The 54,230-nt window shown below is 27.6% G+C and overlaps 2 protein-coding genes across 2 annotated transcripts; one reads left to right on the forward strand and one right to left on the reverse strand.

The window, feature by feature from the left end:
• The first annotated feature begins 267 nt into the window (after window positions 1-267).
• Window positions 268-44,854, forward strand: Ptp10D (Protein tyrosine phosphatase 10D). Its single transcript, XM_089176954.1, is given in 23 exon segments — window positions 268-668; window positions 1,557-1,888; window positions 2,453-2,748; window positions 29,332-29,578; window positions 29,955-30,230; window positions 30,314-30,520; window positions 30,660-31,013; window positions 31,095-31,267; window positions 31,331-31,694; window positions 31,804-32,076; window positions 32,161-32,469; window positions 32,910-33,188; window positions 33,578-33,987; window positions 34,130-34,366; window positions 34,368-34,508; window positions 35,792-35,984; window positions 36,272-36,286; window positions 36,392-36,560; window positions 37,244-37,496; window positions 37,950-38,207; window positions 38,580-38,964; window positions 39,565-39,654; window positions 40,564-44,854. Coding segments are annotated over 20 exon segments (4,692 nt in total). The 5' UTR covers window positions 268-668; window positions 1,557-1,888; window positions 2,453-2,661; the 3' UTR covers window positions 39,627-39,654; window positions 40,564-44,854.
• A 3,975-nt stretch (window positions 44,855-48,829) lies between these two features.
• LOC107070140 (uncharacterized) lies at window positions 48,830-52,118 on the reverse strand. The gene is made up of 6 exons (XM_015328048.2): window positions 51,667-52,118; window positions 51,174-51,186; window positions 50,597-50,696; window positions 49,968-50,137; window positions 49,577-49,823; window positions 48,830-49,125 (listed from the first exon to the last, which is right to left on the reverse strand). The coding sequence occupies exons 1-6, from the start codon at window positions 51,810-51,812 to the stop codon at window positions 48,917-48,919; spliced, it is 885 nt and encodes a 294-aa protein (XP_015183534.2). The 5' UTR covers window positions 51,813-52,118; the 3' UTR covers window positions 48,830-48,916.
• Between the last annotated feature and the right edge of the window lie 2,112 nt (window positions 52,119-54,230).

Here is a 54,230-nt window from a genome sequence, read left to right on the forward strand (position 1 = left end):
TATTTTACCAATTTCATTGTATCAATATAAGGACAAGGTTTTTTAAGGAATTTTTATTGGAAGTAATAATTATTTCATCACGAATTTATTTGGTTCTTTCATAATTTTTAAGTACAATTCTAAAATGGGTCATTTGTTGTTAGTTGGTTATTTTGATTTGTAAACGTTATTATTTATTAATTTATAGATTTTTTTTTAGAAATAATTTCGATCCTATTTTATTGTTCGACATTCAAATATCAAAAAATTTACAACATTAATTTATAATTCCTTTTGCATTTCATAGATGCCACTAAACAGCATTAATGGTATTATAAAATATTCTAAGAACATAAAAGGGTAATTATAATATATGAGATAAAAAAAAACTAATAATCATTTAGATGATTTTAAATTAAAAAAAAATCCCAAGTTGTGTGACAAATAGCGCCGAGAGTAAATATGAAATCTACGCCTATGAGGGCGCCGAGAGTAATAGTGGGGGAGAAGTAGAGAAAGAAAAGGTGGGGATAGTAATGGCGAGATCGGTAATGGTGGGGTAGTCAGAGGTGGTATCCGGCTGGGGTAAAGCCAGGTCTGTTAGAGTAGGATGAAGAGAGATGGGGAGACGGTGAAACAAGTGGAATGGAAAGGCAGCAGTCAGCGGGGTCGCCGAGTCGGAGAGACGAGTGAGTAGACAAGGGAGCGAACATCACATCGTGGCAAGCCTAAGCGGCAAAGCCAAAAGTGCTGCTCTTGTCCGGCGTTTTGCTCCGATCGAGAAGAGCACAACCACGCTAGTTTTTCGTCGTCGTCATTGTCATCGTCATCGTCATCGTCATCGTCAATCGTTAACGTGTCCTTGTATTTGTTCTCGTTCTCGTCACACGTGTGCTGTTAGCAAAAGTGTTGTTTTTCGTTTACTCTTGTAACCAAAAATTTACATCTACGAACTGGAAAGTGTCCTCCTTCAACTGATACATTCATCAAAGAGTATAAAAGGAAAGATCCCTTTTTTTATTCCTTTTCCCTTTTACAAATTTTTCTACCTCTTTTTAACGTTCTAGTAGTAGTTTACACGTTTAATCCTCTTTACCTGTTTTTTTTTTTACTATCCATCCCTATTTCTTTGTCATCCTTATGTTCAGTTAAGGTAGTCTTCCTTTTGAATCACCTGCTCGCTCAATTCTTTACCACCAGCACCACCTACTACGTGAGCCGTGCCCTCTTTTAATATTGTAACAATTTTCTTAAAAAAAATAAAACACACACACACATTATTAAATAATGTTTCTTAACAATTTTATTTATATAAAAGTGATGATGTCTTTGTAAATAAATCCTAATTAAATAATCAAGAGGAATAAAGTTAATAATTATTATTTGGAGCATACAAAACAAAATGATCGTATTTAGTTTAAAGAAGAATAACAAAGTTCGTGATCGAAGAGTGTCGAAGGAAAGTGGGAGTGGTGATTTAAAGTGAAAGTCCATGAATTCGTAAAGTTATAAGAAAAGTTGAACGTGGATACTGAAATAAAAACGGTGAGAAATCCATCAGGATGTTCGAATTCCAGGTATCATGAGAATAAAGGCAGTTACCGCCAGAGACTGTCCGGTGGTCTTTTGACAGAAATAATCTCATTGTTAGAGAGAAAGAGAGAGAGAGAGAGAGTTAGAAAAAGAATTAAAAGAAGAAGGACATAAGGAAAAAGTATTTGTGATTCGGTCGATAAAGCTGGTCGAGCCGGTCGGATCGAGTTCTAGGACGGATATGGCTACTGTTGTTTCTTCCACCGGTGCTGTTGCTGTTGTTGTTGCTGCTGCTGGTAGTGCTGTTGTTGTTCCTTGGCTTTTCTCTAACCATCATCATCGCAGTACACCACGTTTCCACCACCACTACTACCAGGTACTACTACGTCGTCATCATCATTATCATCAACCGTGTAGTAATAGTAGTAGTAGTAGTAATAGTAGCAGTAGTAGTAGTAGCAGCGAGTCAGGCGAACAGGTGCTGCTGCTGTTGCTGCTGCTGTTGCTGTTGCTCTTACCCTCCTCCACCTCTTCTTCCTCTTCCTCCTTCTCCTCCTGTTCAATTTCCTCCACCTCCTCTCCTACCTTCTGCTTCGTCGTTCAGGATAGGATTCGGCGAGACCTCTCGTGATAGCGGACACACAAGTCTCGAGCTACGGAAGAACGACTTCTCCGTTTGCTTGTTCTTCTTCTCTTCGTCAAACGTACTTGTCGATCGATTTGTCAGGCCACGCACATTCCACGCGCATTCCCGCTATTCTTAGTGGCGTAGGTGTACATTTCTCTCTTTCTCTTTCTTTCTCTCTTTCTCTTTCTATCCTTTCCTATCTTTTTCTTCTTGTAATCCTCTTGATCCTATTCATCGTTTTTCTCGTCTTCATCATCATCATCTTCATCATCATCATCATCATCTTATTCTTGATGTGTATATATGATACAGTGTAGTGCGTGTACAAGTGGCCCACGAGAAAGAGATTGAGGAGGGTGCTGAAGAAGAAGAAGGAAGGATAGGAAGGAATTAAAAGAGAAGAAGAAGAAGAAAACTAAATAAAAGAAAAATTATACAATAAAAACTTAAGATTAACATCAGTGAAGAAGAAGAAGGGTCCGTCGACGTCGATTGCGCGCGTCTGGCCTTCTCGCCAGAGGATGACGAGCACGCGAAGGGTCGACTGTCCGCGACCGATTACACGGATCTGTGGGACTCTACTTGTGTTACTGATATTACTTACCGAGGTAAGTTTTCTCACACCCCTTCTCCCATGCCTAATCAATGGCATTCGATTACAATTTTGTATTTTTAAAATGATGAAGAAACATTTTTAGGTTTGACAATAGTAAATCGGATTTGTTCTCTATTAAAATAACAACATTTTATTATTTTGTTTAGAAATAATAATTAATAACATTTAATACTACTCCTCCATGCCTAATCAATGGCATTCGATTACAATTTTGTATTTTTAAAATGAAAACGAGACAATTTTTAGGTTTGATAAAAGTACATCGAATTTGTTTTCTATTAAAATAACAACATTTTATTATTTTGTTTAGAAATAATAATTAATAATAATTAAAAGGAATATCTTATCGTTTATCGTAAGAAAATCTCGTCAAGGTGATATGAAGTGTCTACAGTTTCCTTTTAACCACGTTATATCACATTAATTTGATTCTCGATAAAGAAACCCGTGACGTGTTCATCGTTGTTTATTTTATTTTCATTTTTTTTCCTTTATTGAAAAATCTCCCTCACTTATACCATCTTGTTTTCTTCTTCTTCTTCTTCTTCTTCTTCTTTTGCTTTCGTGGTGTCACGTTCAAGGAAACGCTAATTGTTTCTTTATTATTTCCTCTTGACTATTGTTTTTGTTCTCTCTTTCGTATAAAAGTTTCCAGTAATTTGTACAGAGTTGAGTTTTGTTAATAATCGACGAATTAATTGTGATTCATATTAACAGAATCATTTTTGATTGGTTGTCATTATTATAACGATAGCAGTGAACACACACACATACACAGAGAGATAGAAAGAATGGTTCAACGATGTTTGATTATCTGGAAACACTTCGTAACAAACTCGTGTGTCCTTCTGTTACACGTTATGTGAGAAATAATACCTAGAATAATAAATGTACCTAGGATAATTAAAAAAACCTATCTTACGTTCACTTTAAATTTTTAATTTGAAGTTTAAATTTTTCATAATTCTTAGGAATCAAGAATTCATTTAAACTTTCATTCTATTGGGTTGTTCGGAAAGTAATTTCATTTTTCTTTTGTGAAAATGAAGACAATTTTTGCTTCGAGATTAAACCTAGGCCTTTCAAGTAGGCATAAAACAGTTAAATTTGATAAATTTAACCTCTCACCAATCTCACGTGTTGTTATTTGCCGGTTTGCATCAACTAATATCTTTATTGTGTCAGGAAAAAATGAAATTACTTTCCAAACAACCCAATATTACCTTTTAATGTTAAACAAAAACTTCAACAATTAAACATATGAACATTGACATAGTAAATGTACCTAGGATGATTAAAACAATCGTCTTACGTTCACTTGAAATTTTTTAATTTAAACTTAATTTGAAGTTAAAATTCTCAGGAATCAGGAATTTATTTCAACTTTCATTTTATTACTTTTTAATGTTAAACAAAACCAACTAAACACATGAACATTGACACCATAAGATAAATGAAAGTTCGAAGGGATGAATCAAATGCGGAAATACGAATTGAATTTTATTAAACGAATCATCATCATCATCATCATCATCATCGTAGAACAAGAAGTAGAACGTGGCTCATGAACATTTTTATAATAGAAACAACCATCGTGAATAGTCGTCATCGTAGTCGTTGTCGTTATAGTCGATGGCACGATTCGTGGTCAGCAATCGGTGAAGGGGAACGCGACCGACATCCAGTCTTCTTTGCTTGGCCGATTCGTGTCTCCAGGTTGCGAAACCTCCTTGACTTTCTCAACGTTCGAGTGCAAATACGATGTTTTGAATACCTACTGACTTGTCTTGACTGACCCCGAATCCGATTGAATATTTTTCCTTACAAACTTTGTTGTATTGTTTTCTTGTTATTTTCTAGAATTGTATTTCTTTCATTTTTTTTTTTTTTTTAAACAAAAAAAAATACAAAAATGTTTTATTGACCATTTGTGTGTTAGAACATACTAACCAAGCCATTCACTCACTCACTCACTTGTTCAGCTGCAAATACATAACCTATACCGGTTCTTTCTAGATTCTAAACTATCTCGAGAGAATATATATATATATATATATATATGTGTTTGTATGTGTTTTTTTCTTCGGTTTTTTTAGTATATAAATTTTTCCATAAAAATGTTAAATGAAACTTTGTGAAAGTATTTAACAATATTGTTAGATTTCTGTATTTTTTTGTAGGTTGACTTAGTTGTTAGATTGTTTCGAAGAATATAAAACCGATTAATAGACTACCGGTTGTGTGGTTAAGTGTTAAAAGAAAAAAATTTCTTTATATAGTAAATCGAACTTGTTTTCTATTAAAATAACAACTTTTTTACTATTTAAAAAAATTTCTTTTAACACTTAACCAACCGATTCTGTTCGATTTTACTTTTCCCCCACCATTGTGAACTCTTATGGGGATTATTCTATTGCATATAAAAATAAATGATATTCGTGACGTGCAATAACAGAATAGACAATGTATTTGTAATATGTGTCTATTATTTTGCAACTTATGTAAAACTTGTCAAGACACCTAGAGTTCTAATGTACACGTTGACAATTTTTTTTGTTTTTTAATACTTTGCATATAATTATAGTTTAAATAATAAATACATATATATCTATCTCTCTCATATTTCATGTTTAACATTTTTTTTTAATTACAAAAAAATATTGGAAGATTGTGTAATGCATACAGTTTTGAATTCATTATAATTATTTATAATTAACTATTCTTTTTATATTTTAAATACATACTTTCTAATATTTATTTGATATTAAAAGAAAAATAGAAAGAAAAAAACGTAATTATTTGATAAACGTACGTATTTGAAGTGTGTCTCGTACGAATCAAACTATTTCGAAATGTATCGACCAAAGTACGAGGCGTGGATGGTCTTAAAAAGGATATAGGTGTGCCACCCAGCTCAGAGAAACTAACCTATGCCATAATAGTTTGTTACAACTATTGAAATCATTTGTAATTTGACCATTTTTCTAACGACGAAGGAAGAAAATGTGCAAATATCGTGTGTCACGGACAATGATTTAACAAAATGATCGTAATTTTCGACTTCTATTTCTTTTCTTTTTAATTAATTTAATAATACGAATTAGGGGCGTGTTATTATCGTGATCAGTGCGTGTATAAATGATTAATATTGTTAATTAAAATATTGATAACAAATCAGAACTATTGGATAGATTGATATGAACGAAAATAATCATAGGATTTGGAATTTATGAAATTTCTTTCTTTTTAATGAATTTATAATAAATATTAAAGTAATATATTTAATAAATATTAAATAATAAATATAATATATTTTTAATATTATTTTAATATTTAATTATTTAATATTTTTAATTTTATTTATTTAATTATTTTTAAATTTCAATTTCAAGTATTTAATATTTTTAATTTTTAATTTTAAATATTTAATATTATTTATAAATATTTGATATATTATATTTTTTAATTTTATTATAAAATATATTTTTAATATTAATTATTTTATTAATTATTTTTAATATAAAAATATATTATTATTTATATTATTATATTTTTATATTATTATTATTATTATTATTATTATTATTATTATTATTATTATTATTATTATTTAATATGAAATATTATTATTTATTTTCCTATTAAATAATCTGTCTTTTTTTCTTTCTTTTTTTTCTGATGTTATATCATTTCTTCTTCTCACGTTACATCTCTTTCACTCTTTCGAAACGAAGGTCTTCGGTAATGTTTTACATCATCCATGTGCGAGAAGATTTCTTTGCATACAGCGATCATTTTATTTTGAAGGATAAGATATATCACGATTTCTAACAATCTACGTGATTGTTTTCTTACAGTATCAACATTAAAAATTTAATTTCTATTTATTTACGATAAAACAAAATATTTTTCTTTATTGATAACGAAAAAAAAAAAAATAGAACAGAAAAACTTTTTTAATCGTTTAGATAATAGAGAGGAAAATTGAAACTACCATAATCACTTTGCCAGTAGTAATTTCAGTGCGGCAAGAAGTTCATAAATCAAATACGAAGGGAACCACAACACTGTGTGTCTGTGTATATGTGTGTGGTAGTAATGGTAGTAGTTAACTATAGGAATTGCCATTTATTGACCAAAGGAAAGTTCGGCGAAAGTACATCGTTTTGTATCTCTCTGCGTCATATTCGGTTTCAATCGATATTATACGAATCTCACGTTTACGATTTACCATATTTAACCATCACCAACATCATCACCGCTCATTTAAATGATTTCGATGTATCGTTTGTAGTATACATTTACAATGATCTACTGTTACGTTTTATTGTCACTTTTAATATTCATGTTAATATATTTTAAATACACGTCAGTTTATATTGGATTCATTACAAATTTTCCAAAGTCAATGTGTGTTCATTTAAATAATAATAATAATAAATTCAAGTTGTTCAATTAAAATAATATTTATCTTTGAACAATTATGTAAATGCTGAGATATAAACAAATATCTATACAAATATATTAATATATATTAAATAATATTAAATAATATTATAATATATAATATAATTAATATATATTAAATAATATATATAGTAACATATTTCATAATAATATAATTGTTATTACGTAAAAATGTTCATTTGTAATTTAATTTTGTATTTTGGTATTTTCAATTTCCATGTTACGATAACAATGTAATTATATTTATAATACAATATGCATTACAAATTGTATTAACTAATACCATATTATTGCACATTATTATCATTATTATTAATATCATTATCATCATCATTAATATTATTATTATTGTATTGTTCTTTTTCATACGTGTATAATGAAATAATTTGTCAATCAAGAACTTCTTTTTATTTTTTTTAATTTTATTCATTCGATAGAAAGCGTTACATTGCCATAAGAGGAATTATTATAGTTATGTATACTTCGATAAGGAAATATGAACTGAACGAACGAATGAACGAACGTACGAACGAACGAACCATCATGACGAAGCATCCTCCAATGCTTTTGTCTTTCGGGATTCTAACGAACGAACGTTTGTTTCTTCTTTACGTAAGTTTAACATTATGTAAGGTCGTCGTAAGGTAAAACTTGCACAATATCTACTTCTTCCTTTTATCTTTTTCTTTTTTTCCGTTCTGTTCATTCTAATCGATTTGAAAAATCTCTAACATCGTATCTTATCGATGGTGAAAGCGAATTCGTAAATTTGTGGAACCGTCAGTGTTCCAATGGGATGTGTTAGGAGTTTGTGCAACATTGGTAACATGGTTTCTATGCTAAACTTGTATTAGGGTTAGTTTTCATAGATTATGGATGGGTAATTGATAATACAATATCTTATCGATGGTGAAAGCGAATTCGTAAATTTGTGGAACCGTCAGTGTTCAAATGAAATATGTTAGAAGTTTGTGCAACATTGCTAACATGGTTTCTATGTTAAATGGAAATGAGTTAGTAGTTGTATTCTGGTTAGTTTTCATAGATTGTGGGTGGGTAATTGATAATACAAAATTACTATAAAATATTTGTAGAATTTTTAAATATTTACCTGTATTTAATATTTGCATAACGAAACAACATTTCTTGATGATGGACGTGATGCTGCAAGGATGTAAATTTAATGTTACCAGATTATTCGTTCCCTCGTTGTAAATTATAAAGGTTATTTATATGCTAAACGTTATGGTCAAAAGTAAAAGAATTAAAATAAAATGAATCTGTGTTGTGTTGCATATTTAATTATTTATTATTCGAACATTTTGAATTATTAAAGAATACCATATCGTGAATATATTATTTGTTGTATTTATTTTAATTCATTTTAAAATCTGTAAATTCTTTTAATATATTCTTCTTTTATTTTTGTAAATAATTCATTAAAAATAAAATTATTATATTTAAAGTAATTGAATCCTTTTATTAAATTACTTGATTTTTCGAAGTGACGATGATTGAGTGATAAATTTATATGTTTGATATTTTTAAATGATTTGTATTAAAAAAGTTAATTGAACAGAGTTAACAAAAGCAACGTTCAAATAAAAAGAAGAAGAACCTTAAGGTAATTGAACATACATTAATCATAAATTTATTTATTAAATTAGTCGATTTTTCGATGTGACAATGATATAAGCGTATTTAAATATTTGATATTTTTATTTGATTTGTATTAAAAAAAACAATTGAAATAGATAGAGTTGACAAAAACAACGATTAAATAAAGAGAAGAAGAACCGTGACATTATTGGCCAGAATTCGAGGCTCATGACCGACCAGACTAAATTAAACTCTTACCAATGATTGTGGGATACTATTTCATAAAAGAATAACAATAAATACAAACTACAAACTTTCATAAATAATACAAAGAAACAATTTAACATAACAACCAAAAGTATATTTTAAATATGACGTGTATAATATACAGTATAAGAAAAGATTTTTGTATAAAGTATGATCACACTGTAAGAAGATCAGATTAACGTTATAGTCTTCTTGACAATAAACGAGTTAACTTGAACGCGTAGGCGTGTGTTTCATTGGTCAACTCTGACGCTAAACTATTCGATCTTATTCGCAGACTACGATCTTACGATTTATTAAATATTATTCACATTATTTTTATGTGTATGTTTCTTTGTACGCAATGCAATAAATTAATATTAATGTATAAACATTTATACATTATATATATGCTACGATATTGTATATTATTTGAAATAATATATAATAAATATAATTATATTGAATATTATAATTTATTATAATTATATTTATTATATATTAAATTTATTAATTATTTAATTATAATAAATGATAATATTTAATATAATTATATTTATCATTATTATTATTATTATTATTATTATTATTATTATTATTATTATTATTATATATATATATATATATATATATAATATATATAATATAGCGTTCAAAAGATATTCAGAGACAAAAATCAGTACACATGAAAGTTTGATGATGAATATCTTTTGAACGCTTAATTTAATCGCCAAAACATAAGACACCATTTTTATAGAGCAGTTAATTTCCTACAAAAATTTGTATTGTGCACTTTTTAATAGTCATTTATTGTCAAGTTATAAAATTCATAAGCAAAAATGAGATTTGTCCAAAAATCATCAAATTTAAATCTTCAATATTATTCAAATGGTGAGGTTTACGGAAAAAATATAAGATGATACCTTTTTTGTAGAACATTAAATTTCCTACAAAATTCGTCTAGAACATTTTTCTGTACAATCAATAAATAATGAGGTATGAATTTTAATCTATTAGACTAAAAAAAAAAAAATAAAAAACTGCGATGCGGAGGATCTTCCTATTAAAATTAAGAGCTCATATTTGGTGAGAATTGTTTTAAGGTGTCTAGCAACCCATTTTTCCGTGGCACTTGAAAAAAACAAAAGTCATTTTTTTGACCCACCCTAATATATATATATATATATAATTTAATATTATAAATTATATTAAATAATATATATTAAATGTTTAATTTTTTTATAATTATATTTATTATATATTAAATTTATTAATTATATAATTATAATAAATTATAATATATAATAAAATATAATAAATATTATTAGAAATAATATATAATATCGTAAATAATATATATTGGTATCATATATTCTTTACTATGAATTTTTCAAATATTATTTCATGAATGAAGAATAAAATTTCGGTTCTCGAACATAGTTTCTTTCGATTTTCATTCGAAGTAGAAAATAGTATACTATTTTCTCTGATATATATATTTTTGTAACGTGTGTTATAAAGTAACGTGTAGACTAAATGGAGCCAAACGTATTCGTCTGCGGAGGATCACTTGGCCCCGATGATGGGTCTACATCCGGATGGATGGTGGTATCCTGGTCTAGCCAAAAGGGATGAGGGATAATGTGGTGGTGGAAGGGAGAGGAGGGGGAGGATGTGTCTGCATCTCGACAAAAATAGAGTAGACAGGAGATATAAATCATTGAGAATTCAGTGCCATCCCTTTGTACCCGGGTGTTTCGTCTACACAAAAAGATTCGAATCACAATTTCTTTCGTTTTTCTCATTCGTATAATATTTTAAAAATTTCATCCTGATTTTATTCATTTCTATCCATTTTTTTTTTGTTAATAGGAGTATATCAAAATTTGTTCATATGAAATATGTGAACATGTGTTATACGTAATATGTGTATACATGTTTACATTTATATTTATATTTATATCATTGTAATTAATTAAGAATTAATTATTAATATATTGCAATTAATTGAAAATTATTTATTAATATATTTAATATTGTTAAGTTGGTTAATACGAAATATGTGAACATATATTACACGTAATATGTGTATATATATTTATATTTATATTTATATCATTGTAATTAATTAAAAATTGATTATTAATATATTATAATTAATTAAAAATTATTTATTTAATATATTTAATATTGTTTAAAATCGTTTAAGCATAAGTAATTTAAAGACATATATATGTGTGTTTTCTATTTAATTTACTTTTTAATTTAAAATTTTATATTATTTCTATAGACAATTTGGAAAAAGAAAAAAACAAAAGAGAAAGGAATATTAAAAGAACGTCTCTATCATTTAAATTAATAACTTTCTCTTGGTTCGAACCAATCTTGGTAAGAAATTATATTGTTTGTTTAAACGTTACACAAACATAGTTGAAAATCATTTCTATGTTTCACTTCCTCTAAGCATATTTTTATTTTATAAAACGAATAGAGATTACGATTTTATGTAGAAGTAAAAAATTGAAAAATAAAAATACTTGAACGTATTGACATAAATGTATAAACTAAAAAATAGAAACATCATGAATATGTCAAGTTTTATTTAAATCAAAAATGAAGTAGTTCCGATATGAACGAAGATAGGAAATAAAAATAAAAAAAAGAAAATTCCATCTTCAAGAATTTATCTTTCGTAAATCGATAGAAGAGGTGTATGGGGAAAAAACACATAATGTAAATTGTAAAACATAATAATGATCAAAATGCTAACGATAAATATAGTCGTGCTAAAAATTCTAAGTTAACCACGTGTAGGATACGACAATTTCTGACGTCATTTGTGCGAGAAAGAAAAAGCTAATGTAAGAGATGAAATAGCTTGCTTGCTTCTTCTTCTTCTTTTTCTTCTTCTTATTTTTTTTTTTTTTAACATTTATATTTCTTTCTCTTTTCTTCTTTTACACCATATACAGCGGCATATCCGCTTTCACACATTTGCCCGTTTTATTCTCGCTTCTTCTTCTTCTTCTTCTTCTTCTTTATTTCTTTATCGTCAGACATCTTAAGTAAAACAACCCTTATAAATATTTTCAAATATCTTTCGAATATAATTTCAAATTAATTCAAATTCAAAGTTTAATTGAATATAATTCAAAATTAAATTATTTAATTTATTATTCAATAATAAAATGCACAATTCCAAAAATACATTTATAGTTTCATTATTTTTTTTTTAACTTATTTTATCTTCAACAATAATTTCAGTGTTACAAAATTTACATCTTCTCAACTTGATTTTTATTTTTTATTTTTTTGGTTTTTTTTTCCAATACTGTCGCGTTGTTTATTTCTATACAAATAGTTTGCATAGTTGTTAGGAATATTTTGAACTATTATTATTTACCTAATATTATATTTTATTATTTTATATTATTTTATATTATTTTATATTATTGAAATATTTTACATATCTAATGATCATTGTTTCACCATTTTAAAGATAATATGTGCCCATAATTATGAAAGTGGTCTAAGTCATATATCTCTTGTTTCGAGATATTTAATGATTTATACTTGAACACTGTATGAATTCTATGCAATATTGAAATAACAAACATTATCTAACGATTCATTTTTGATAATATCGTGAAAATTACATTGAATTTATTTAGTTTATAATAATGTAATGTGTAATAACTGATAAACTCATCTTAATATATACAAATTATGTGTCACGTTGTTTGTCCGCAATGGACTCCTAAACTACTGAATCAATTTTAATAAAATTTTGCACAGTGTAGTTTAATCCAACTTGAAAGATAGGATAGTTTATATCTCAATTTATAATCGCAATATTATTTTATTGCGAATTATTTGTTTATTAACAAAGAGTCATGATTATCTCTGTTAGTTCGATAAGATTCTAACAGATGGCGGTCTAAGATAATTCGTTGACTTAAAGACGTGTGTATCGGACTGATTGTGAGCCACAGCAACGCGTGGCGGGGCACCCCTAGTTTTTTTATTAATTTTGACTTAGACCACTTTCATAATTATGGGCACATACTTATACAAATTTATAATAGTAAATCTCTATTATCCATAATCCAAAGTTCATAAGTTTGAAATTCATCAATTAAATAATAATATTTCAATGAACTATTGAATAATATTAGATTATTAATATTCCACATGAATATATACAAGCATGTATCTTATGATTAATCGTGTAGATAAATAATTGAACATTTTTGTTTGTCACACCAACTATATCGTTTTGATGCGGTTTCATAGTGTAATAATAATGAGTTAAGATTAATGAAAGAAACCGACGTTTTTCCCTCATGGTGTTAATGATACATAAGTACCGATAATATCGCGTTAATTCTGTGTGTGTGTGTGTGTTAGTTTGCTTTGCAAGGAAACATAGTTTCTTGAGAAAATATATAACCATTATCTATATTTAAAAAAAAAATACTATTTTACTAGTAAAAAAATAACAAATTTACTGGAAATTATTATATAATTAATAATAAAATACGTGTTCGATTATTAAAGATTTATCACGGTGCATTTAAATTGTTTTGTGACTTAATGATTTCTTACGTTGTTAATTAAGGGGGTACGTATACTTAGAATACGAAAAAAAACCGCTTTTTTCGGAATTTCTTTTTGACGACAGATTTTATTTATTAAAAAAATATATTATATAGTTTAAATCACATATGTTTTAAGTAATAACAGGTTTTTTTTTAAGCGAAAATAGTGAAAAATGAATGATTTATTGTAAATTTTTGGAAGCCTTAAACAAATGAGGTAATCGTGCGGTGAAACTTTTAAGTCATCGTAGAATTATCTGAAACAAAAAATACAGAAGGGTTAGTTTAAATATGATGTTTCCGTGTACTTATCGTCGAGATATTTCAATTTTGCAATTAATTCTTTTTTTTTTCACCGAAAAATAAAACTTTTTTTTTCAACAAAATAAAAATTTTTCTTCAAACATCCGCCATTTTGTTATAAATTTTAATTTTGAGAAAAACTCGACGATAAGTATACGGGAACATCATACTTAAACTAACCCTTTTGCATATTTTGATTCAGATAATTCTACGATGACTTAGAAGTTTCACCGCACGATTACCTCATTTGTTTAGGGCTTCCGACCAATTTACAATAACTTACTCATTTTTCACTATTTTCGCTTAAAAAAAAAAAAAAACTGTAATTACTTAAAACATATGTGATTTAAACTGTATAATATATTTTTTTAATAAATAAAATCTGTCGTCAAAAAAAAATTCCGAAAAAAGCGTTTTTTATTTATTGCATTCTAAGTATACGTACCTCTTTAATATCTTTCCCAAGAGTTTTATTGCATTAAGCATAAGTTAGTTGGATGAAAAGAAAAACAAAAGAAGAAAAAACTTGGAAAAATAAAGTGTAAATATGTAGGGAGGTGAGGGATATTTAAAAGCTAAATAAGTTGATTTATTTTTAAATTATATTCTGCGGGACTGCACTTGTACAGTTCCGAACTACCAAAAATTTTTGCCCGGATGATCCTTCTTCTTTAGGATATTCGCAGAGGTTTGCTCTTTTACGCAATGTCTATCTTCTTAAAGAGCATCCCCCTGGTTAGACGCCTTCATGATCACGTCTAACTAGCAACAAACGGGGAAAATGAACAATAATTTCCATCCTTTTCAACAATATCTTGTAATGATTCACTAGCGAGAAATATATCTAATGTAGCGCTACAATGTGTTAATTAAATCAACTAAATCGAATGTTGTTTAAATGTAATTACCTTTCTCCTTGACAAAGATTCAACCTTTAATTTGTTACACCAGTCAATCATAACATGAAGTATTGAACGGCGAGAAAATTTTTGAATACAACCGCGTAGCTTAAGATTGTTTGTAAGAATATTTTGTAGTTATATTTATTTTTTGTTCATCTCGTTTCTCTTTGTAAAAATTAATTGCCACGTGTGTATGAAATTCATGAAATGTAATTTCTCCGAATCAAGTGATCTTAATTACTTGTTCTTGTACTTGTGTTTACGTATTTATTATACGCATACGCATACGTATAAGTTTCGAGAAATAGAATCAATTAATATATACACGCACTATTCCACGAATCCGTGAAAAACTTTCAGTTTATATACAGTTAGTCAAGAAACATGATATTCACAGTGGTATACTTTGCATTTTCACGCTTTTTGGTCCTAAAAATGGGTCACCGTTTCGAGAAGTGAATTGTACGAAAAATGTTTCGCCGTTTTTAATGAAATTCGAGTATAAAGAAAAAAAATTATACTATACATAGTAATATATTATATATAAAATATATTATATATTTTTTTTAAATATATAATAATATATTTAATAATTTATATATTTATATATACATAATTATTATATAATATTAATATATTATATATAATATAATAATATTTTATATATTTTTTAAATATATAAATAATATATAATATTATTAATTATAATTATAAAAAAATATATATATATATATATATATATATATTTATCTATTTATTTATTATATAAAAAATTATATATATATATATATATATATATATATATATATATATAATTTTATATTTTTTATATATTTAATATATACATATATAATTTTTTTTAAATACTACATTTTTATATATTTTTATTTTTTTATATTTTTTTTGTAATAAAATATATTGTAATATATTTTTATATATTTGTATGTATAATATATATAATAATATAATAATATATCTAAAATGTATTTTTTATTTATATATAGTTTTATTATTTATACTATGCCATATAACTTAGAGAAAAAGATGAAAATAAAATAAATTTAAAATAATTTCTGAGCTAATATATGAACACAATAGTTGATATATATATGAAACATAATAGTTAATATAATAATATGTTAGATGTTTTGCTAGGTAGCTAAGACATTTTGCTTAGGACGCAAAACCGTTGCCGCAACCTCGGTAATTCGTTGCGGTTAAAGTCAAGTATACCAAGTTCCGTTATGCATGCATATATACTTACTTACGTTTTATAAGTGCGCGTGAGTACTTGAATCCTACATATATGTATACATATACATATACATATACATATACATATACATATACATATACATATACATATACATATACATATATATACATATACATACATATATATATATATATATATATATATATATATATATATATATATATATATATATATATGTATTATTGTATTATAGTCGATACGTGTCATACATAACGAATAACGTTGTTGGTGTTAAAACTATACGACGAATAATATCGATAAGCAAACGTTCATATGTTCGATTCTGCTTAAATATTTGTCTTTTAAAAACAGTATCGTTTAATATCATTTAACACGTAAAAAAGTGAGTTAAAATGAAAACAAAAATGAGGTAAGAAAAAAACGCTTTACAAATGGAATCATCGTTTAGTTTTTTTTTTTATTTTAATGGTAAATAGTTAACGTTATCTTATCGGAAAATAACAAAATTAAATGAACTTTTCTTTAATAGTTATTTATATAGATATGTATTTAATATAAAATTTTACAAGAGTAGTTTCATTATGATTTATGTTATATCAAATAATATTTTTAGATATTCGTTCTTTGTATGAATTAGTAGTTTGAGTATCGATCAATATAATTGCACAATTGTACGAAGAAGAATGATCAAATGTGATTGGTAAAGTTCGGATTACCTTGAACACGAAACGTACAGGTTTAACGTGTCCTGATTTTTTATGTTCACGGATATCATCATAATCGAAAACGAATCATGTTGGCAATTTTTTTTTTGAACATAGTTGACTCTCCCAAATTTCAAGTTTCACAATGCGTCACAAATTTTAAATGGAACAAGTTTTTTTTGTATAATAAAATGCTAAAATTTGATCCATTTAAAAATGATATTTGCATTAATTAAACATTCGTTTTTATCATCCTTTAATTAATTCTTCTATTTCGTAATCATTTTTATTCGTATATTCGTTCACTGTATCATTTATCAAAAATAATTTGCAGAGAGAAATAAAAGAAATATAATATTGTTATTATATTTTAGTATCTATATAAATAATTATAGTTATATTATAATTATTTATTATATAAATTAATTATTATTATTTAGTATATGAATTTTGGGGTATTAATAAATTATTATATAAATAATATTTATAATAATATAATTTAATATAATTTTTATAAATTAATTAATAATTTTTATATATATTTTTATATAATTATTTATTATATAAATTAATTATTATAATTTAGTATATGAATTTTGGTATTAATAAATTATTATAAATAATATTTATAATAATATAATTTAATATAATATTTATAAATTAATTAATAATTTTTATATGTATATCATATATTATAAATTATTATATTAATAATAATTAATTTATATTAGTTAGAAAATTATATTATATATTTTATTATATTATATATTTAATTATTAAATTTAAATAAAATATAAATCTAAAATTTATCTTTGTATGCGTAACACTTTGTAACATTATTAATCGTATTACACTTAATATTTATTATACTCTCTCTCTCTCTCTCTCTCTCTCTCTCTTATTACTTTTTATATTACTTATTACACCTTATATATACAATATAAATTAAATTTTTACAATTAATTATTACATATTTAAATATAATATTCGTATTTGTTTTTAAATATTTCTATACGTAACATATGTTCATTGACTGGTTTGACGTTCAGGTTAATTATTCCTAACTGGTTGGTTACATGATATTCGTTGCGTTCCAATGGAAACTATGTAAACCCAACCTAAGTTTTCGAACGAATCGTTGGCTATCTACGGATAATATCTAACAAAACTAGAGAACAAATCCTCGGTAATATTATTATTATTGTTATTATTATTATACGAGGTGTACACCGAGGTCATCCAAGTAATACGAGCGTCTCGACGCTCGTGCATCCATCTCCGGTTTTTTTTTTCTCGGGAACGTGCCTACCTTGTGGTTTACCATTTCAAGATGAGTTACGTCAATTTTTTGTTGTATTCCTTTTTTTCTTCTTCTTTTTATTTTATTTTTATCTCTTTTTATTCACGTGTAAGTATTTATCTCTATTATTTTTTTTTCCTTTATCATTTGCTAAAGAAATCCAATTTACGGGGAATTATTATTAAACAATTTTTTAACGTTATCTTTTCTTGTGTTTTTTTTTTCTTTTTTCCCTTTATTTTTTTTATTAACGTACGATAGGTTTTTCAATTTTAATTTTTTAATTTTTTGCATTTAATTATATTGTTATTCTTGTTTTTTTTTTTGATCGTGTGACTTCTTTACAAAGTTACGTATGAGTCTACATATATAGTTACATTCATCTAGTAATTAGAGTTTAATTATGATGATTTTTTTTGAACAATTATTTTGTGGAAAATTATAAATGGAAATACGTCAGAATAAATTTAATCATTTGTTATTTTCATATCTGTATGATTATTTCAAGAAATAATTTGTCAACATGTGTCTTTTATATTTGACGACATTTAAAGTTAGAAATCATGTGTAATAAGATCGTTAAAATATTTACGTCATTATTTGTAATCTTTACATTTGATATTTATTTATTTTTAAAGAAAAGCAATAGAAGAAAAGAAAAGAAAATGAAAAATTTACGATATCCTCGTTTACATTTCTGATAAGATTGACACATCGGTTGTCTTAGAATTTCAATTTTTTATTTTTATTTTTTTTTCGTGTTAAAAAAAAACGAATAAGAATTGTAGTATTAAGAAGAAATATACATTACGATGTATAACAATTGACAAAATAACGTTAATTATTTTTAAATAACATATATATATATATAGTATACGTGTGAATTTTATTTGACAAGAAGCATACCGATGTGAGTAATATAAAAAAAATAAAAGTGTCCAGCGATAATAGAACGTAAACCACTCGTGTTGTTATCTTGAGTTAGCTTGTTATGTGTATAGTCGTTTCAGATGATCGATGAGTAATAATATTCCTCCTTACCATTTTATTATTTTACCAATTGTTTCAGGTGTACTTAATAAAATTAACGAAAACTGTCGTTTTTTCTTTTTCCGTTACGTTTTACGTTTTTAATTTTCATCGTACAAAAAATACATCGTATAAATATACATATATATAAATCAAATACTTAACTTGTAATATATTTTCAAGTATTTAAAAACAGTTTAAGATTAAGCATATTTATGACAACTGATAAACTTAGAACAGTATTATTGATAAATTAATGATTTATTTTCAAATAAGTATATTTATATATGTGTGTGTTATTAATTTAATTTATATTTTTATTTGTGATAATATAATATGATTTTTTATGTTATAGTTTTTCCCTAGTTATCATATTTATATAAATTGCTAATATAATATATATTACTAAATATATTATAATTATATTAAATTCCTATTTATATATATATATATATAATATATTTTTTATGTAATTAAATTACTAAAATTTAATTTATATTTAATTTATATACATTTTTATTTATATATATGCTTTCCATATCATATCCATATCCTCTATGAACAGACTTAATAGTGCTGGACTCAGGGGACACTATTTATATATATGAATATTTTTAACTAACAATAAAATAATAAATATAATAAAATAATAATTAATATAATATTTCTTCACTTACAATTATTCTTACCAAGCATTAAATATTTGACTCACGGGTGATTTGAATGCCGTCAACGCATATCGATAGTCCGACACGTTGATTTCATCGTTCATATATCAATCATCTGATAATATGAAATATCTATGATATTCTCATCATGATGATTCATCTATTTTTAATCAAATAATCCGTCCAAATAAATAAACTTTTCTCATATTACAAATAAATATATTACCTACTTATAATATCAAATATTTCGTATCCTTCTGATATTTAAACTAGTATGATTATTTCAAGTAATTTAGTTAGTCATTTTACGAATTAACGGATTACACAAAAATAGATACTATACTATAATAATACATAGTTATATATATTTATGTATGTGTGTTTGTTCGTGGTATATTCGATCAAAGCCGGACGAATATCCGGTTTCGTAGCGAATTGAACACGTCCGGTATGAACAATTACGAATAACTATCATATATATACCATACATATGTTATGTATGCACAGTCTTAATGTGTGTGATGGTGCAAGGTATAGTTTCGAGAGAGAGAGAGATAGAGAGAGAGAGAGAGGGGGAAACATGTAAATAAGATTTTCTTATGCGTTACTAATGCAAAATAACTTACTTAGTGCATACCTTATTTACTTGGGTAAAATATTTCTTTCAAAGAATCTAGAACGAACGAATAATGTATTCTAAAAGAAACATCGTGGAAAGGAGGAAGTGAATGTTTTTTCTTTTGGTGTCATGACATTTTCACTTTGAATAATAGGCAGAGGTAAGGAGCACACATTCGTAATGCCGTTGTTCGAGTGAAATCTGTTCAATCTTTCTTCGATTAAGTCTTATGTTAAGTTAAGTAAGCAAAATAACTATTGCACCATTAAATAATTAAATTACAATCTGTTGCAATATGTTTTAGTTAAATAGGTTAATATATAAGTCCTGGTGAGGTGTTTAAAACCAAATGATTTTCGAGTAAAAGTTGTTCTTGATGATGAATAAATAAAACAAGGTTTAAAACTAAGTTTGAATAGTAAAAATTAATTTGTAAAATTATAATAGTTGTACCAATATTAAAAATATTTATGTATTTTTTAATTTAATTTAATTTAATTTTATTTTATTTTATTATTTATTATATTTAATTTTTATTTAATTAAACTATTTATTATATTTAACTTACTTATTTATTATATTTAATTTAATTTAATTTAATAATTAATAAAATAAATAAAAATATAAATAATTAATCATAAATTCGTATAATTGGTGATTACAAAAAATTTGTTACAACAAATCTTATTATAAATTAAATTTACATTCACACGCACTTAGAATTATCGTCGAAGTTTAGTATCTTTTTGATCGTATATCGTGTAGTTTACTTTTTTTTTTTTTTTTATCGCATCGAAACGCACGGATTCTAACTTTCTCTACTTTAAATCGAAAGTCATTGTTTCGAGATGTGTCATAGTTTCGATATCTTGTTTTTTACCGGTAAGAAAAAGATGTAAGAAAATAATAATTCGTGATACGATTATTTACTTGATTGATATAATCTCATATCTCATGTAAAATACTTTTAAAAAGTTACCCCTTTTTTCTTCTTCAAGAGAAAGATTGATTTGTAAAGGGTTCGAAAACCTTCTTGAAAAGGTGTCAACCTTCTTTCTAACAGTGTTTTTTACGTGACCGTACTACAAATGAACTCGATGGTCGTTGAGAAAAAAAAACAAGAAAAGACACACGTTCGATGAATGAAGAAGTTGGGGGAAGAATTGGGGGGTGGTATGAGATAAGAGTTAGGGGTAAATAAGGTGAAAGAGTAATTGATTTCTTGAGTGTAACAGGATGCACACTTGCATGCTGCTGCTGTTGCTGCTGCTGCATGTCGTGTGTCAGTGCATCAACAGTAACAACGGCTAAGGCGGCTGATGATGGCGTGGTGAACAGCTTGGCACGAGTTTCTAGTGAGTCAAGCAACAGGTTTTGCTGATGTAAAGAAAATAAAGCACGCAAGTTACTAACTTAGAATCGTGAGAGTAGTAACAGTAGTAGTAGTAGTATGTTTCTTTGAAAGGAATTTAGTTTAGCACAGGTGGTAGTGGTGGTACATTCGATACGTTATTTGAATTTGGTTCACATTTTTATTTAACAATATTTGTTTTATTATTTGATCATTTAACACGTTCCGTGCCATGTGTACCCCTGGTGGTACACGTTAAACCAGGCCACGTGTATCACCAGTAGTACATTTACTATTAGACATATTTATTTAATGCACTGAAAATATATGTTTATAATAAATTTACAATAAAATTTGCAACATAGAAATCAACTTTCCAATTATGAAAAAAAAACGTGTATGAAACTCTCTAATTTTTTGTTTCTTGTATTAAAAGAATCTCGATGTATTCCTAAGGTAAATTCCTCATTAAGGAGTTGTATTCATGGGTATAGATGCCAATTAAACTTGCTAAGGAAGCACGCAAGCAAACGAGCGTGTAACCACGACACTTTTCCACTTTCGTCCTACCACATATTCTTTTTTCTTTTCTTTTTTTTTATGGGATCAATATCATAACGTTTATCTTAACCACTACTATACATGATGATCCATTTTCTATATAGTTAAACGATACGTAGTATTTTATTTCTTTCTATTCTCCTGGGTTACTGGCAAATTGCCATAGTTCTGTTAAACGTTGCAACTGCAAGTGTCAGCGACACGTATCCTAAACTGATGTGAGACATCAGCAGTTAGTATGATGCAAGCTCAAAACTTTCAAATATTTTCTATCCAATGACGAATTTTTTCTATCTCTTTCTCATCAAATATTTTTTAATTTCGCAATTCTGATGGATTCCAACAAATTTTGATTGAATTTTTTCGATACTCGTTGTATCAAACAAATAAATTATTATTCAACTAATTTTCATTGATTACACGAAAAGAATAATTTTAAATTACAAATTAGACCTATTCGTATTATATTAAAATTTATTATTATTATTGACACGAAAAGTATTATAATAAAAATATTATATAAAACTATTACTTTTATTGTATTTGTAAAATTCATTTTATATATTATATATTTACTACAAAAATACGTGTAGTTATTTTGTGATAAATCCTAGGATTTCCATGATTTAACGTTAACACACATGTGTATGTATGTGAGTGTGTGTGTGTATGTTGTGCATGATATATACAGGATGATAATTAAAACGTTGCAAACGTCAAAGTTAAAGAGGGAGACGGTCAGGCCGTCTGGCACTGTAAAAAAAAATAAATAAAATATATATACGAGATACATTTTGAGAAAGAAATGAATTTAAAAAAAGGGCACATTAACAACTTAGGGCTTCGTTAACGACAGTAATTAGAATGCGAAACGAACGAAAAAACTCTCAACATTCCTTAAACGAATTTTCGTTTTTCAGGATTTAATAAACAGAAAAAAATCGTAACAGCTAAAAGCTAAAAGTTAAAAGCAACTTTGATGCAAGCTACCAATTATTTTCTTGCTAATATTTTCAACATATAACTAAATACATATATAATTATAAATTATATTATAGAGAAATTAAATAATTTACAATAATGTAAAATTACTTAATATAAACTAATAAACTTATTCAATAATAAAACAATAAATATAGTACTTCAAAAAACACTATAATTGACTAGTTGCATATTGTTAAAGAAATAAATAAAAATAAATTAAAATAAAATAAATAAATTTAATTAAAATACAAATCGTGTAATAGATAATAATTAAATTAATATAATTTTATAATTATATAATATAAAGAATAATTAATAGAATTTTAAATAAATAAATGAAATTTAATAAAATTCCTATGGTTCTAACTTGTCAATAAGAATTAAAAAACAATATATTTACTCGAGTTACATCTTTTAACCATTGACTGATTGATCAACCATCCAACCAACCAACTAACCAACCTGACTCTTCTTAGGTATGAACTGTCATTGCATTTGAGTTGCACTCGCGGTATGTTGGAATGCGGGAATGCCTTGACGACGCGTATCTTTTTTCTCTTTCTCCCTCTTCTAGTTTGAAATGAAATGAAGGGACACGTTGGTTGGTTGGTTCCCCCTTTTGCTTTGCACGCGTCGTTCGATCGTACAACAACCGTCGACGATGACGATGAGGAGGAGGAAAACGATGATGCTACATCCTGTTGACCCCCGTCACGCACTCCGCGAACATTTCCTTTTATCCCAACCTCTCTCCTTCTCTCTTTTTCTTATTATTTATCTTTATCACTTTTTATACTACGATATACGAACGACTCTCTTCTATTTACCTCTTCACAAAACTTGCAAAGCCAGTTCTTATTGAAGTACGCATACAAGCACGCGGGTTATGTTTAACATAAGGAAAGTGTCGTTAGATATGTTGATGAAACTTGGTCATACTTAAAAACTTAATATGGTTGTAAAAGGATGTACAATATTAAATATTAATCTGATATATTAACTCTTTAGGGCACGGTGGGATTAAAAGTGTCCCACCTTTTTGATACACCATAATGCACGATGGAACATTTTTAGTCTCATCTCGAAATATATTGCATGCTTATAAATTTATATTTCGTCTTATTTACGCAAAACAATTGGTTATTAACTCTTTTTTTTGTGTTTTTACATTATTACATTCTGTAATACCTTTATTAATAAAAATATACCAATTTAGTTTCATTTAAAACATAATCAAATTTCTATGCAACATAGAGCTATTTTATTATCTGAAATTCTATACCGCAAAGAGTTAAATTATTGTAATATTGTCTATTAATCCTTTTACTACATTTGAAGTATCAGTATGTCATTGAAACTAACCTGAGACGAGATTTAACTAGTTCATTCTGATTTATTTCAAAGCAATGCGTAATTTTAATATAATTACAATTATTATAGTATTTAATATTATATTTAATTTAATTTTATAATATTACTAGCCCCTCTACGTATTACCGTGATTAATGTGAGCCAAAATATAGATAAAGATTAGGTTATGTTCAAATGTTTCCTGCCATTCAGATGGCACTGGACTTACCTGTATCTTTTTCTTGTTTTTTTTTTTTAAATTAATTAATTATTTTATCTACTTATTAATATATTACTATTGTTTATTTTACTTTTCATTCTTACAATAGGTTCCCCAAGTTTCGTTTGTTTTAAAAGTTGTGTCTCGATTCTTTTTAGTTCTCCTTCCCTTTCCGTAGCAAACCCTTCATTTTTATTTTTCCCAACTGCGTTCTTCTTGTCTTTCAAGTTCCTTTCTCGATGTTGTGCTTGTTATATCAAAAATGCACCGTAGTACTTTGCAACTCTCGTGACGTGAATAAAAATCATCTCACGCTTGGAGAAATATAAAGAAGGTGTACGTATGATGTATATATACATTATACTCTTTTCGAATGCATGCGTCTTCTTCAATCTTCTTGTCACCATCACAAGTTGTTGTGTTTTTTTTATTTTCTTCCTCTCTTTCTCTTTCTCTTTTCGATCGATAACGACTTCATAAATCAAAGAACCCAATGCTTGTTTCTCGAGTATTTTATATTTTTATTTATCCCGATAAACGTATATAATACTTTGTATTTCTCATCACGAATGACGTATGTATTCGAACAAGAGCGAGAAAATAAATTCAAAAATTGTGTAGAATGTTGAGAAAACATAACCAGGAATGATCATAACGACGATTAATAATAATGTTATTCTATAAAGAAGAGTAAATATAAGAAAAAACAAGTAAGATCGTCATTCTATGCATTCCAAAGATGACAGGGAAAAAACAAGTGTCGAGTTTAATCGGTGATCATCCCAGTTGGATCATTCTAATAATAGTAATAATAATACAACTACTTAAAGGTTTATTTTATTTTCGTTTCCACTAAGTTCTCAATGTAAATCTAATTTTATTCTATAAATCAATAGAAAAAGAAACTCTATTTTAAGATCAGTTGATAAGCTATTTAAAACAAATAGACACACATATTTTCTGTCTATTCATTTATAACTGTGTAAATAGTACAGACAGGTATTGTAAACGAAATCGTATAAAAAATATATTTTTAAAAAGTCTTTCCTATCAATTATTTATTATACGTTTATTATATATTATATGTAATCATAATATATTTTTTTATTCTATGTAAATTAATTTATTACTTATTTAATTATTGGAAGTACATCATTCTATCTAATTTTATATTTTAAACGAATTTCAGTAGAATTATTTGCAAATTTTGCTAATTCTTTTTACAATTCTACCTAATTTCATATTTTAAACGAATTTCAATATAATTATTTGTAAATTTTGCTAATTCTTTTTACAATTCTACCTAATTTCATATTTTAAACGAATTTCAATATAATTATTTGTAAATTTTGCTAATCCTTTTTACAATTCTACCTAATTTCATATTTTAAACGAATTTCAATATAATTATTTGCAAATTTTGCTAATCCTTTTTACCAATCAACAGAATTTTCACAAATTAACAAGATGAAATAACGTTTAAACGTTTTGCATAATTTTACTAACCTTCCTTGTGCAAATTTTTTACCTTACTTCCGCATATTTTCTTTCTCCTTCTTTTAGTTCATCACCTTCCTTTTCCCCCATGTTATCGCCATTCGACCATTCAAAACCTTCTTTGTACAATTAGAAGTTTCAGTCGTTGCAAACGACTATGAGAAGGGTTGCCGACGACTACGACGAGCAAGGGAGAGAAAAAATAGAAAGTGAGAAAGAGAGAGAGAGAGTTTTACAAGGAAAGAAATTGAGGGAGCGAGAAGAAAGTAAAAAGGGAAGAGAGATCAATATACATCTCTCTCACTAACACGTTCAAATATTGTCGAGAAAAGAGAGAGAGAGAGAGAAAGAGAGAGAGAAAAAAAACATACACCTGTAAAAGTAGAAAATGTTCCTCTACCTTCTTGTCAAAGTATTATTCGAAATTATTCGTCCACGAATGAGAGGAAAGAATTCAAACAAAGAGAATAGATTTTTTTTTAACAGAGCAGTCATATATTCGTAAAAAAAAAGCAAAATGATTTAAAAAAAGGGAGGAACATTTTACTTTTTTTTACCCCAGTCGTCATAGTAGTCAGTCGTGATACTTCTTCAATAACGACGTTCATAGAATCGCGGTGGGCCCCATTTTACGCCCACCATGCAACTTCCGGTACGTCGCGTATATAGTCGTGCCAGATGTTTCAAACGCCAGGCTCGTGTGGATTCGTTCGAATACGTCAACATTTTTTTTTTTCATATTTTTTCTTCGCTATTTCTTCCTTTCGCGTTGATTGGATTGAAGAAAAATCTTTAAAAAAGAAAAAGAAAATGGAAAATCAACGAAAAGATTCGTACGATAAATTTTCTTTGACTTCGTTTTGAAATTGAACCTTTTTTTTCTTTTTTTTATATCAATTTAAATATTCTTTTTAGACGTGAATTATATTCAAGGAACTATTATTTAGTATTACAAGATTAATATAATAATATTTAATAATATTTATAATTAAAAACACATACATACAATTTAAATATTTCTTTTACACCTAAACTACACTCAAAAGGAACTATTATTTAATTTATTTAATATTTAATTATTTAATATTATATAATAATATTTATAATAGGAAATACACATGCAATTTAAATATTCTTTTTAAACCGACACTACACTCAAAGAACCATTATTTAATGTTATATAATAATATTTAATAATATTTATAATAGAGTACACACACCTACACACAATTTTTAATTAAAGGAATAAAATACTTACGATGCAAAATATAATTAAACATTAGAAGGTCCCCTCCACCAATTAGTTGACTTATATCATAATTCACGTTTTTCCTGTGGTTGTTTCGTTAGTTCCTTGCGTGAATGTCACGGGGTTTACATTTGTACGTTCCAAAGATATTTATCGTTATTAATCATACAACTATACATCTGTTAGCATAACATAATCTCTTGTCAAAGAATATTACAATATCTATAAATCTTTCTGTTAATCTTAATTAATGTTAATCGTTAAAAGATTTGATAAAATTCAAAGATAGTGTTGGAAATTAAGGAGTGGGGGTTACATGATTTGGTGGGGGTCAAGAAAAAGACGGGATTACGTTTTTGAATCAAATGTTAAAGAGATTTATTAAAATCTAACAATAGTATTCAATAATATATGGTATACTACGATAAGCTTTAAATGTATATGTATAAAATACACATATATACATATATATACGGAAGAGAGAATTCACTATCGACCGAGACTCGCCATTTGTTACGAGTTTTCGTGGGGGAGAGAAAGCGAGTTGAGTATTCTCGAAACTCTGGGGAGGTCACGCCTCTCTCGTTAAAACAAGCAAAACGCACGATCGTAAGTACAAAATGCGTGTAAAGCAATGGTGTGTAAACCTATTCGAAAAAGAAGAAGAAGATTAAATAAAATCGCTTACGTGCGATTAATCTTCAAAGAAAGAATAAAACTATATCAAAATTAATTGGATTATGGTGTGTGTATCGATGATGGGTTTTTAAACGAGATGAAACCCATCTTTTTTTCTTTTATGATTACATGAAAATGAAAATTTGATAGGAAAATATATTCTGTGTATGATTTGACGTCTGTTCAATGATTTGATTCACAGATCAGGATTATAATAATTATACAGTGAGTTACAGGAATAGTGCTTATTTCTATTGCAAATTTAAAATAATTAATATTTGTTTGTAATGCAAAGTTTCAAAATTCTTATACATAAAAATCTACATATGGTATATGTATATATGTATACAGTGAGTTACAGGATGATCTGTACTTCTTTCTATTGCAAATTTAAAATAATTGACATTTATTTGTAATGCAAAGAGTTTCAAAATTTTTATACACTGTAATCTACATATGGTATACATATATATGTATTATAATAATAATGTTAATAAATATACATGTATATATGTATACAGTTAGTTACAGGAATAGTACTTCTTTCTATTGCAAATTTAAGATAATTGTTATTTGTTTGTAATGCAAAGAATTTCAACATTTTTATACACTGTAATCTACATATGGTATACATATATATACTATAAAGTCGTGAGAATTGTTGAGAACCAACTAAGAACTTGGAATGCACGATGCAAATTTCTCTTTCTCTTTCTGTTTCTTTTTCATTTTCTTTTTTTGTAGTAACATCATACAAGATTCCACGTTGTGTTGCAATTGAATTCTTATTACCTGGATATCATTGAAAAGAAAATCATTTGATTCGTGTTACATAAAATTTAAAAGATACTCTCATTATAGATTCTATCTCATACCTGTTTTTATTTTTAAATATTTAACTTTATTAATAAATTTGATTAACATTTTAAAAATAACACATACACACACATGCATACATTAAAAAGTATATAATACGAAAAGATATTATTGATTACTATTTTCTTTTTTCTTAGGTCACGTACTCGGCCGATCTAGCAATCGAGATTCCAGGTAATTTGAGCCAAGGTGGTTCCTGGTTAAGACTGGATTACAGTCCTGCTGTTGGTAATCCACCGCCAAACACTACGGCAGCCGCAACAGACATAGGTGATGTTATCAAGTTCAAGAACGTTCTTCCTGGTACGAGATATGAGTTTTGGTTATACTACAGTAACGGCACTCTTCACGATTGGCTCACGTGGGCTGCATCGATCACGACAGGTATATAAACTTTGAATAACGTTAGTAGTACCTTTCTAAAATTCTTAGAACCCAAATATATATATATATAGACAAGACTTTTCCCTTGATAACCAGGTCGTATATATTTCAAACACGATCTTACATGCATTTTAATCGAAAACGAGTAAGAGTAGCCACGTGCCATGAAAACCTTTTTTATTTATTCTCTAGAGTGCATTACACTCAACCGTAAATATATTTAAACGTTTGAACAAATTTTTGTAATAATTTTCTATATCTACATTTTGAATTTGATCAATAAAATTGATATTCAATCGTAACGAATAGAAATTGTGATAGATATTGATCAAATGTATCATCGTATATAATTCATGACAATTGTTTCACGCTTCAGTACCGGATCCACCCTCCAATTTGACCGTATCAGTTCGCAATGGGAAAACCGCGATCATATATTGGTCACCACCAGCCCAAGGCAATTATTCCGGTTTCCGCCTGAGGGTACAAAGCTTCAGCGACACCGGAAATCCAAGGACGAGTGTGATACCAGCCGATGCGGTGCCCTATACCCTTCGTGATCTTACGCCGGGGGCAACGTACTCCCTTCAACTTTTCACGGTGCTGGACACCAAAGAGAGCGTTGCTTACACGAGCAGAAATTTTACAACTAGTAACGTGTTTCATTCATGGAGTATTTATGATTCTGGTTTAAATACTTTTCTTATTTTTTTCCTCTTTTATTTTTCATTTTAGAACCAAACACACCGGGAAAGTTTATTGTATGGTTTAGAAATGAAACTACGTTATTGGTACTCTGGCAACCACCGTATCCTGCTGGGATTTATACTCACTACAAAGTCAGTATTGATCCCAAGGATGCAATTGAATCGGTTCTTTATGTGGAGAAAGAAGGTGAACCACCTGGACCAGCTCAAGCTGCATTCAAAGGACTCGTCCCTGGTACGTTTATAATTAATTTCAAATGTTATTACACTTGCACAAGAGGTACAATCTTTTTTTTTTGTATCGTTGAATATTAAACCAACCATAATAATCGAACAAATTATATCTACTTTTTTATTTATTATTAATATCATAGGTCGAGCATACAACATTTCGGTACAAACAGTTTCCGAAGATGAAACTTCGACACCAACGACTGCCCAATATCGCACTGTACCTTTGCGACCCTTGAACGTGACCTTTGACAAGTCTTTAATAACATCTACTTCCTTCAGAGTATATTGGAAACCACCTAATGGGACATCGGAGTTTGACAAGTATCAAATATCTCTTGGAGGTAATCGGAGATTAGCACCGGTCAGCAAAAATCGTGACGATGAAAGCAGATTGGAATTTAAAGATTTAGAACCTGGGAAAACGTATCAGGTCATTGTAAAAACAGTTTCTGGTAAGGTTACCAGTTGGCCAGCCAGTGGTGACGTTACTCTCAGTAAGTTATTTTCTTCTCAATCAAGAATATATTATTATTATTTTGTTCCATTTATATTGTTATTTTTGTTTAAATATCCAGAACCTTTACCGGTGCGAGATCTTCATGCAGAAGTTGATGAGAGAACAGGTATGGTCGAAGTGTCATGGAATCCCGAAAATAGTAGTACACAAGATAGCTATAAGCTTCAGTATCACGAAGTGGAAACAACTATTGGTGGTGATAGCAACACTTTAACAACTGACAAAACCAGAGTAAGAAATTTTGATGAAAACAATAATTTTAGAAAAGAAATTATTTGATTTTTTTAATTACAGGTTACATTGGAAGCTTTGCTGCCAGGAAGAAATTATTCCATAATCGTTCAAGCGATTAGCAGTAAAGTTGAGTCAAATGAGACGGTACTTTATCAAGTAACAAGACCATCTAGTCCAATAATTGAAGATTTGAAATCGATTGAAAAAGGTTTGAACATATCCTGGAAGAGTGACGTAAACTCAAGGCAAGAAAAGTTCGAGGTGACGCATAATAGAAACGATACCGGCGAAAGTGCGACTACCTTGACCACAGAGTCGCACATTGTTTTAGAAGATCTTTATCCTGGTGCGGGATATGAGGTCAAGGTTTTTGCCATTAGTCATGGACTCAGGAGCGAACCGCATGCACATTTTCAAGCAGTCCGTGAGTGTTAACTACCTTCGAATATGAACATTCATTTTACACGTGTCCTTGAGAAATGAAATGGACAATTCTTACCTTTGAAATTATTCGTTATTTCTTTTTCTTTTAGTTCCTCATCCACCAAAGAATTTGAGCATTGAAAAAGTTACCAGTAACACTGTACTCGTTCATTGGGAGGCACCAACAGATTCAATATTTTCTGAATATTCTATCAGATATCGTACGGAAGACGAGCCAAGATGGGTGAAACTACCGAGTGTTCGAGAAATTGGCGAAGCAGAAGTTGCCGATATGACACCTGGAGAAAGATACACGATACAAGTGAATACTGTAAGCTATGGGGTAGAAAGTTTACATCCGTTGCAAGTAAATCATACAATTCGTAAGTACACTTTAATATTATATAATATATATGACGTAATATTATATAAAACAATGTTTTCATTAAATATAATTATATTTTCAGGACCAAACCCAGTATTAAATATTCGTCCGATCGTGGATTCAACGAATGTTACGTTAGAATGGCCAAGGCCCGAAGGTAGGATCGAAACTTATGTGATCAGATGGTGGCCTGTAGAAAATCCAGATGATGTAAGAGCAAAAAATGTCACGGAAAGTCCCGAAATCTCAGCACTTATATTCGACGAGAACACCATTCACACGGAAAGAGTATTAGTTGGTGATTTGATGCCAGGCATGCAGTACTCGTTCAGCGTTTATACCATATCTTACGATCTAGTCAGTGAAATCACCAATTTAACTACCAGAACAAGTGAGTAATCATCAGCCGAGGTTTAACATTTTTTTTCTCTTTCTTTTTGTGTGTTTCATTTTGAGTGAGTATAATACGCTATCCCTTTAATTTTGACGCAAATGCTTAACGTGAATTTTCTACGTGCATATATTGTGTGCTAATAGAATATTATGTGGCTACGAGAAATTTCATCGTTTATTCTTATTATCATCTGTTCTTTTATCGTTTCGTTTCAAATTATCACGACTAATCTTTAAATAACAAACAAACAGGCGAATATTACATTTTCGTTAACATGTTTCCTTGCCTTTACTTCCGTCGTGTTCTTTTTTTCATTTTTTTTTTCATTTGAGATTAAAGAGACAGGATATTATTGAGGATGTATGCGCCGATGTTTACTCATAAATAGGCGAATTAAAATTAATCAGGTTAAAAGAAAACGACTCTGTCGAATCCAGTGCCGCTGATCCAGTCCGAAGTCGTAGTGGTGGTAGATCGCGATCAACCTGGCTCGTTAACGCTAAGGTACACCCCGACGCCTATTCAATCATCGAAATTCGATATTTATCGGTTTCGTATCAACGACGAGAACAATACGACTAAGGAACGTCGTGTAGACGATACTGATACGAAGATAACCTTTATTGGTCTTACACCCGGTAGACTTTATCAAGTGACCGTATGGACTGTCAGTGACAACGTGGAAAGTCGGCCATTGATTAGACAGGATAGACTCTGTAAGTATCTTTCTTTTTTTTCTTCTTCAAGTAGGAATTGGATAAAAAAAAAAGACGAGTCTTATACCTATTATTATTTTCGAAATCATGTGCGCGTACGTAATTTATAATAATATATTACATAATATTAATTTGTGTCTTTTTCATTTATATCTATTAACGTATCACATTGATAATGTACGTCTTATACAATGCCACACCGAAACGTGGTATCCTTCATTTGAATTTGTTACATTTTTCTTCTTTTGCTTGATAAGCTTTAAACTTCATTAAGTGAACGGTTCGGATCCAAACGACTTAATCGCATTTACGCATACACAGTAATTGTATAATAATTCCAAAATCTGTATACATTCGAGAAAATACAAAAGCGAGGATCTCGTTTTCAGATCCTGAACCGATCACTGCAATAAATGCGACAGACGTTAACGATACCAGGATAACATTGACTTGGGATGTACCAAGAGGAGAGTATGATACTTTTGAGGTGCAATACATAAACACCGAAGGGAACTACATCCAAAATTTAACATCCATTAACACGATAACCATATCCGAATTGAAGCCATATAGAAATTACACGTTCACGTTGGTCGTTCGATCAGGAACTGAATCATCCTATTTGAGGGTGTCGAACCCGCTTAGTGCCAGTTTCACCACGAGCGAATCTTATCCTGGTAGAGTGGACAAGTTTTATCCAACTGATATACAACCTAGCGAGATCAGTTTCGAATGGTATTTGCCGAATCAGGAGTACAATGGTATCATCAGAAAATACAGCATCACTTATGGCTTGGAGGTTAGTTTTTTTTTATTTCTTCAAATATTGTGAACTAACAACGTAAATGAGAGAAAGAAGCATGCTGCACCATGTTGGGAATATTTCAATGTGTCATCAATAATCCTATCATTAATTTAATCGTTCGTTTTATTTTCTTCAGGGTTCTACGCACACGCAGATGCAAGATTTCAGGCCTATCGAATTCCGTGGTATCATAAAGTCCCTCATACCTGGCAAAACGTACGTCTTTCGTATTCAAGCCGAGACGAAGGTCGGTTATGGTCCTGAATTTGTTTGGAAGCAAAAGATGCCGATAAGGGCACCACCAAAACCACCAACTCAAGTTGTACCAACCGAGGTCTGTAGGAGCAGTACTACGATACAAATACGGTTTAGAAAAAAATTACTTCAGCGAACAGAATGGTGCTGTAACCTCGTATACCATAATCGTTGCCGAAGATGACAGTAAAAATGCATCTGGTTTGGAAATGCCTAGTTGGAGAGATGTTCAAGCTTACAGCATTTGGCCACCTTATCAGGTAATTTTCGATTTGTGTTGGTTTTCTATTAAAGAAAATCAAAACGTTGCTGCTACTACTGCAGTTTTCATTCAAAGTAAAATCCGTGCCACTGTCACGAGGATAATTTTCCACTGTTAACGTCTCGGCACGTCTCGCGATTACGTAAAACAATGTGTTAAACACACGATTGGATGATAGTGTGTAATCCTTTTTTGTATATATCTCGATGTAGGAGTTAATGGTACGTTGAAATTGCTATATCCGGTTTAATCATCGATCCTTTAACGATTTAATCAAGTAAAGTAATTATAAATTGAATTTCTTTTTGATATTAAGTATACTTTGGCATCTAGATTGATCATCTAACACGAACGTATTTAAACGTCGGATGCCAACGAGACAACAGATGCGAGTAATCAATTCAACGAATTATTCCAAACAGCTCATTAACTTGTAAGATCACGGACTAATCGCATAAACGGCTCACCATCACACACACGCACGCGTTACACGACGAACGACCGTGTAACTTTGAATCTCCTTCATCTATCTAACGCGTTATATGTGCAATCCTATGTCAAACGTTAGAAATACTATGCGTAACACTCTGTAGTTGTTACTGGTGCTTCTAATCGCGAACACGCATGATTGAGATTTCTAAGATGGATACTTTGAAGAATCTTATTGTAAATACTAGTAGATTGATCGTTCAGGTGAAATTCATTCAATTTCTTTATCCTTTAATCAAACACTTTTTACTTTCATGAGTTCAATACTGTTATTATATTTAATCTGAAGTGATTACGTGACTCGTTATTGATCCCATGAACTAGAATATTTAAGTAGTGTTTTTTTATACTTTGCGAATGTATAATTACAAGTAAAATAATATGTATGACGATGTTTTATCATGAATTGGGAAAGTAAATAAACATTTTATTTGTAACACGATAAATGATTCTTTGAAATGTAATATGTATTTTCTAAAAATGCAAAACACGAATGGTAATGTTATTATATTATATAATATAGATTGAAATTTTATGCATTGATGCGTTTGATAACAATTCTAGGAAAAATGGTATTACGTGTATATACGAAGATCACTTTGAAACTGAAAATAGATTTGACTCGTTTCAATCGTCAGTACACATAATATGAGTCACACACATACTCGGTGACAATTTTATTTAAATTTTTCTACCTTTAATAGTTTTGATTACGTAATTTTTACGTTGTTATAATTTCATTTATTGTATAATCAAATTCAAGTTTAAAGTATATTTTTATATTTTTTCCAGGTTATGGAACCTTATTATCCTTTTAAAAATGGATCCGTAGAAGATTTTACTATCGGAGGTGAAAATTGTGATAACAAAATTGGTTATTGCAACGGGCCACTTAAATCTGGTTCAACCTACAGAGTAAAAGTACGAGCTTTCACTGCACCTGACATGTTCACGGATACAAGTTATAGTTTTCCAATTCAAACAGGTGAGAGCGATCGGGCGGAAAGATTTATAATTTGAACGTTTACCTATGATAGTTAATATTCAAATAAAACTTTTAAAAATAATTTATAACTGATAAGATAAGATTTGCATCTTGCGTTCAAGTTTCTCTATTTTATTAATTTTATTTATATTCAATTATTACAAATATTTTCATTATATTTAATGATAACATTTTATTATTGATAATTAATATAAAAAATAAAAAGTATATTAGTAAAAACATTACTAAATTCATGCCTCGTTATTTCGTGTACATGTCTGTCCAAGGATTGCTGCTGGCAGGTAATCAGAATTGTGTTGCATAATTTATGCGAATAAATGTTTCATGATAAGACTTGGATATATTAAGCAAATCAATATTCGTTATTCGTTGTGTTTGTTTAACAGATAAGGATAACACTGCTATAATTGTTGGAGTTACTGTCCCTATTGTTCTTCTATTATCTTTATTGGGTATCGGTTTGCTCGTAAGAAGAAGAAGAAGTCAAGGAAGGAAGACTACCGAGACCAGAGCTACGGACAATTTATCTTTACCAGATAGTGTTATTGAAACGAGGTAAATTATTTATAATTATTAATAAAATATTACACGCGTTAATCCCCTAATCGTGATTTATACTTACTTTCTTTTTAAATGAGATAATTAATTAGTCAACTTACTTAGTCGTAGAAAAAAAGAAAAACTTGATTGTTAAGTATAAAATTTGTTAAATTAAAATAAAATAATAATAATTTTTTTAATTATTTAATATTAAACATTTACTAATTTTATTAATTATATATTTTCAATATTGAAATAAAATAATATAATATATAAATTATAATATTTATATATAAAAAAAAGGATATAAATTCTGTTTATATTTTTTGTTGAAGTAATACTTCGAATTGTTGATAAATATCGTAAATGACGATGACGTTAATAAAATAAAATATCGATCTTTCATAATTTTTTACTACTCCATATCGATAATTGTTATTCGCATTTTTTTTTTTTATAAGAAACAACGAGTTTCTTTCAATTAATTTTCCACATTTATGTTGATTTTCTAATCGTTAATCATTGACATATCAATATAAATGAGTACACGTGGACAATTTAATTGATGTAAGTAATTATGTGAATAGCAGTGCTTTTTTTACGATTAGACGATGAAATGAGATCATTATATTCATGAGACTAAATCGTACGATAAATGAACGATTTTTCTTTTTAATTTATATTATTTTTTGTTCCAGTCGTCCCATCAAAGTAGAAGATTTTTCTGAACATTATCGAAATATGTCGGCGGATTCGGATTTTCGTTTTTCCGAAGAATTCGAAGAATTGAAACACGTTGGAAGGGATCAACCATGTACCGCTGCCGATTTACCATGCAACAGACCAAAAAATCGTTTTACAAATATATTACCTTACGATCACAGTAGATTTAAATTACAACCTGTTGATGATGAAGAAGGCTCCGATTATATTAATGCTAATTACGTTCCTGTGAGTATTTAAAATATTTTGTAATTTATTTTTAAAAAAAGAAAAAACTATATATATAGTAATATAATAATATAAGTATTATATATATAGTTATACTACAGTAATAATATAAGTTTTATATATATAGTTTTATTATAGTATAACTAGTATAATATAATAATATTACACACAATAAAAAAAGTACCATCAGTATGAACCCCTTTTAAAGCCATTCAACTCCATGTGAAACATTGTCTGCTTTGCGTAATAATAATAACGTAAATCTAGATGGTAAAATGTGGTGACCCACCCTATATATATATTAATTTAATATATAATATAATATATAGTGTACCATAATATAATATATAGTTATACTATAGTATAACTAATATAATATAATTAATATAAGATTATTTTATGTGTTATAATTATTTCAACTTAATAAAAAAAATGCATTGAAATTTTATTCAGGGTCATAACTCGCCAAGAGAGTTTATAGTAACGCAAGGTCCTTTACACTCAACGCGAGATGATTTCTGGAGAATGGTGTGGGAGAGTAATAGCAGAGCTATAGTTATGCTCACGCGATGTATTGAGAAGGGTAGAGAAAAGTGTGATCATTATTGGCCCGTGGATACATTGCCCGTTTATTACGGTGATATTTGCGTAACCATTTTAAACGAGGCACATTATCCCGATTGGAGTATCATGGAATTCATGTTGTGCAGGGTATATACATATATACATATACATAATATATATGTATTGGGTTGTCTGGAAAATTCGTGTCGATTTTTGGTACGTGGCATAAAGTTTGTTTTTGCTGAAAAAATCTGAGAAGTTTTGGAAGGATAACATTTTGAAGTTAACATTTAATATGGGGAAAGTTTGGAGAACAAAATGATACTTGGTACTATTTTAATAAATATTAAATATTAAAATATAATATAAATATAAATAAATATTAAAAAACAAAATTTAAATGCGTTGCGTTTCAAAATTGGCACGAATTTTTCGGACAACCTAATATTTTTGCTTTTCTTAAATAATATTACCAACAAAACAAATTGTATCTCTAATTAAAAATGAAATTTGTATCAGGGTGATGTTAAAAGGGTAATACAACATTTCCATTTCACAACATGGCCAGATTTTGGAGTACCTAGTCCACCTCAAACATTGGCAAGATTTGTTCGAGCATTCCGAGAACGAGTTAGGCCAGATCAACGACCAATAGTCGTTCATTGTAGTGCTGGTGTTGGACGTAGTGGTACATTTATCACATTAGATAGGATACTTCAACAGATTTTGGTATCAAAATACGTAGACATATTTGGAATAGTTTGGGCTATGAGAAAGGAAAGAGTTTGGATGGTTCAAACTGAACAACAATATATTTGCATACATCAGTGTCTACTTGCTGTCTTGGAAGGACAAGACACTACGGGACCACCTCGTGAGATTCATGACAATCAAGGATTTGAAGGTGAGCGTTTTAAATTTAAAATTTGTTTTTTTTTTGTTTTCTTTATCGGTAACAAGTATTTTCAAGTTCTGTATTTTTTTTTACTCCCTCTCGTTTCATTTCATTTTCTACGTTTAAATATAAGTCGAGTCGTGTGTAAAATTTGCGTTGCATGGAAATAGGAAAAATGATAGAATCTCAATGATGTTTGAGAAACTATCTCAAATTCGTATTCGTGTTTCATATTTAATTTTTATATATTTCTATGGGATATTAAATGTGATGTGTACGAACACGAATTATTTTCTTACCTTCTGACATATTAAATAATAACCAATATTAAAAGTTTTGTTAAAATCATTTGTCTAACTTTACAATAAAAAATCAAATTATTTATAATACATAATATAAAATGGTGGCGGTAAATAAAATAGTAGTTGGGTTAGTGGTAACAGAGTATGAAAGTAGGAAACCATAAAAGAAAAAAGAAAAAAAAAACAAATAAAAATAAAGTGTGGGTGTATCGCTTTTTTGGATTAATCAAAAAATCGTATCACCTCGTTGTAAAATATAGTTAACTGACCAGACCTATTGCTATCCTTTTATAACATTTGAATCCAGGAAAGAATCGAAGCTCGGTCGAAAACGCTAAGAGTCCTGCTGAGGATGAAAAGGAGAGGTGACCTTCGAACTCCGAATCCTGCGTCGATGGTAATTTCGACCGTCGCTTTTTCTCTCCGTGCACGAACTTGAATGTGTTGCATCTGTTAAACGTGATATCATAATAACATATATATGTATATATAAATTAACATATATACACGTATATATGGGAACATATAAACGATGCATGCAAGTTGAGATCTCATGTGATAATTTAAAAAAAAAAAATAAACACAAAAGTAGCCGGAGCAAATTGCTGATTAAAAAATGAAATAAAAAGTCCGCTGATAGTTCAAAATTTTGCGCAATGGTGAAACATTCATTTGTTTATCATTAAAAGGCAAATAAATGAAAAGTTAAACAAAAAGACATAAATTTACTATAATTCATACTAAATCAACGCTGCTGCCGCCTCCTGCATTGATGCAATGTTTGCCAAAATTATTATTTGCCTGCCTACAAGTATTTCATTAACAGCTTTAACGCTAAATCTCATTTTTATTTTACTCTGTGCAATACTAAAACTGTCATTTCTTTAATAATTAGTAATGGTCAAGTATTATTAAAACAAAACAAATAAAAAATTTATAAATAATCTTATTAACCATTAAAAAACACACTATGCAAACAATAATAACATACGAGTTGTACAATATATTCGTGTAGAAATAGTGAAAAAAGCATTATTGTTTTATTATTGAATAATTATAACGCTGTAGTGTCATATAACTCGCTTTCTTTTTCTACGATATAAGCGGGTTTATAATAGTACGCATAATTTTCTAATCGAAGCATGATTTAATATTTGGATACGACGAATTATTAAAATAGTTTCTTTTTCATTTCTCTTTTTTGTTTTGTTTTTTTTTCTCTTCTATTTTTTTTTTTGGTTATGTGTGTTTTATGCTAAAAGAAATAATTTTGTTCTTTTTCTTTTTTCCTTACATGTCTTTGCAGATGACGAAGGAATAGCAGAGTCGGGAATGTGATGATCCAATTAATGATTATCAAGGACAATCGACTTGCTAGCAGGGCACGTGAACGTCTCAACTATCAAAATCTATCTTAGAATATCCTGGCGTTTTGTTGTATGTCTGATTCTTCAGAAAATATGAGAGATAACTTTTTTTATTTTTTTAACAATCTCTCCTATAAGAAAAACGTCAGAGAAAATCTAAGAAATGACGTTCAAAGAAGAAGAATGAAAGCAGATCAACCACAATCGTACGAATTATGAGATTTTGGAATTAAACAAGAAAAGGATCAATTCTAAAAGCCCCCCTCTTCCACCACACTTTATTTTGGGGGTTAATACTCAAGGATGTTTTAAATATTATCTGTCAAAGTGTATTTGTTCGATTAACGTGTCATCAACGTGTTGTTCGTACACCAATTTTCATTCACTGATATGAAACGAAGGATTTAACTTTCAGTTTAATGGAAAGTTTGGTTTGATCTCATTGAGATTTTTTTGTTCTGTTTTATACTTCGATTCCAAAATTGTGACCAATGATATATGAATGATACCTTTGCGTGTAAATGGGGAAAAAGGGAAAGGATCAAATTAAAAATTATTATGCAAAATACATTAATGTAATGACAACGGTATGATACCACAAGAAAGAAAAAATGTGAAGAAGATGAAGAAGAAAAAGATATCGTCTTAATTATATCTTCTACTTGTAGCTGCTATTTTCTGTGCATAGAAAAATTATCATACGTGCTCGTGTTGATCCCTTTATATAGATAGATACAGATTTGCATATCATAACGAATTAACAAACGAAAGAAGAAGAAGATGAAGAAAAATTGAATAATTCAATTTGGGTTGTCACGTATTCGTATTCGCATTTGTTACAAATCTATTTATTAATTATATATTTATTTTTTAATTATTTACATACATACATACATTCATAAATTTGAAATTATCTTTGAAACATATTTACCCATTTTTTTTTTTTTTTTTTTTTTTTTTGTTAATAATTGAGTACAAAACATAAGAAAGATTTGTAATTTTTCATAGCACATTTTTCTAAGATTACAAATTGAATTTAATTAAAATAATATTCGTATATTTAAACATTTTTGGATAGTAGATTTGCGACGAGTGCGAAATCGAAATGAAATCAGCGATATTTATCGTCATCATCTAGCTGTTGCATACAAAATGGCAACCATCCGTCCAAGAGCCGTGCTAGACGTGCCAATTAAGTGTTAAAAAGAGAATTAAATTAAAATGAAAAATGAAAATGAGAAAAAGAATGGAGTAAAAGATGTGGACGAAGCGAATAAAAAAAGAGAACACGTGATGAAGATACTGTTTTTTGAATATCATTACTCTCGAGTTAGGCCAAACAAGTTAGTGGGAACAAGAAACTCGCATCTTCATAGAAGCCATATCACTTTTTTGTGAATTAAAAGAAAAAAGAAAGTCACTCGACCCGATAACACATATATGGTGTATTTAATGGTTATCGAACTATTTCAGACGAATATTCTTGTCAAACATATTTTTTTTATTATTCTTCTTCTGTATATTTAAGTTCGACTTTTTTTTTTTAATTATTATTAAAGAAGGTACGAAAGAGTACTTAAACTTTGTGTAAATTAATTGACGAAAGCGAGAGAGAATGTGTGTGAGATAGAGAGAAAGAGAGAGAGAGAGAGAGAGAGAGAGAAAATAAAAAAAGAAAGTAACACTCGAAAAAAATATAATAAAACAACGAGGTCCAATCGAAACATTTTTTTTTTGTGGAGATATTTTTCCAAATAGATAGAGAAAAAAAGAAACAAATTAAAAAAAAAATAAAAGAAGTATCAAAAGCGAGAGAATTAAAATTTTGGAATAGTACGAAGAAACATCGCGTATTTTTGGAAAACTTTTTATTAACTAAATAGCGAATTATTGTATGAGACAAAAAATCGAGAGAAATGCTCGAAAATAAATGCAGGAAAATAACAAAATAAACAAAAATAATCAACGACGCGAAATTCTAGACTGAACGAATAAAAATTTTTGCACGAATTTATCAAAAAAAAAAAAAAAAAGAAGAAGAAGAAGAAAAGAAACGAAACGAAACGAAACGAAACGAAACGAAAAATGAAACATGACAAAAAAGAAATGGAAAAGTTTTAAAAGTATACGGAATGATAATGTTTTCCTCCATAAAATAAAAAGCCATACATATATATATATGCATGTGCAAATCCAATAATCGTCATTGTTGATATTTTTGAAGAAAAGAAAAAAAAAATAAGAGATAATACAATGACAAGAAAATAAGGAAACGAATCTCGCTAATTCGTAGTTTCTACCACAGTGTTCTTAAGTGCAAATAATATTAATAATATAATCTAAGGTGCCCCCCCCCTTATCGTCATCATCCCTCTTTAATTATTTAGAATATTTCTTAATGATTAATTTTATTTTATTTTTTTTTATCTTCGGATCATTGGGCCATTGTAAATAATTATAAATATATATATAGATACATACAAAAATGTTTCCTTCGATGGGTGCAAGGATAACGCCTTTTTATCATTTTTATAACATTCGTCAAGAAAAAGATATCACACACGCGCGCGCGCACACACACACACACACACACACACACACACATCTACCATTTATAATAAGCTTTACTATTAACAAAAAACGCGCTTACATTATTTGATGTTGGTCATAACTTAACCTAAGATTTTTTTTCTGAATTTTATTAACGTCTTTATACACTTGGCAACGTATTGGGAAGTTTTGTTTTTTATAATTATAGTTAATGTTAATAATAGATTAAATTAAATAGATAATAATAATTAAATTAATAGAACAAACATTTGATAAATCGATCAGAGAAGTAAACATTTTGTTCTTTTAGCTGCACTAGTAATGATTATTTTCAATCTACATTCATTTTTTTCCCGCCAAAATATCGTTTCTGAAGAGGTTAAGAGAATAATATGGTGTTTAATATTTTTGTTTTCAAATAATTTTTCGTAAAAATCAATCGTACCAACTGTTACTCTCCCCGTTCTTCACCCTTATGCCTAAAAAAAAAAGAATTCTTCCTTGCATTCATTCTCGTGAAACTCATTCGTAGTTAAAAGCATATGTTCGTTAGTCATTAATGTCAAAATAACAAAAAATGGTAGAGAGCATGTATGATAAAGTGAATTCGCAAATCGCTTTTTATATGTGCCCATAATTATGAAAGTGGTCTAAGTCAAAATTAATAAAAAATGAGTTTATCAGTTATTACACGCTACATTATTATAAACTAAATAAATTCAATGTAATTTTCACGATATTGTCAAAAATGAATCGTTAGATAATGTTTGTTATTTCAATATTGCATAGAATTCATATAGTGTTCAAGTATAAATCTTTAAATATCTCGAAACAAGAGATATATGACTTATGTTAGACCACTTTTGTAATCATGGGCACATATAGTTCTCATCGTTACTCGATTATGACAATCGAGTATAAAAATACTTTCCAATTGCTTCTAACATAATTTTCTATTTTTTTTTAATTTTAAAATCTGCCAGTGTTCGTATCATTGTCAAAATATATTCTTAGAAAGTATCTATCTTCGTAATTAAAATAAACGACACATATTCGGGGGAAAAATATTGATGTCATTAGACGTTTGAAATTTTTACAGATTTCGATGACCATATCAGAATATGAAAATGTGAAAGGATGATGTATAGGATTAGAATAAAAAAAAGAGGGAGAAAAATAAAAAATAGAAGAAAAAGAAGATGAAGATGATAAACAATTTTTCTTTAGGAGTCAATAAAATATTCTCGTAGTTCTACTTGAAAAATGAATGTACGACATTATTAGCCCTGAATATATTACCATTAATAATTTTATGTTTATTCTGTGATAAATCACGATTTGTGGTTCGCGGAGAAAGAATGATATATAATGAGAGAGAAAGAGAGAGGAAGAAAAGGAAAGAAAAAAAATGAATGTGGAAAAAGAGAAAATGAAATTGTCGAAAGAAAAAAACAAAACAAACGAAGAGAAAGAAATCAAATAAAAATCTTTCATCGATAAACGAAGAGATAAAAAGTTTACATAGGCGAAAGACAACAAGGTGATAGATAATAATAATAATATTAATAATAATAATAACAATAATAATAATAATAACGATGATAATAATATTATAATAATAATTAATTATTATTATAGTAATAATTATAGCGATGATAATAAAAATGATATCGAGAATGATTCGTGGTATGTTTTTTTTTGTTTTATTAAATTTATCATGACGTTGTAAATATTAATGATAATTGCTTGATGTTAAGGATCACACACTTATACATACATATATATATATATATATATATATATATATATATATATATATATATGTATAATATATATATATATGTATGTATAATATGTATATGTATATGTAAAACACGAGGAACATCCGTATAAACAAAAAAAAAAAACAAAAAAAAAAGGAAAAAATGAAATAAAAATGAAAATATATGGATGTCTAACTTTTTTTGTATATAAATAAATAAAAAAAAATTTTTTTATCGAGTCTTGCTGCGAGAACAGCAATAATAATAATATTGTAAAATGGAAAAATGAATCTGCGAATAAAAATAGAAACAAGAAAGAAAATATCTTTTTTTATTTATTTCACGTCACCAATTTTTTTGGTATTAAGTGGTTTGGAAAGTAGTTTCGTTTTTTGCTGACGCAATAATGGCATTAGTTGATGCAAACCGACAAATAGTAACACATGAGATCGATGAGAGGTTAAATTTATCAAATCCAACTATTTATGACCACTTAAAAGATTTACGTTTAACCTCGAAACAAAAATTATCTTCATTTTTACAAAAGAAAAACGAAACGACTTTTCGAACCACCTAATATATTCCTCCTGTATTTCTACACCAATTCCATTTTTTTTTTTTTAAACGCACAATTTTTTACAATAATTTTCGCAATCACTTTATACATTCAGACGAATATTACAAAATTCTTCCCATAAATTTTATTATTATTATTATTATTATTATTATTATTATTATTATTATTATTATTATTATTATTATTATATGAAAATATTCATACGTAGATTTGGATTCGTGAAAATAACATATGCAATAAGAGAAACAAAAAAAGAATTTGTAAAAATTGTTGCATATTTCCAGAATCAATGCAATTAAGTAAAGAAGATATATGATATAAAAAAAAAGATAAATAAATAAAGAAAAAAACATGTGGTATGTAAACCAGTGATGTTGATTACGATAACCGGTGCGTGTTTTTTTTAACACTAGAACTACCGGAAAAAAAACAATGCTACTTCTACCAAGACCAGTCGAAATGACTGGTCATTTATAATCGTAAAAACAGAAGAATTTTTTTATTGTTTTGTTTTATATTATCATATAGAATGAATATAAGGGTATGGAAATACATCTACATGATGACAATTTTTAAAAATATAATAATTTAATTATAATAACAACATTTTTAATGATACTAACAAGTATTAATAGAACTTTTAGAAACAAAAAGAAGAAAAATAAACATACAATAAAGTAAATATAAGAAGTATTTTATTATTAAAAATGTAATAGAATCTGAAATAGAAAAAAAAATTATTATTAATTATTTTTAATATAAAATATTAAAATGATTGTTATTTACCTGATTATGATTCGTCACATTTCTTACAAAAGTAATTTATCTTTGTAGTGCAAACATTTATTGTTTGCAAACATATTTTTTACATAAATTACAAATGACAGTAGTCTTATTATTATTGCAGAACCCTATTTGACACCATTTACGTGAAGAAGGTGAACTCGTTGATGTACTTGGAGCAGTAGTTTCTTGTTGCTTGATTTTTGATTGTACATATTCAATGGCAAGTTCATTTGCTAGTTGAAACAAGAAGTCTTGTCTAGATATTTTCTCACCTGTGGTTTCCTTATGTAAGATCCAGGCATTTATGCCAGCTAAATCTAAAATGTTATAAAATACTTGGAGCGGCCATCTTCTAGATCCGGATTTTACGCTATATTTTTTTGCCATTTGGTCTGTAATGTCCACTCCAAATTTAGTTTTATTATAAAATTCAACCGTCTCGGGTAACTTTTTATTACTTTTACCAATTTTGATACATTTATGTTTAGAACTCAATATAAAAACTTTCTTTTTCGATTTACTTTTGTAAATTGTAAGGGTAATATTATTTGATTTATAGAGTAGTGATGAAAAACGAGTCATAGTATCCTTCTTTATTTTACAAATTTTTGGCAATTCTCTTTTGTTGCCACGTATAGTGCCAACAAGCGTGGTTTTTTTTTGAAAGCAATTTGGATGCTAGCGGTAAGCTTGTAAAAAAATTATCGGTTGTTATACATCTTCCTTTCATAGTATATGGTTCGATAAGTTTTAGTACGACATATTCACTAAGAGATTGCGATTTTGCTCGTGTTTCATCTTTCCCTAAATAAGGAAACCCATTTAGAATATATTTTGTTTTTACATCAGATGCCAGCCAAAATTTTATTCCAAATTTGTCAGGTTTAGACGGCAAATATTGCGTAAATCGGCATCTGGATTTTGTTGCAAAGAGTTGTTCGTCAACTGTGATATTTTCTCCTGGCTTGTAGCAATTTTGACTATTTTGAATGAACCTATCCCATACTGTTGATATCAAAGCAAATTTGTCATTTTTCAAACGTTGGCTTCTTTCACTTTTTTTATCAAAGCGAATAAATTTTAAAATTTCACTGAAATTATTTCGACTCATAGTCTTGGAAAAGAAATTCGGTCCCCATTCTTTGTCCCATAAATATGACAGATTCAAATTATTTGCTTTGTATGCTCCCCGAGCATATAAAATTGCAATAAAAGCTTTAATTTTTGTTTCACTTAGAGTCCATTTTTTACCCAAAACTCGAAAAGCTTCTAATTCCGTGCAAGATATTATATAATCAAGAATATTCCTGTCAATCAGTAATAAAAATGCGCTATTTACTTCACCTTTGATAATATTTCTTTTAGCATATCCTGTGGGGCCGGATATATCTTTGAAAATATTATGAAGTGGTAATCTTCCAGTTGTAGATCCTTCTTGTATTTTTTCCCAATTGGTTCCGTCTGCAGCAATTTCATTTTTTTTATTTATATTTTCTTTTTCCCTCTTCAGAACTTGAAACTATACGAGCCCGTCTTTTTTTCCGTAAATTCAAAATATTTTCTAATTCACTGTCCGAGGACTCTCGAACTTCTTCATGATCTTCAAACTCATCAAACTCATCATTATTACCACTATAAACTGTTTCAATATCTTCTTGGTCACTTTCTTCATCCTCGATATCAGAAGCTTCCATTGAAATATTGTTTATTTTTCGCAGCAAATCAGAGGTTTTTATACGTTTTGCCATTTTTTATGGATTACAAAAAATCGCTATATAACTAAAAAATAGATGCTATTCCCACGACTATGGAATAAAGAATGATCGCGTAAAACTACATCGATTCTATTATTTCGATACACTACGGCAACGATTATATCACTATGTATTTTCGCCAGATAAGCAGTAACATGAGAGAAAATATTACAACAAAGAATAATACATTCGTCTAAATATCTTATCGACGGTGTTGATTTCAAAAAACAGATATTTTCAGATTTATGTCGAATTTAAGAAGTACCAGTCAAAATGACTGGTATTGGTAGAAGTAGCAAATGCCAAAATTTATTCGAATTCTGTTTAAGTTATAAAAAAATAAAAATTATTTTTACAAACCATTTCTTATATCTAGAAAAGTCATCATATAATTTTGAGAAAAAAATGTAACGTGAGGTGGGAATTAAATAATGAAGTTGCGCGACCAGTCATTTTGACTGGTCTGGTAGTTCTAGTGTTAATCTTCCTATATTTGTTTGGGATTTTTATATATATTTTCTTTTTTTATTTTCGATTTAAATCCATATAAAATAAATTTATTTCACGTTAACTATTTAGAATTTATTTTTCTTTTTATAACAAAAATATCTTTTACACCCGTTACTCTCATAATAAGTTGATTATTTTCTGCAAAGAAAGAAATACAAAAATTAAATATCCACGTACATTGAATTGATATTTTTAACAGTGACGTAATTTCTTTCTTATTTTTTTTTGTTCTCTTTTTGTTTTTTTTTTTTTTAAACTGTTTTTATCCGTTTGTTAGTTTCACAATGACATATACATACACAGTTTATATTAAATTTGTATCTATCTGTCAAGGAGAAATTTAATAGCATTTTTATGCAAGATTAGACGTTCTACGAGATAATCTCGTTGATGATTGTTGCTTTTCATTCGTCGATGATGATGATGACGATGATGATGGCAATGGTACTGGCAATGGTGGTCTTGAAAATTTCGAAGGTAATGTTGGTGGTAATTTTCCTTTTTCCATTGTTTCACGTGAGTTATTAGAATTGCCTTTATTTCTGCTACTTGCTGAACGACCTATAACAAATGTGTGTGTATAAAATATATTTTATTATATATATTAGGTTATTAACTATGAAATGTCTGATTACTTGGATTATTTTCATCTCGAAATCAGACATTTCATATTTAATGATCTCATATATATATAAAATAATAATTAATAAATATATATAATATAATAATATATTATATATAATAAAGGATAATGTATAATTATATAATTTTTTTAATCAGTAATATTTAATTTTAAATAATAAAATAATTAATCGAAAATAAATATTATTAATTTATATAAATTAAATAAAAATAATATATAAATTATATATAATAAAAATAAAATCAATAACTATATATATTGATTATTATATCACATTTATTATTTATTTATTTGTTTTATTTATTTCTCTTTCTATTTTTTTTATTTTTAAACATTTGTAAAAACATCAAACAATATTATAATAAATACCTCTTAAATGATTAAACATTCTAGAAAAAATTCCAGGAGACTCTTCCTTTGTCTCATCAATTGTTTCGTTGGTTTCATTAGTTGAATGCTTACGAAAAATCCTACTTAATGATCCGGCACGTGAATGAGGAAAAAGCTTCTTTGGTGCACCGTCTTTGTCTACGAGCTTTAACATTCTTCCCAAAGAATTAGTTTTGTCCTTTTTCAATGATTCTTCGTCACTATTATCATTCAATTTTGTTGTATTCTATTCATAATAAAAAAGATTTTATAAATTATTATATTACAAATATAATTAATAAAAGATAATAATAATGAACATATTTTACTAAGAATAAATGAATCATTGAAAATGGATTAGAAAAAATAACATGATATAAAATTTACTAACCGTTCTGTTATCTAAGCTCATATCAGTTTTATCCATCTCGCATGTTTGCCCTCGGGATTTAAATATTCTGCCGACTCTATCAAGTGTCACGGTTTTAAGCTTCCTTGTATCTGCTTTTACGGTATCGTTTTCCGATGATTTTCTGATAACTTCATCATCGTTCATGTTCGCTAAGATTACGTATATGGTCATCAATTAGTTAATTTTCAAATTATCTATTTTATAATATATAATTACATTTTAAATTATTATACTAAATTAATCTTAACATACACACATGTATAAGTAAAATAAATTCTAATAATTTTTCTATCCTATTTAATTCATTAATCAAAAAAAAAAAATATATATATATATATATATATTATATAATTTATTATATAATAAAATAAATAATATTGTATATATAAATATATATAATATATGTATATATATTATTTTTATTACTATAATTATTATATAATTATTATAAATATGAAATATAATCATCTGTTTTTTTTCCCCAGTGAAAAAATTTAATGACTTTTAAAACAAATTGATTATTTTCTCAAAATATAAAATCAACATTCAAAATTAGATAAATATCTTTTAATAATATTTCAATTGAGTTTATATTAATGTTAACTCACTAGAAAATTTACGTCTTCCTATTGGCGGAGCTTCATTTATTATTTCTTTTATGCGAGTTGTACCATCGTCTTTGCCATAATTAGTTTCTTCGATTGCGACCTAATAAAGTGATTTTATTTCTATCATCGTTTTGATTTACATTATAAGATTTCCTTTGAAATCGTTTCTTTTTTTTTTTACTACCCATTTAGGAAAATGTAAGATTTAATAAGTTAATCATAGTCGTGTAGTGATTAACATAATTCCTTAATTAGTTATAAAAAAAATGTCCTTGTATAAAAAAAATAAACATATACAGACTTTGGTAAATGAATTAGAGAACGAAATGTAATAAAAATTAGTATTAAAAGTTTGACATACCTCATCGATTTGTGATGATTGCATGATTATTTTTTTTATCTTTAATTTTATTTCTGGGAAAGTGTTACCAAACGTAAGTTATTGGTATTTTATTTTCTTCGAATTTATAAAATATTTGATTTTTTATATCCTGGAAATATTTCGCTTTGAGTTAGTGATCGATGATTACCTGAAAATACTTTCTATAAATATTATTTTGTTTCGTTAAATAAATACTTGTGAACATTCCCTGATATCGCAGATTTAAATGTGAACATTTGGAACTTTCAAAACATTTTTTATTTAGTATAGAAAATAAAATATGTTCATTTTTTTAAACATTAAATCTTTCAACACAAATATTTACACACGTTTGAAATGAAATGTAAAGATCACAGAACAAACAACCAAATAAAAAAATAAAGGTTATAGTGATAAAATCGAACAAGTAACATAAATAAACTATAAGAATTATATTATAAAAAAAAAGAGAAAAAAATATTAATAAAGTAAAATACATGAATTAAATCAAAGCAGAAAAAAGTAAGCATTAAAATGTATTTTAATTAAAATCTTACTTACTCAAGATGAAAAAAAAATAAAAAAATAAAAAGAAACAAAAACTCGTACAATATTTTACAATAAACTTTAATAATTTTACAATATACAATTATATATACCTTGATTATTAAACACGAGATGTAATTTATTTGTTCAATCTTTTATTCACTTCTTCGAAATCTTCAGGTAAGAAATACTTGAATTTTTATTTAAATTTTCTTGACTGGTTCGATCATCATCGATTGACAAGAAGACATTATCAAGTTGATTTTCTTTTTTTTTAATTAATCGACTGTCAAAGATGATATCGTTCATTCCCCTATTTTCAAAGAGAAAATTAATGAGAAAAAACACGGAAAAGATGATGCAAAGGATGATGTTTATTTTCCTTTTGTTTCCAATCCTTTTCTTTTTTGTTTTATCTTCCTTCCTTTTATAATTTTTTCACTTCGACAAACTTATTTCCTTACGTCTAGGTGCTTATTAGTTGCATAACATCTAGGTAGTAAAACAAAGATGGCTAAACTCCGTTTTTCAACCAATTTCTCGTTGATGGACTTTTAACAGTAATTAAACATCGTTTTCTCGATTTCTGTTGTTTTATCATATCTCTTTGATTTTTGTTTTTATCTCGTTTGCAGCTCATTTCATGATATTACGTAATAATATGTTTTCTGATAAATTATGATCACAAAATAAAATAACTAAAATAAATCCTATAATATATATTGGATTGTTCGGAAAGTAATTTCGTTTTTTCTTGACACAATTTTCGAATTAGTTAATGCAAATTGGCAAATAACAATACGTGAAATCTTTGATAGTTTAAATTTATCAAATTTAACTATTTAAACTTGTTCGAAAATCCTAAGTTTAACCTCGAAACAAAAATTATCTTGATTTTCACAGAAATAAAACGAAATTACTTTCCGAACAACCCAATATTTTTATTTTTAAATAAATATAAATTAAAAAAAATAAATATTTTATATTTAATAATTATTTCTTTTTTTCTTTTTAATATTAAATTTATAATTTAATAAATTAAATACTTTTATTGTTATTTTTATTTGTGTAAATAAAAATATATTTTAAGATTTATTTTCTATTACAATTATTTATATTACAAAATATATTATAGAACTAATTTTTTTTTAATTTTATTTTATTTTCTTTTTGATTTATACAATTGTGGCATTTGAATAACCAATAATTGAGGTTTGATGAAACGAGAATCACATAACTTTTAAATTGTATATTAAATAAAATATTATTTTTTATTTACAAATTAGAAAAAAACCTTACTTTCCAATTAAAAAAAGTATTACAAATTGTTCACCTTGATTTTGGGTATTCCTGAATTTGATGTGGATTAGTTTTATACAATGATATATGTATTAGGGTTGAGTTTAGGTTAAGACACAATATATATCACTTTTAGGGTATTAAAAACATCAAAATAAGATTAGGATAAGGGTTTTCCAAAGAGTTATGACTTCGGTTTCGATATTGTTTTTTTTTTTTTTTGAAAATAGTTAAGAGAACCGCGCGTACCATATTTTGTATTATTTAAATATAAATTGTATATAATATTAATTTATCACAGCATATAAACGAGTCTAGCCTAAAGGCAACACGGTATTTTCGAGTTGGACCATAATACTCATACATACAAAATTACATTTTGCTTCTTCAAATAAATTTTAAATATTAAATTATTATTATTATTTTTTTTTTTTTGAACAAATGACCTCTTTTCTCGAATAGATTTTTTTTAATTACAGAGATTCGTGTCACAGTGACAATGACAGTTATATAAATAATTAATCATGAGTGTTCATTATCTAAAGTAAATGTAGAAATGTACTTTTATAAGAGTTTAATTAATGTCTCGTTAGTACTTTTCAACATAAAAATACATTTTCAACTACTACTACTACTACTACTAGTTTAGATAAGGGTACATCTCTTACCATTAGTTTAATAATTAGATTTTCTTCTTCTTCTTCTTCTCCTTCTTCTTCTTCTATTTTTTGTTATTTTTTCGATATAAAGGATATGTATATTCAGTCAATTTTATTTCCTTCCTTCATAGTAATTTTTTAATATCACTAATGTTGAATTTACTTTACTCTATGCGATCTATCATAACCATAATTTCATTTTCTAAGCAACATTTATCGTGGATATAACATAATTCAGTTTTAAACGAGCACAAGCGTAATAGTACCAAGTATAATAAATAACGCGAGTAAACATCTATCTCTTTCTTGATTATAATCGATATTTTTCATTCCTTTCCTTTACTTTTTTCCTTTTTTTTCTTATTTCAATTTTAAATGTTACTTTTAATTTTCTTTTTTTGTTTTTTGGTTTTATTTAACTTTGTGCTTTTACGATAATCATACAATCGACAAGTAATTAATTTATCCTAACTTTTAAGTTTTAAGGCTTGATCATATATGATAATAATTTATTATCTGGGTTGTATTTAATTGCAAAATAAAACACACATATGAAAATGTTCGTAGGATGGTAAATTGATGTGCCAGATTTTCGCGAAAACTGATTCTATTTACTTTGTAAATACAAATACCATTTGTAAAAGATAATAAATCATTTTTTGAAAATATGTTTTACATTGAATGTTCAAAGTTTGGTTGAAGTAATTAAACATTGAATAAAAGTAACGTGAGTGAGGGATGTACAAGAACAAGAAAACAATTTTAATTT

Source organism: Polistes dominula, unplaced genomic scaffold (genome assembly GCF_049000335.1).
Source record: "Polistes dominula isolate Pdom_NZ unplaced genomic scaffold, Pdom_raw_medaka contig_12, whole genome shotgun sequence".
Lineage (NCBI taxonomy): Eukaryota > Metazoa > Arthropoda > Insecta > Hymenoptera > Vespidae > Polistes > Polistes dominula.

Bases quoted from the DNA above. Each gene is read 5' to 3' on its own strand.
- LOC107070140 (XM_015328048.2), bottom strand. From the start codon at position 51,812: ATGAACGATATCATCTTTGACAGTCGATTAATTAAAAAAAAAGAAAAT. The intron at 50,138-50,596 runs GTGAGTTAACAT...ACGTAATCTTAG, and splicing joins AGGAAGACGTAAATTTTCTA to CGAACATGAACGATGATGAA. The intron at 49,126-49,576 runs GTATTTATTATA...CATTTGTTATAG, and splicing joins AATGTTTAATCATTTAAGAG to GTCGTTCAGCAAGTAGCAGA.